The sequence below is a fragment of the Pholis gunnellus genome (assembly GCF_910591455.1).
Source record: "Pholis gunnellus genome assembly, chromosome: 24".
In the NCBI taxonomy this organism is placed as follows: domain Eukaryota; kingdom Metazoa; phylum Chordata; class Actinopteri; order Perciformes; family Pholidae; genus Pholis; species Pholis gunnellus.
This window is the reverse complement of record NC_136551.1, coordinates 11,021,873-11,092,727: the sequence shown is the minus strand read 5'-3', so window position 1 is coordinate 11,092,727 and position 70,855 is coordinate 11,021,873. Positions and strand designations below refer to the sequence as shown.

The window sequence follows — 70,855 nt, the reverse complement described above, 5'->3', positions numbered from 1 at the left end:
GGTCTGTTTGACTCTAAATGGACCATCATGTACTAAACGAACATCATGCTGTGTTGAAGAAGACTTGAGACTAGAGATTGAGACCATAAACTCATGTTTACTGAGGTAATAAATCAAGTGAGAACCAGAGGAGTCGCCCCCTGGTGGCCATTAGAGAGAATGCAGGTTAAATGCTCTTGTGTCTTGGCTTCCCTTTAGGATCAGGAGGTTGCCACCTGAGCCCAAAGCACTGCTGCACCTAAACTAGCATGGCTGCAGACTCTTTGTCTGGTTCTTACATGATACAAACAAAATCTGACTTGGGTTACATTCAGTTTATCATAATTACATGGAATGTTAGTTTCTTTAATAACCATTTAATAATAACTTTAAGAAGTTATTTTAACCTTTAAGCTCAATTTCTTGGGTATTTCAAAATTAAAGGGTTTATTCCAATCTGCATCATCATAGGCGCAGTGTAAATCCAGCTCCCATTTATGTTTTATAAAAGTTGTTATAAATAATTAGTAGGGCAGTTATTGATGAAGGCATTTAGTGATAAAATGTAGATGTAATGGAATCAGAGGAGGTTTCCACAGTGTCTGATTTGTTTCTTGGAAGAATTACAAACCAACCAGTTTATTCTCAGATATTCCAAAGTATTCTCACATTATTCATAGTGTCACTTCATCACAAAACCCTAAAATTAGGTTGGCAAACGTTGGGACAGACCGCTTCCATCTGAAAGTTTTACAGTTTTTGCAACACTTCAGCGTGATATTCATTTGTGATGCATCTGCTGCTGTTGACTCGGCCACAGATCTGCCTCCTTACGCTGATCAAAGCATCCCGGGTCTCACCCACAACACTTTGTGTTAGATTCCTCTTCCTAATGCACGTGTGATGAATATTTCTCAGATGCTTCCTTTAGGCCATATCTGATCAAAACAAATGCACCTGCACTCCCCCCCCCCCCCCCCCTTCTTTGCAACTGCAACTCCCCCAGGACGGGTAAAAATTGACTCCCTGGCTTCCTCCACCAGGCAATTACGTGCCATCTGTTCCCATCTTGGTTGTTCCAGCTCGTTTTGTTTCTGCGATTGTTCGGCTAATATCATAGGCCTGAAAGTGTTAGAGAGAGGAGGGGGGGGGGCACACAAAAATGAGGAGTGGCATGAAGAGGAATTAATCGAATCTAACAGCAGAACCAGATCTTCCCCTCTGAAAGGAGATAGTCCCACAAGAATGAGGACCATTACCATATTCATCACCTAATATTGCCGGCTGTATGCAAAGCGAGAGAGAAGAGTGCGATGTGACTTTCTTGACCGCCTTTCTAATTCCATCTGTGCAAGCTTGCAGACTTCTTTTTGTTTGTTTGTTTGTTTGCAACAAGTCCGCTTAGAAGCTGCTCTGCTGTGATGCTGGTGGTAATAATAAGCCATTAACTCGCCTGTCAAGCATCGCACTGATATTGATATATATAAATATATGTGTGTGGTTGTTATGCTGCCATGCTGAATCATATTATTGTTTTGTTACAGTAACTATTGGGCCCATTACTCTCTGCCACACACACACACACGCGGGCCGTGGAGCGGCGTGGATTTAATTGCGGTGATGTTGCAGGCGAGGCGAGCAGCTGGATCGGAGAGTTTTAACAGTGATATCAATAACGGAGCGCCACCTTAGGCCCATATAATTTTCCATCCCTCCTGACAGAGCGGAAGATAGAAATAATCAGTCACAACACCAGCCAGGCAGCCTGTAGGACCCCGCGTGACATGCAGCAGCAACAGTGATGGCTCAGGACCCATCTGTGTCCGTGGGGGGGGGGGGGCAACGCTCTCTGTGTGAGTGTGTGAGTGTGTGTGTGTGTGTGTGTGAGGATAATTGGTGAGATGTTGGATCCTATAAGAAGATGGAATCTGTCACACTGCTTTAAGGCTCATACAGCAGATCCACTTGATCCACTGATCTAGTGAGAAACAGCATCGGGTACGTTTTCCTGCGTTTACTTGGTTGTAAAAGTTAGATATTCTCTCGCCTCGTCTCAGGGGGGATGAGATGTATTACTGGAAAATTAAGAGCAGCATGAACACAGAAGACGAATAAAGAAATGTTCTTCTTTTGCAAAAGCCTCCACCGATTTTAAACAAGTGGAATAAAAAGAGCTGATCTGAGAGAACACAGTGCAGAACAGAACTAGTTCAAGTTGCTTTGTATGACATAACTTATATTTAAGAAGTAACGTCTCTCATTAACATACATGTTTATAAACAGAAGACTCCGTGTTGTCACTATCTCCATGACGGACGTTTGAAGAGTAAATTAGCTTCCACTGCTGTAACTCAGCAGACTGATCATCTATCTACTGTAAATATGATCACATGTGACTTGAGGCCAGCATCAGCTGTACAGGCTCTTTCTTTGAAGCTTTGTATTTGCTGACATCTAGTGGTCACATGGTGAAACAAGCACGTAACAGGATCATTTATAAAACGTCATTTCATTATTAGTAGGTAATATGTATCAGTATAACATATTAAGGATAAAATCCGTGAAAATATCTCAAGTAATTCAGCATCAGAAATATTAATATTACAAATGAAATCCGAATCTCAAAACAGTAAAGCTGCTCTCGCTCCCAAAAGTCTCACGTTTGCATTTCAACAACAATCTCTTCACTATGAATCTTTTCTGATCAGTTTGTTTTCAAGTGGTCAGTTGATTAACACCCAAACAAATAATCCTGAAGCAATGAAGAGAAAGGGGGAGGGAGAAAGGGTGAGACGGGGGAGTGACGGAGAAAAGTGGAACGAGGAACAACTGGAGGCAGAGAGAGGAAGAGCGGAGGAAGAAGAACACACCTGGAGTTCAGGTGAGACGTCTTTTTGTTGGTTGTTTGAATGCGTTTTCGTAGATGCACTGGTGTAATCGTATATTTCACTCTTACATGTTGCAGCTTGAAAATCGGACTAAAAACTTCTGAAGCTGAAGCTTTTGTGCTCAGAATGGAATTTCAAAAATATTGTGTTTATTTTGGGCAGTTTTCTGCCGACGCATTTCTTTGTTTTAAGCCACTGAAGTGCGTTTAATTTAAATTTCAAAGAGGCCGATACCTTTGAGCTCCATAACTTGCGGAGAATGGCTCCTTTGTTTTGTTTCGCTCCGCTGGAATGAATTATGAATGGCATCATTTATTCTATAGCCTCAGCACCTCGCGAAGGACGTCCGGTAACTTAGCAACTACCTCCTCTCATTCAACTTTAAAGTGGGGTAACGTGAGACGACCCGGCGGCCTCGCTCCAGCAGAGCGACAGGGATTTGTTACAGACACACAACCCACATGTTCCCTCATTCCAACAAACAGATTGATGTCTCCTGACCTGTAAACTCGTGTGTGCATTAAGGGCCGTTTTGACATTGAGATTGTACGCAAGATTATGTTTTTCTTTAAGTTCTTATTAATGTAAAATCTCAACCACTCTGAGCAGCAGATGACCAATGTCACCCGCAGATAACATCTAGAACATCGTCTTATCCTTTGACACTCTTGGGTCACATGTTTCCAGGGGGACTTTATTGTGAACGCGCAGGTAAACTGACACCTCGCCCTTTCATCCTGGCAAAAGCCTTGTTGTCTTTGCTCCGGGAGGGGATATGCAGGCTCTCTACTAGGTCTACACTGTCCACATATATGCACACACTGGTACCCACGATCACCACCTCACAAAATGATCCATTTTGTCTTAAAAGACAGAAAAAGAACTGACTCCTCTCCTGGCAGTGTTTCACCTTGTGTTGGTGGTGAAAGACGGAGTTCAGTTTCAATGCCATGAGCAGATAAGCTCTGGTGTTTCCACCAAGTGACAATGAGGGGTCTGTGCTGCGTTCGGAAGCAACTGTTGGAGACCGTTGAGGTCTCCCGATGAGTGACGTTAAGAGATGTGGCATGAACACATAAACCCCTCTGTCCCACCGTGTTACGCAATGACCATCCAATGATCACACAATGTCTGAAGATATCAAATCTCAAACAAGTGAAGGCAAAGAAGCACAGCATGGCTTTGGTGATCCAAAGCAAATGTTTAGGTACATTAGATGTGCTTTAACAAATTGTTGGTTGACACCCAATTTAGGTAATTGTATTTATAGTGATGTAGTGATCAATGGCTGCCAACAGTGTTGAAGTCTGAATACAACGCTGACCTCGGGGAAACAGGACAGCGGTTACCTGAGAGCGCTTCTCTTTAGAGAAACTGAATATCGTGAGGGACAGATGAAGTTGCAACGAAAGAGGAACCTGTGTCCCAGTTTTGAAACAGCAGCAGAAATGTGTACACAAGTCGTCACATGGTTCATGTGATACAGCGGGGTCAACAGGCTGGTCAAATAGAAGGGTCCAACATGTTGCTAAATGCTTAGTTGTAATGGTTTTGATAACACGTTTTTTGCATTTTCTCTTTGTCTTTACAGAAACATACTCAAAAAGTAGCGAAAGGTAAAACCCCAGAAAACAAGAGGAGTTTTCCGATCCACCATTAACAATGTTAGTGCGGTCTCATTCAGAGAGAAGAGCCCTCCTCGGGTTCTCAGCCCTGCTGACACACAGCACTCCACAACAGAGAGATGTGACCCCCCCACCTCCGCTATCCTTCACCCCACGGGGGTCCATCTTTACACCCACAACTCTTACTTCACTACCTCCCTGGGTGACTCAGGCCCTCTCCAACCTGGAGCAAGGAGAACGAGAACTGCAGAGCCTCGTGGAGCGGCAGCAGGCCGAGGTGGACGAGGTGAACCGTGAGTTGGACTGTGCTGCGATTGAAGCTCATAGAGAGGAGCGACGGCTTCTCGAGAAGGTGGAGCGGGACCACCGAGAGGCCCAGCAGCACCTTAGTCAGGTGAAGAGGGAGAATGCTGCAGCGGTGCGAGTTGTGCAGTCACTTGTTGACCAGCAACTTAGAAAAATTGGACAGCTGAAGGAGCAGATACAAAGGTGGGGCGGTACCGCTGGTGGATCCAACAAAAATCAACTCCAAAGAGGAGTGGCAGAGGTCACCCAACCTTGGGAGATCTCTCTAACAATGAAAAGGGTCAGTTTCCTAACACGCCCTGGGTCCAAAACCCTAAGCTTAGGGGAAATTGATGTTCGAGAGCAAAGTATGACCTACCCAATTGGCGTCTGTGGTGTCGAAGGACAGAAGTGTGCCTTGCACTCGGGGGATAAAGCATTTTCAAGCATTACCCCTTTTGAAATTCGAAAGGAACCACAACCAAACAGAGCTCGGCATCGGTGCAGTCCAGAGGAGAGCAATAAGGCAAACAGTGGGAACATGCGTGTTATCCGGAAACTACGTCTGTCAAGCTCAACAGAGAACGAGGACGATCTCAAATCCCCCACCTTAAAGGCCCCTGTAGCAAGACGTCGTGGCGTGTCCGAGTCATCCCAAGACGAGGAAGTGGAGTCTGTGTGTTCAGACACACAGGGCCAAGACCTTTTCCTTGCTACCCCACCGGTCTCCAGTCAAGGAGAATCTGAAGGTGATGAATCTGATGGCAGGCAAACTGGTACAAAGAGGCACTCCACACTGAAGGGTAAGAGGAAGCAAAAGGCCCTTGTCTTGGTCTTATGTGAAGAACCATCCTGCCCTCCTGAAGAAACTGATGCTAAAAGCAGTTATGTGACAATATCTCCAAAGACGAGGCGCAAAAGTTCACTCTCCACGCATAGTCTGGTAGATCTTTCCACCAGGCATCATCCACTTTCTAGACACAGCCTACCAAAGAAAAAGACCTCAAATCAATCATCAATGGACAGTGGAAGCCCTCCATCCCCAGTGGACAGTGAGGATTCCTGTTACACCTATACTGTGAATACTCCAGTCAATGGATCCCTTAAGCAAGAGCACTACCGCTCAATGTCCACCACTGAACTCTCAGGTAAACTTTGTTCTTTGATTAACAGTGACAAGGATGAGCGTCGAGGAATCAGGAAGGTTTGCAGAATGCGTCTTGCCTCTGAACCTTCAACTCTTGAACGAGGTAATAGCATGGAATCTGACAGGAACACCCTGAGCTCTAATGAGCGACAATCCAGATCCCAGACTCGTGTTACACAGGGTTCAAGTTTAAACCGAGTGAGCAGATCTCTGTCCATGTCCGCCATTGAAGGAGACAAATTACACCAAGGCAAGGAATCACAGCAATACAACAGGGACAAGAAAGAGAACGTTGTGCCGGCTTTGGGGGAACTGGAGGAAGAGGGTGGTTCAACTGCGTTAGACTCAGCTTTTCTGGTCAAACAGTTTGGAAAACAAGGATCAGGTCGCGCTGACTTCAACCTACCAAGTGGCGTCCATGCAACTGTCAAAGGGCAACTATTTGTCGTAGATTGTGGAAACGCCCGCATTCAGGTGACTGATCTCCAGAAGAATGTTGTGCAGCAGGTGTCTCCTATGGGATCAGAAAGGTCTTCCCGCATCTGCAACTACTTTGACGTGGCTGTGAACTCAAAGGGCCTCATTGCCCTGACCTGTGCTGCTGAACGAGCTGTGTTGGTGTTCAGCCGTCATGGACGCCTCCTGCAAACGTTTGGAGGCACATTGATTGGTTCCACCAACGAAGAGCTGGATGCTCCCAGAGGGGTGACCGTGATCCGTCAAGATGAGTTCTTGGTCGCTGACATCAAGCGTGGCACCCTTACTTCCCTCAAGCTGGACCCTAAAACCGGGGCCAGATTGGAGCGCACGGTGGTGACCGGGTACCACAGGCCCTATCTAGTGGCAGCCTGTCTCACGACTGGGCTAATGGCAGTGTCCGAACGAGGAAACGAGACCGGACGTGTCCCATGCATCCGGGTCCTGGAGCCCGGCTGGAACACTATCCGAATCCTGGGGGTGTGTTCTGGCTTGGGGCCAGTTCTGACCTGCCCTTGGGGTCTCTGCATTGACAACGATGGGGACGTCCTGGTGGCAGACTGGGGCAAGCAGCACTACCGTGTTCTCCTCTACCCATCTAAAGGTTTCGGCTGGCCTCTGGTGAACGACAGCCTGAGTAGCCCAAGGGGCCTGGCGCTGCTCCCTGATGGCCACCTGGTCGTGTCAGACAGCATGAATCATTGCATCAAGATCTACCGCTACAAGTGAACCACAGAGAGAAAGAAACAAACTTGTGGAGTCAAGAATAATTGATATGATAGGGCGAGAGGGTTACATTTGTAATAGCAGGCAATATAATATTCTTCTTCGACTTATGTGAGTTTCTTTGAGTGTAATTTACAGCCTCTACCTCCTACCAGCTTCATTTTGTCAAAAGTACTAATGCATGCTTATAAATTACTCTTGAGTGTTTTAATGTTTTAATCTCGAATGATCGATAGTAAAGCATGGTAGCCCATAATGCTGTGTGCCCGAATGATATTTCAATGACATTTTGTGAACTATGCCAAAATTGCAAAACATTTCAATAATCAAGACAAATTTGAGAAGTACAATCTATCAGTGTAATCGACAGATCAAACTATTTAGTTTGCTCAAGCTCGGGACGGGCTCAATGATTTTTGTACTATAAATTTCTGTGACTAAAAATAATTAAACTTTGATTTAAATCTAGGTTTGCATGATGCTGTTGTTACTATTGCCCAACCACACCTAACCTAAGAGGCTGGTTTTTAAGCTTTTATGTGTTTCTCTGGTGGCCGTGTTTGCCCAAAGTGTGTGTATTACTAGAAAAGTCTTTCACCAAACAAAAACAAGTTTAACCGGAAAGATCTATAATTTCATTTGAAATCCAGAGAGAGAGAGAGAGATTGTGAACGATCTTACTCATCATTTTGCAACAACGAAAGTTCCAATGTACACCCACACACAGTTACCTAACTTGTCCACCCACACACATGTCAGTATAAGAGTGTGCAGGCTTTGCACAGCTACAGCTCTGTTCCACAGCCGAGGACTTCACAGCATGGAGCTGCTCCCCAAAACCCTGTGTCTGTGCTTAGCACTCGCCCTCACCAACGGAGGACCTGTGTGAGTATTAATGAACTCTTCAATGTTGAAATTAATTCACGCTCAAAATAGATGATAGGTGCTCTAGCTCTAGATCTCAAGATGCTTTCAAATGTATTTTCAGTTATGTAGCACAGCATTATAGGAGCATATATCTATAAATACAGGGGGTACAAATAAAGTATAGCTTATAGTATAATGCAAACCGATACAATAACCCTGTAAATGGCTCCTTCAGAGTGCCAACTTTTGAGGCTGTGGGTGTGACTTTGGGTTTTTGTTTCATTGGATCACATTGAACTATATGTTGTTTCCGTTATTTTGCCCCCCCTCTGTAATTTGGATCATTCCTACTTTCCTGTATTTTCTCCTCAGCAGACACGTGCAAGTTACGGTGCATTCGTGTCATAACTCTATTTGCTGGCTCACAAAGGTCGCCAGTTGGATCAATACAAACAAATACAAATACAGTGCAAAGCCGTTGCATAACGTTGGTGGTGTGTCACTGATTGACCCCCCTATCGTCGTGACTAAAGGATTTTTAGAAATGTAATCTGATACTATATGCTGAACTGCAGAAAAATAAAGATCTATTTTTATCGTCTACAGGCCGCCACAGGATGCAGCAGTAGATGGTGGGTTTTTAATAAACATATTAATTCATTCATTTCTCTCCAATGATACACTTATTCTGTATTTGCCAGTATATCAGTTGCACTAATGGTAACAAGTGCTGTTATCTCCATGTTTAGATGCTGCTCTACCAGACCGGTGTGAAGGCATTGAGTTTGATGCCGTCACTCCTGACGAGAAAGGAAACACTTTCTACTTCAAAGGTTTGGAATAATTCTATAAATAATGATGGACTGTATTGTCTTTTGGGGTTATTGTCTTTCTCTATTATCCTTTTGAACCAGATTTGGTGTCAAATAGCTGATAACCTAAACCTAACCACAGGGGGGCGCTATGACTTTAACAGGAAGGAAACATTATTAAACGGGGGAACCGATTTCGACATAACACCGGTAACTGGAGAAGCAGTTCACATCAAAACAAACACATGAAAATGACACGTTCAACATGTCGCAACATATTCTTTATGCACATCCACATAATGGGAAGAAGCTCGGCTACACGCTCACGTTAACCATTCTAACAGAAACTAAACTCAACTCCAACACCAAGCAACTAAACGAGCGCGCAGCACAACACACGCTAACAGCACGCGAAGTTGTGCTAATGTTGCTACTGCATGCTAGCCGCCCAACAATATGTCACTCTGAAAGTGTCAAAAATATCGTGTCCAAAACTAAACCAGCAGCAAGAAGAGGAACAAAAACTTCAACTTGAAACAGCCATAACCATAAAGATGTATTACCTTTGCTGTTGTGTGTTCAGAGTTGTGTTGGAGGCAGTGGCGGCTGGTGGAACATTTTCTAGGTGGGGCCATCCAATCAATTTCAGCAAACACCCCAGTATGATTTAATGTAAAAAAATTAAGGTATCAAACATGCATTACTACTTTGCAGTTAAATATTCAACATTTATTCCAACACAAAAAAAAGCAGTAAATAACACTTTGATAAACACGTCAGGACATCTTATTTTAGTCACCCTCACAGGGAATTCAGTATAATATATATCATATAATAATATTCAGTATACTATAAAACACACGCTTATAGATATAAGCTATGATGAGTTTTCACTGTTAATTTACCATCTCAATTAAATGTTGACGCCTCCATGACCAAGTTGTCATGAAACTATGTAGAAGAAAAGATGTTCACTTTGCTTAATATGTAGCTTGACAGAGTTATCATGTGTGCCCTGGTGTTCTCATGTTTCCTTACCTCCTCATCCCTCACTCCCTAACTGTCCGTGCTGGATCTGTCCCCGGTGTTTTAAAAAGCTAACTAAGTTATTAGCATGACATCATCCAGCTAGCCAAACCTGTCTGGTGCAGCTAGTAGAGAAGCTTCATGTTCTGCTTCTCTTTCCCGCTAGTCTGCTGTCTGATTGTGAGGTCAGGCTGATCTGAGATCAGCTCTTTCACTGTACTTTCTCCTCAAACTTCTCCTCTCAGACGGGTCTTGGAGGAGTAGTGCTCGCGCTGGCGCTCACGCTCGCCTGTAGAGACTTCTCCTGACGAGAACGCGCAGCTAGTGGGGCCAAAACGATTTGGCCCCACTCAGGACGCTGATTGGCTAAATTGTATGTCACTCATTTATATCTTTAATCAGCGATTGGCTAAACTGCTTCATAGACCCGCCTCGGTGGGGCCAGCCCCACTAGGTGCGCGTTCTCAGACACACAAGCACACAAGCGGAGATGACGAGCAGACAGGCTGCAGACAAAATCCCCTTCAAAATAAAAGCGCAGGATTTTTTTTTTCTTTTTTCTTTTCGGGGCTCAAGGTGGGGCCAGGCCCCATGGCCCTCTATTGACCATCCGCCACTGGTTGGAGGGCGTGTTCACGATGCTAATGGCTAACGCTAGCGTACCCACGCTGCTAATGTCTAACATTACTCCAATGTCTCTTAATCATTTTTTAGCATATTCAAGCCGTCTGCATTAATTAAGACATTAATAAACAACCTATGCTCACCCGTGCATGTGACAACACGGCATGTGTTAATGAATTGTGATACTGGCCTTCAATACAGGCATGAGCTGGTTAAATAGACCAATGGGTAATGTTCAAATGTTGCGCTATGGTATTGCAGACATTTTGGGCTGTGACGGCATCATTCCACACGGGTATTCACTATAAAAGTGTGCAGTTTTGTTCGGTGGAAATAACATAGTTAAATAATGCTGTGTCCTATCTTCATTTAATCTCACCCAGTAACATATGTACTGATGCTTACACGTCTGCAGAAATACCACAAGTGGTGCCTTCATTATCATACCAAGATGATTCAGAAATACTTTATTGTCTATTCAGTGCCTGAGCCAGAGGCCCAAACTGAATATATATTGATTGCATTGACAAAGTGGATGTTTTCCCTTCAGGCAGCCACTTGTGGAATGGTTTCCACGGTGCGGCCCAGCTCTCCAATGAGTCCTTCAAGGAGCTTGATGACATCCATCACATCGGCCACGTGGACGCCGCCTTCCTTATGCACAACGTAGACAACCCAGGCGACCATGACCACGTCTATTTCTTGCTGGTATGGTCCCCACGGTGCGTTTGTTTTTCTCAGCTCCAGAGCGGTATCTCTGTACCTACACGTTGTCTAATGTCATCTTCAGGATGACAAGGTGTTCAGCTATTACAACCACACTCTGGAGGACGGCTATCCCAAAGAGATCCAGGAGGACTTCCCAGGAGTCCCCTCGCATCTGGATTCAGCCGTGGAGTGTCCCAAAGGAGAGTGCATGGCCGACTCGGTTCTGTTCTTCAAGGGTGCGTTGGCCTTCCCTGTAAAGATATCCATCTCACTAAATAATGTTTAAATTAAAATGAATAAATGAAAGGAGTTGATTATCTCAGGCTGCTCTAAATAGATAATTGGTAACTCAAACTATGTTACTCCCCCCCCACAGGAAATGATGTGCATGTGTATGATATTACCACAAAGACAGTGAAGATCAAGACGTGGTCCCACTTGCCCGTCTGCACCTCCGCTCTACGTTGGCTGGAGCACTACTACTGTTTCCATGGACACAACTTCACCAGGTTCCACCCGGTGACCGGAGAGGTGAGCGGCGCCTACCCCAAGGACATCCGCCACTACTTCATGAAGTGCCCGGGCTTCGGTGGGTTTCCTCTGTCGATTCGGTTCCAGTGATTTTGTGCAGAGCTATTTTTCGGGTAATCGCGTAATTGTCTGTGTTTGACTGCAGGTCATGGAGGTAACTACGAAGTCCCGAAATGCAGTGAGGTCAAGATAGATGCCATCACCGCTGATGATGCAGGCAAAAGTTATTCATTTGCAGGTAAAGTAAAAAAAAGAAGAAGAAAAAAGTAGTCTTTAAAGGAATAGTTCAACATTTTGGGAACTACAGTAGGCTTATTAGAGCCAGGATACTATTAGCTTAGCTTAGCATAAATACTGGAAGCAGGAAGAAACGAGTCTGGATATAACAACCATATCTTACAAAACGACACCCCCATCAGCATCAGCTGGACTTTGTAGCTAGTGCTAATGAGCTAATGTTACTGCGCTAACATGCTAAACGTAGAGCTGCTAGTATCACAAACAAGATATAACATTTTAATTACTACTTTAGCTTGAATGTTAAGCTTTAAAACTACTGTTAGAAGCATTCTTTTTAACTTTGGCAAGGCTAGCTGTTTCCTCCTTTATGCTAAGCTATAGCTAATCACCTGCTGGCTCTAGCTTTGTCCATAACGCACATATATGAGAGTGGTATCGATCTTCTCATCTAACTCCCTGTCATCTTACCTAAATTGAAAAAGCGTACCTCCCGATATGCAAAGCTATTCCTTTAGATGTTTTTTTTCTCGGGTTGATCATTTCTTTCAAGCATGCTCTAAAGCTCTCACAAGTCCGTTCCATCTGCTCAGGCCCCGTATACATGCGCCTGGACACCCGTCAAAGTGGCCTCCACGCCTTCCCAATCACCAGGGCGTGGAAAGAGATCAGCAACGGGGTGGACGCCGTCTTTTCCCACGCCGACGACATGTACTTGATCAAGGTAGACTTTGAAGCAACCGGCAAAACTTCTTAAAAAAAGCCTTGACGCGTCTATGCGTGCGTGTTGAAGTTAATACTAAAGTTGCCTCCCGTGCTGCCAAACCCCTGCAGGATGATCACGTTTACATCTACAAAACAGCGGCTCACTACACCCTGGTTGAAGGCTACCCTAAAACCCTGGTGGAGGAGCTCAGCATCGAAGGACGCGTGGACGCCGCTTTTGTGTGTCCAAATGAACACACAGTTCATGTAATCCAAGGTAAGCTTACGGAGTTCTTATGTCTCTTTTGGTGAATTTCTTTGGGGTTGTTTGGAATGTTGACAAAACATCTTTCTTCCAACAGGAAACACGATACGGTACGTGGACCTTACCGCCACACCCAGGACCGTGACCGATTACCCGTTGCCCTTGTCCGGCTTCGACGCCGCTCTGTGCAATGCGGAAGGAATCCAGTTGTTCAAGGGCTCAGTGTATTACAAGTATGCGACCCCCATGGTGCTATCTATGAGCAGGATAGCGCCGCACCCTCTCCCCATCACCAACGCCGTGTTGGGATGTCGGGATGAGTAGTTTCTCAGTCACACTAGAGAGTGGAAGAGAGAGGAAAGAACTACACGTGTGATGCATCGTGGAGTTTAAGTTCTTTAATTGAATAAAATTTGGAAAACGTCAAATTCAGTGATTTCAGTGATTATTCTGTCAACAATTCTGTCAACAATCTACTAACTAACTAAAAAGATTCGCCACAATATCATGCATTTTACGCCACAGCCGGCAAGACAACTCAGAGAATGCTTCGTTAATCTCGGGCATAGCGTCTAACCCGGCTTAGCACACTGCTAACAACATTAGCATTACACACAGAGTTCAACGGTATCGTCCAAACTTCTCTCCGTCAAAGCGTTCAAGAGTTACAGCCAACAAGCCACAGAAAGCACAACTCCCACACTGCGAAAATATTATAACTGTATCATACCTTGAGTCGGTTTTGAGGGCCAAAACGGTGAAATCCGCAATTATTAGTAATGTGTTCGTCTGCTCTGTAGGTACGTCTGGAACTTAAAATGACATTTCTCCGTTCATCTGAGCCAAAATGGTGGTCAGAATGCCGGCGGCGAATCATACAGGGGGCTTGGGGCTTGGGGGCTGACCGCTGCACGGTTTTGGAGTTTTATTGGCTGAAAATTCTGTCAATCACTTCATGAAACACACGAGTGTGTTCGCTTTGAGCACCTGGTTGTAACGAGTGGTCACATGACAAGATCCGCCCAGCAGAGCCTGAGCAAGGGCTCCAGACAAACAGACAGACATCCAGGAGAGATATGACAGGTCAAAATGGGTCAGAATGATGCCAAACAGCTCAGTTAGGATAGATTGTACAATATGAGTGATAAAGTGAAATATAGTGAAATATATAATTATAAAGTTTATAAAAGTACAATGGAACAGCTACAAATTCTGGTTCGAAAATGAGAATTTGGCATGTTTGTTTTTAGATAAACACCTATAACTGGGGTTTGCTTCACTTTATTTACACCAAATCTTTTTGTGAGGCAGCTGCACCCTTTGTGCTATGAATTGGGAATGTTTTTAGGCTAGCCAGAGCCTCATTTAATAAATTACAGTGCTTTTTCTTCAGACGAACCTGGGAATTTTCCCTGTTTGCTGTGTTTGCTGTGTTCAGCTACTATTAACCAGTAACATATACACAATATTTACTCATCTCATGAAATCTCACAATCCCTAGTGTTATTCAAGCATCAACATTTTTAAAATAGACCTTGTAGTTACAGAATTGTTGTCTCTTTTGTATGGGTTACAATTTACGAGAAAAGGCCTAGAAAAAGGCTTAGGGTCCTTAAAGTAGATGTATGAAGTAATGACAGAGTTTGTCCACTAGAGGACCTACTGTACAAATGAATGTGGAAGTCTGAATGCAGGCGGGGGGGGGGCTCTCCATTTACTAATGTTTTCTGTAGTGTACTGAGCTCTGTGAAGCAATTAGCAAGCAATATGCTTCAAAAGAGAAGCAATTTATGGAGACAGTTCTCCACTCAGATCACCTGAAGAGGGAGCTGCTCCTGCTGTGACCTTTCATGGATTTCAATCACAGAATCGCAGATGTAGTAGACAGATGTGACAAATTGCTGGTAGCCAAAACTGAATTTCTTTATTTTTCACGAGAAAGTGGCTGGATGAGAGCAACCAGCGGTACAAAGACATGCCTCCTTCAGTCACCAGGGTCGAGTAGTGCCGCGTAAAGCACGAAGAGGCCTCACAGTCGTGCAGACTGAGAGCGAAGCACTCGACCAGCTGAGCCACGACAGAATCCCAGACGGATTTGCTCTTGAATTAAAAAACAGAACAAGATGTTCTCAGCAAGAAAATACCGTCAACAGACCTGTGCGTTTAGTTTTTAATGCAGTCATCTGGATATCTGTCAGTGTGCTGAGTCTTTGTAATTTGTCTAAAACAAAAAAAAAGGTTACATTTTAATGGAAATTAATGTTAAATTAAATTTAAACCCTCCACAAGTCAGAACGTTTATGGCCAAAATATCAAAAAATGGTGGTTGTCTAATTTGGGACTCCTGGCCTCCTGTTATTATTCAAATAAAAACAGTATTTTTGCAACTGTCCGTGCTCATATGGGACCATATGGACATGTACGCATCAGCCTGCAAGAGCCCAGAGGTCGGACGGCATTAGCAGGCATTCAAGGCCTTTTCACTCCCTGGAGAGGTTTTTTGTTCAGCCAAAATCCCTGGGACTTTCAGCGAGCATAAAGGAAGTGCTGGCCTCAGCACAGCTTAATGGGCGAGGCCATGAGCACACACACACACACACACACACACACACACCGGAACACACATGCATGTGCACATAGAAACACCACCGCAAACACACATGCAAAGCAGACAGTCCGTGTTTTCATCGCGCACACAGAGTAGCCGGCTATCAAGTAATATTAATATGCTGTGATGATGCTGAAATATTACACGTGCATTCTTTTATTTATTTCCTTTTGCTTTACTGAAAACAATTAACAGGCATTAGCCTAAGGTAGAAAAAAACAAATGTCCAAAATGGAAAGGATTCATCCCCTGGGGAGCATGAATCTGATCAATAAATAACATAATCAATAACATAATCTGCATGTTAGATGTTGATATTTCTCGCGGTCAAGTAGAAATAAACAGTTGGCAGGAAAGGGCACAGGGTCACCAAAACATTCATCCTCTGGGGACCATGAACAGCTGCAGGAAATGCATTCACAATCCAGCCATTGGGTTTCAGTATTTTGATTTACAACATCACAATGTTTCGGCATCTATCTTGTATTTTTGTCATTGTGGTTCTTGAAATCAGAATAAAAAAGAAGAAGAGAGAGAAAATCCAAAAAGAAAACGCCAACCATGGCAGGAAACAGTTATTGGTACAAAAAAAGTTTATTCAGTAACAGTTCTGTAAACATCTGAGGTAAATGAACATTTACATCAACATGTTCCTTAACAAAAAGGTTCAGACGCAAGGCACTTCTCTTCAAAGACTGTCGCTTTACAACAGGAGTAATGGGGGGGGCACCATGAAAATCCCATCACACGTCTGTTTTCCATCGCGGGATGTTTTTTGATTCACGGCACATCCGTGGTGTAAAAGCTGGAATAGCCAAAAGTCTCCCAATCGATATTCAGGACAGAAAAGAACAATCACTTTAGATTCATTTCTTGTCCATCGCAAGTCTAATTTGATAGTGTTATTTCCATAAATAAACAAAAATATGTTAATATCCCTCCTCCAAGGACACCCTTTTTCTTTTCTATTTATAATATCTTCATATCCTCAGAACAGTGTCTATAACTAACTGTGCAACTCTTTATCTACATATCAAAGGTACTAAGAACAGCTTGGTACAATCAGGTTATGAAAAACATTTTCAGCAATAGAAATAAGTAAAATTAACCACGTTCTCTTTTAGAGACGACGCTCGATGCAACGTCTTTTATAATTGTTTATTTTAGTTAAACTGATCGCGTGGGCGGAGCCATGACTGTTCTCACGCAAAGGCTCTTTGAAAATTCCTTCATGTATTGTGATGTCTTTGGTACAAATATCTTTGGTTTGATAAATATCTTGTATTAAATCTAACACATCACAGCGAATAATGTCTTTTCTAAAAAAAAAAGAAAGATGATGTGCTTCAGCTGCCGCAGTGTGCTGAAGTAGTTTATTAGAGTTTAATCAGAGACACAGCATAGAACCGGTCTACGGTTCATCCGATCTTTAGAGAACTTGTTGTACGTAAGTACAGATTTGCATCCTGCCTCTTAATTTGTAACTTTGTCATTAGGTTAAATGGTTGCATTCATGACAATTTGGAAATCGTACATTTTCAAATTAGGACTTCTAAAAATACAGCTTGACACGCCACTGACCTCATAGCGTAGAGGGACAGACCACACAGCGATCAAACAGACGAATACTCTTTAACGATGGCGCTGTTTGATTTGTTTCAGTTAGCCGTGTGTATTAAAGCAATATAGCGCCTCGAAGCCGTCAGCTAGGACTTTAATATCCGGTGGAAGGATACGTTCACCATGACAACTTTTACTCAGGTGCCTTTTACCGTTGGGACGTCGTGTACATCCAAAATAAATTACGCCAAAAGTTATTTTGGGGCACGAAGCCTCACAGAGAAAATCTAAACAAAAGGAACGTTAGCGGAGATCTTTACTGGCTAACGACAATTCATGTCTTAAAAACCAACCAATCTGTCCGTTTTATAAATCTCTTTAACGTTACCGTAGAAATAAGGAGAGAGCAAACCTCCCTCTTTATGGAGCGTTAGCTATACGTTAGCTAGTTAGCTAAGTTAAGTTGCTAAGATTAGCTAATTTAAGATATGACCACATACAATGCAACGTGTGTGTGAAGACAGCAGGATGTAATGTCACGCAGCGTATCGAAGAACTAAAGGAAAGTTTGAATTCACTATTGAGCTGATGCACACTTTCCAAGTTGCCATGAATGCAGATGAGCAACGTTCCCGATATAAAGATTTGTTTTAAAAAGAAACATTAATGGAGTCACTCTAACATCTGACTCCTGCAGCATGACCGTCTTCTTCTTCAGAGGATGAACCCGGTTAGTTACCTGCTGGTAAAACGTTTAACCCGACCTGAGCGAGTAAGGAGACCTTGAGTTAAGATTATTTGATCAAACTAAAAAAACAAACATTTTGTTTCTATTTAAATGTGGAATCAGACATTACTTTGGTTATTTTTGCTTGCAGTGTTTAAATGCTAATTGAGGCACATGTGGTATAAACGAGCCCTTTTTCTAGTATCATCAACTAATATTCTGCTCAGAGAGAAACGCAAAGAGATACAAATACGCAACACTGTTTGCCCCAAACTCTCCTTTGATGACTTGCTCACAGGTTTCTATTCCTGAATAAAAACACTTATAATGTGATTTAATGAATTAAACCTGCTGGGGAGGGGATTGATATCAGACATTTTCTGTATGTTTTGTCGTTGTCGGCAGAAATTAATGAGAAGAACAAAAAAAATGAACATTCCTATGTGGGAAGTCTGTGAAGAACTGACAGAGAAATCAAAGTTAGCACTTTTTTTTTGTTTTCGATCATATTGCTTTCTTTTTTTTTTCAAAATAAAAATCTAAAAGCTACTGTATAACCTACAGCTAGTCTGGAAAAGGAACATCGAGTCCTCCTATACAGAACAGCTAGGGGGAACTCCACAGTTCTGTAACACACTGCAAACACAAGCATCAGAAAGAAGCTGTACCGATTCCTATGCTCTGTTCAAGCTGCAGCGCTGCTGTCAATCTACTTTAAGCCCTCCATCGTGTCTTCTTTTGGACACTGGAGCTCTGCATAAAGTGACCTGTGGGGCCAATGTCAGAAACAATGCTAAAGCACTTTGGATTTTCTCGATAGAAGTCGTCATAAATTTGCAGCTTGACCAGTAACTAACTTTAAATGTAGGAAGTTCTGTAAAACATCCTGTGGTGCCTGTCAATACTATCAATCATTATATATTTACATATTTATATACTTTATATAGTTTCCCCTGATGTAACTGCAGAGATGTCATTTTGTAAACACTGAAACAAGATTAAGGTAACACACACACACACACACACACACAGCCTGTGGAGCCTAAGGACTACGTCTCAGGGTGGGACTGCTTCATCTCCTCTGTCACTGCGTCCCTCTCTTCATTGAAACTACAGGCTGGCTGAGCGCCGGACACGGACAGACGTGACGCCTCAGACCGTTCAGCTCCATCATCACGTCACAAAGAACAAAAGAAAGTCTCCCTTCAAAGAAATTAAATTAAATGAAAGATAAAAGAATATAGCATTGCTGCCTCTACGCTCCCAAACGTATTAGTTAGTCCAATCATCATCATCATAATCCCAATAACCTTTCCTTATTTGCGTGTGTGTGCTGGATATATATATATATATATATATATATATATATATATATATATATATATATGTACTGTAGGTGTGTGTGTGAGTATGTGTGAGTGACTCCCTATACCTCCCCTGTCCTTATGTAGTTTGGCCGCTACAGTCAGTGGCGGCCATGTTGATCCTCAGCGCTCATCGTGTTTAACGGAATAGTTGGAAACAGCTTTTTATTTTTATTACTTTTTTTGTAAGTTCTCTTTTTAAGTTTCGGCTTCCTCCCCCCAACATATCACTGAGCTTTATTTATTGTTTAATGTGTTGCTCCTTTCATATTAACTACAATTTATTTCTATTTTATTCCAGCTGGATGCACGGCCAACTCTCCACTGTTCTCTGAAATGACTCCAGAAGTGTTGCGAGCAGATTTCTGCAGCGCCCCTACTGTGAGTCCTACTGCTAGTTCAGAACTGAGATTAAAATAAGCAGCCACCTCCAGCTGGATGTGGTCGTGCTTTGCGCGTCTTCCTTGCAGGAATGTCTTTTGCTGGAGGACATGTGTGTGTGTGTGTGTGTTTATGCTGCTGTGCGTATGTGGAAAGAGAGAATGCTTGTGTAGGTTTGCTGTGTGTACACAGCATGTCTGCATGGTTGTGTGAAATGTGTGAGTGTGTGTGTTTTAGCTACACTGCCAGGTCGTCGGGGCGAGCTCGGCTGGACCGACTCGGCTTCAGGACGTCTCTGGCGGCAGAAGCAGGAGGCGGATGCATCTCCGCCCTGGTAACCACGGTGAAGTCGTCATGGGGGACCATATGAGGGGGCGTGTCCTCATCCGCCGCCGCCTCCTTGGGTGCGAGCAGGGAAAGAGGGGTGTGACGAGGAAGTGTAGGAAACGTGGAGTGTTGCTCCCCTTGTGGAAGTGGCGGGGTGATCTCCTCGTGAGGAGAGGAGGAGGCGGAGGTGGGAGGAGAGGGAAGATGAGGAGGGGAGGAAAAGGAGGAGGAGGAGGAGGAGGATGAGGAGTGTTTTCCTTCCAGATCGTGGAGCTCCAGCGCCATGTTGCTCCAGTTCTGCTCCATTGCCATCAGCTGCTCGTGGCTCCCGACACTCACTTTCCCGCCATAAAAAGAAGTGGGCAGCGCCTCCAGCAGGAAGTCATCTGGGTGGAACGCCGTGCCGTACACCTTGAGCCTCGCAGGCCTAGCAGGCCCGGAGGCGGTGTTTAAGGACATCCCTGCGGCTCCTCCCTCTTCTGCCACGACCCTCACCACGTTCACGCTGGCGTACGCCGGCAAACAGTCCAGCGCTGGCGGAGAGGTCTGCTTGGGGATCGTCTCCGCGTCCCTGGGCTCGTCCCCACTCTGCAGCGGCGACTCACCGCCGGGTGCGAACTCGTTGGTGACCCCTTGCTTGACCTTCTTCCAGCCCAGGTGGTAGATCTCCAGCAGGTTGAGGAGCAGAGAGACACAGGCAACCACCAGCATGAAGATGATGAAGATCGTCTTTTCGGTGGGCCTGCGACAACAGACGAACAAAACCACATTTAATTCACAAATGTATAAATAGAGAATATATCCAACAGAGGAAATGCTCCGTCCTTTTCCACGCATAATGCTTGATGTTTTGAAGAGGAGGGATATCGAGGGATTGCCTCCACGCGGCTCTCAACATGGTGATGGCTGAGCTAGCGGTCAGCAGCTAACGTTGCTAACAGCAGGAACAGTGCAAAAAACAGCAACAGTACTGACAGAGCCAACAGTGTCAACCTGAGGAGGAACCGGAGCATCGGAGCTACGCTGAACAAACACACAAAGATCACATCCTACAGTCTAACCTGGAGATGAAGCAGTCCACAGTATTGGGGCAGGGCCAGCGGCCACATTTATAGAGCGGCCTCAGGTGGAAGCCGTAGAGGAAGTACTGTCCCAGGATGAAGCCCACCTCAAACAGAGTCTTGAAGATGATGTTGAAGATGTAGGTCCTCAGTAACGCCCCGCGGATGCGGATCTTCCCGTGCTCATCGCGGATTGGCGGCTTCTCCTTCTTCCCGCCTCCTCCTCCATCGCCGACCCCGTTGTGATAGAGGGGGTCGTGGTCCTCCTGGTGCCGCGCGGCCTTCCGGAGGTCCTCCTCCCTCTCCCTCCTCTTCTCCTCCATGCGGACGATGTGCAGCACATGGCCCAGGTAGATGAGGGTGGGCGTGGAGACAAAGATGATCTGCAGCACCCAGAAGCGGATGTGGGAGATGGGGAAGGCCTCGTCGTAGCAGACGTTCTCGCAACCGGGCTGCTGCGTGTTACAAGTGAAGTCGGACTGCTCGTCGCCCCAAACCTCCTCGGCCGCTGCGCCCAGCACCAAGATGCGGAAGATGAAGAGGACGGTCAGCCAAACCTGGGGAGGAAGGATGAAAAAACACAGTCGGTCCAGGTGGAGACTGACAAATAGGAAGAGGTCTCTTGCCGAGTTCCAATGAGTTCAAATACACAGAAATGTGAAATACAATATTCTAAATTGTGTCTAAAGATTGTGTGGGAAGAAGGACGTGAACCTGATGTCACATCAGTTCATATTTATCGAGTTGATCGGTCACCTTTCCAATCACAGTGGAGTGTTCTTGAGCATTCTCCAGCAGCCGCCCTAGAAAGCTCCAGTCACCCATGCTTCACTCGATGTTCTAGCCTGCAGAGGAAAACAGGAGAGTGATGAAGGACAGAGGAGAGGAGAGGCAGGAGACCAGAGACCAGAGATGCATCGGAAATAACATCTTCTTCTATAATTGTTCTTATGAAAAAAACAAAACCAATGAGTTAGTTTGCCTCTCAATAGTTTTCAGCTACTGTCTGTGGCCCCAGACTGAAGATATGATGTTTTAAAAATGTGATGTGACGTCTGTTCCAGGTTTCGAGGTCAGAGGTGACAGCAAAAAGTGTCACGATGAGGAAAAGAGGAAGGCCGACTTACTAAAATATTGTTGTATTGTCAGTGACAAATCCATCGACCAGAGATCAGAAGAAAAACTCGACCTGGAAAGAAGAGACAAAATCAACTTCATACGTCACGAATTTCACATTTACTGTCAGATTTCACATGGATTACATCTCACCACTTGTATTTCTTGCTTATTCTTCTCGTCCGCATGGAGTCAGTTTATCGTACGACACTAACAAACCGCATTTAAAACTGCATGCACTCGTGCATCATAAAACAGAGGATGATATGGTTGTGGGGCCTTTCAGAGGAAGCTCTAGAACAGAACGAGATAGACAGAATAAAACGGTATCCATGCATCTGTGTGCCACTCTCTGAATGTGGATGCGTGTATATTTATGCGTGCGAGTAAAACTTGGTGCATGCATATGCACATGCATTTTTTTGTGTACTAGTGTATGTGCGTCGCAGAGCTGGCTGGCTTGTGGACAAAAGGCCGGCCATCTGTGGGAAGTGAATGAGCGGATAACAGGTCGTCCCGGTTGAATGCCGGACTCATCACATCCCAGGAATGCTGAGGAGGGCAAATGTTTGCCTGGGATGGACCGATACGTACGCACACGCAGAGTTACGGTTACACGCTACGCCACTGACGACTTAGTTCACTTCTAATATGAAGGGTAAACCCAAGACTTCTGTTATTTTCCCCATCACGCAATATAAATCAGCAGTCTGAGAAGGAAATGTAATTAATACAATAAACCTTTCAAAATACACAAATTCATACATGTCTAAATAGAAGTGGACAAACTTTCCTTGACTTGTGTGAAAGGAAAAGGGAATATGAAATGAATAGAGTGATTACTGTAACTGTCTGCTGATAGGCCGATCTAACAGCGGCAGGAGTACATGTACATGATGTGTTGACGTGATGAAATACCATCTGTCAAGACAGACAATAGAGAAGCTCCCAGATGGACATTGTCCCGGCTGGCGTGTGCTTTTGATGGATCAGAGGTCTTTGTGCTAAAACAGCCCAAACAGTTAACTCTTGGCCTGCCGCGTGCGCCCCGAAAACCGTTTGAAGATATGCGGACAGCGGCCAGGATACACAGAATGTGCCCATAGTGTGTAAAAGTGCATACAATGCCTAAAGGTGCATAAAGCGAGCAAAGGTGCATGATATTTTGTTAAAGATGCTTAAAGGTGTGCGGGTGCGTTACGCGTCACATCGGTGACTTAATGAGTAAAGATATAACGAGTATAAAGGTGTGTAAAGGTGCAATGCCACATATGTAAATACAGACGCTGAATGTTGGGGTGTCCATGTTTTGGCTCCCAAGAAAGTAACATCCATTGAAAAAACATCCCAGAATAAACAGGGAACATGGAGCAGCAGGTTGCCGGGATGGACACTCACTTGAAACTATAGTGGCCCAACACTGGTTTAATTGCCTGCATACATATTAAAAATACCATATTAAAAATAGTAAAATGACATACATGTCAACACTTCCAGCTTTGATGCAAAATTTGAATTTTTGACAATATACCAACTAATGTTTGAATAAATACAATAATGACCAAACTGCCACTTTAAGAGAATAGGATGCTGGTAATGGGGAGACAAGCTTTTAAGGTTTATAGATTATTATATATAAAGTAAAACACATCCTAATTTACTGTGCAAGACCCAGATTGGTGTGTTTTTAATGATAAATAATAATAAGCAAGCGTCAAGTCTCTGTTATCAGAAAACCATCCTTCATTCAATTGGTGAAATATTAGCGGCTTCCTGTCTGCCCGTCTTTCCCACAGGGAAGTGAACGCAGCATGAGAGGTGCTCATAATCCAGCAGGTGATGGATGATAATCCCTCCTCTTCCCTCCCACTCCAGCCCAACACCATCACTCCAGCATCCACTCCACCTGCTTACCGCTCTCCTCTGAAACGCGCGCTCCTTTCTCTCACTCCGTTCCTTCCTCTTCTTTCTTTTATTCCCACGGGTGGGTTCGAGGCGACCGGGCGAGGAGTGGGTGAGATTAGTGAGAAGGGGAGAGAGAGAGAGAGAGAGAGAGGCAGAGAGAGAGAGAGAGAGTAAAAAAAAAAGACACGAGGCCAGTCTAGTCTCAAAAAAAGGGCGCGTGTGGAACCTGTCTCGCGAAGGCGAAGCGCAGCGGCTGCGTCCCGCGTGGCCAAGGCCATCCGCCACTGTCACACATTGGTATCCCCGTGCCTGGGGCGCACGGGGGGGGGGGGGGGGGAGTACGTGCTTGTATGCGCGCGAGCGCGTGTGTGTGTGGAGGTAGTGGCAGGAGGCACACGCGACTCCACCACTTCACTGTTAAGCCAAATTTAATAATATTTCAAACTCTACTACTACTATTACTACTAGCCGACTACTACTGCTATCTATAAAACACGTAAAGAAAAAAGGATTTATCAGAATAGTTTTTATTTAAAGTATGATTATCATTTCTTCTATAGTGGGAGGCAGCAGTAGAAGTTTGGTATTAGAAACACTTCATATTTAGCTGTAGACCAATATCTGATGTTTATATGCAATAATTGTAAAAATGAGGAAAAATAAACAAAAAATGTTTTTTAAAAACTGCCACTAAATGAAATACAAATGACAAAAAGCTTAGAATAGCATTAAAGTTAGCATGTCTTTCATAATTGTACTTCTGCTAAAGTAGGCTATCAAGGTTTGTTGGTAGAAGACTACAAACTATTTCACCGTAACTTCACCAAACATCTGTTTACTTTGTGTCAGTGACCGTCCCTCAGAGGAGGGGAGGGAGGACCGTGGAGCAGTCACAGGTGGAGCAGTCACAGGTGGAGCAGTCACAGGTGGAGCAGTCACAGGTAGAGCAGTCACAGGTGGAGCAGTCACAGGTAGAGCAGTCACAGGTAGAGCAGTCACAGCAGTCACAGGTGGAGCAGTCACAGCAGTCACAGGTAGAGCAGTCACAGGTGGAGCAGTCACAGCAGTCACAGGTAGAGCAGTCACAGGTGGAGCAGTCACAGCAGTCACAGGTAGAGCAGTCACAGGTGGAGCAGTCACAGCAGTCACAGGTGGAGCAGTCACAGCAGTCACAGGTAGAGCAGTCACAGGTGGAGCAGTCACAGGTAGAGCAGTCACAGCAGTCACAGGTAGAGCAGTCACAGGTGGAGCAGTCACAGCAGTCACAGGTGGAGCAGTCACAGCAGTCACAGGTAGAGCAGTCACAGGTGGAGCAGTCACAGGTAGAGCAGTCACAGGTAGAGCAGTCACAGGTGGAGCAGTCACAGGTGGAGCAGTCACAGCAGTCACAGGTAGAGCAGTCACAGCAGTCACAGGTAGAGCAGTCACAGCAGTCACAGGTGGAGCAGTCACAGGTGGAGCAGTCACAGGTGGAGCAGTCACAGCAGTCACAGGTGGAGCAGTCACAGGTAGAGCAGTCACAGGTGGAGCAGTCACAGCAGTCACAGGTAGAGCAGTCACAGGTGGAGCAGTCACAGGTAGAGCAGTCACAGGTGGAGCAGTCACAGGTGGAGCAGTCACAGGTAGAGCAGTCACAGGTAGAGCAGTCACAGGTGGAGCAGTCACAGGTAGAGCAGTCACAGGTGGAGCAGTCACAGGTGGAGCAGTCACAGGTAGAGCAGTCACAGCAGTCACAGGTGGAGCAGTCACAGGTGGAGCAGTCACAGGTGGAGCAGTCACAGGTAGAGCAGTCACAGCAGTCACAGGTGGAGCAGGTGGAGCAGTCACTGCTGTTAACCAGCAGAGGTCAACACTTGATGTATGTGTTGTTGGTGTGTTGTACTGTTATCTCCATTTCTTTCCTTTTGTCAAAACAGTTTAACTTTTTCTATGACTTGATTAATCACATGGTTTGATTAAATTAAATGGTATGACAATAATAATAATAATGATTATTATTGTTGTTGTTATTAGGAAATTAGGTGAGTGTATTTATATTCAATGAATTGTAGTATTGACAATTAAGTATTAATGTACAATCTCAGAGAGTATTATGTCAAAATACAGTTTTGAGTTGTTGCATCCTCTCCACCTCTTGAATGTTACATTTAAAACATTAAAAGGTATCACAGAAGGTGTTTACACATGTATAATATTTGCATTGTAAATATTCTGGTTTTTAAGTCCTTTAACTGCATGTCTCGTCCCTCTTGTTCCTGCTTCCTCAGGTTGAGACAAGTGACTTGTGGTTTGTCTTATTCTGCGTCCTCTCTCGGCTGGACTTTCTGCATGTTTTCCTCTCCTTCTGACTCCAGAGACTCCTGAAAAACAAGAAGTTGTGGACTTGAGGACCTTCTGCGCTTTGATAACCCAGATGAAGGATGAAGGACTTCAAATTTGAATTAATCACCTGACTGTCTGACTGATTAATGCCTCTACCTAGTGACAGCCTTGGCTACAAGATATGCAAGCTCAGCCATGTTCAGGACCATGCAGATGGAGGAGGCAGTGGCCATGAAGACAGTGAAGATGGTTTTCTCGGTGGGACGAGAGATGAAGCAGTCCACCAGGTTAGGACACGGCCACTGGTCACACTGCACCAGCCGTGGCATCTGGAAACCATCGTATACCACATAGAGGGCATACCTGGAGAGACAAAGACACATAGATAGGCAACCTGGCAGGATTATACCAAACCAGCAATATGGCAGACACGCAAACAACCAGAGTCGTACATGAAGCCTCCTTCAAACAGCAACCTGAACACCAGGCTGCAGGCGTACGTCCACCAGAGGGCACCAGCTATCGGGAGTCTCCTTCTCTTGAGAGTCTCCAGATCTTCCTCCTGGCCTTTGCTGCTGAGGAAACCAGCTCTACCAGAACCCTGTCAAACCACATGAGATGAAAACATAAAACTAGACAGGGTACAACATCGAATATGTTATAACATGACAAGATTAAGCATGACATGACAAGATAAAACATGACATGATGAGATAAAGCAAGACATGACGAGATAAAGCAAGACATGACGAGATAAAGCATGACATGACAAGATAAAACATGACATGATGAGATAAAGCATGACATGACGAGATAAAACATGACATGATGAGATAAAACATGACATGATGAGATAAAGCATGACATGATGAGATAAAACATGACATGACGAGATAAAGCATGACATGACGAGATAAAGCATGACATGACGAGATAAAACATGACATGATGAGATAAAGCATGACATGATGAGATAAAACATGACATGACGAGATAAAGCATGACATGACGAGATAAAGCATGACATGACGAGATAAAGCATGACATGACGAGATAAAGCATGACATGACGAGATAAAGCATGACATGACGAGATAAAGCATGACATGACGAGATAAAGCAAGACATGATGAGATAAAGCATGACATGACGAGATAAAGCATGACATGACGAGATAAAGCATGACATGACGAGATAAAGCATGACATGACGAGATAAAGCATGACATGACGAGATAAAGCAAGACATGACGAGATAAAGCATGACATGACGAGATAAAGCATGACATGACGAGATAAAGCATGACATGACGAGATAAAGCATGACATGATGAGATAAAACATGACATGACGAGATAAAGCATGACATGACGAGATAAAGCATGACATGACGAGATAAAGCATGACATGACGAGATAAAGCATGACATGACGAGATAAAGCATGACATGACGAGATAAAGCATGACATGACGAGATAAAGCATGACATGACGAGATAAAACATGACATGACGAGATAAAGCATGACATGACGAGATAAAGCATGACATGACGAGATAAAGCATGACATGACGAGATAAAGCATGACATGACGAGATAAAGCATGACATGACGAGATAAAGCATGACATGACGAGATAAAGCATGACATGACCAGATAAAGCATGACATGACGAGATAAAGCATGACATGACGAGATAAAGCATGACATGACGAGATAAAGCATGACATGACGAGATAAAGCATGACATGACCAGATAAAGCATGACATGACGAGATAAAGCATGACATGACGAGATAAAGCATGACATCATGAGATAAAGCATGACATGATGAGATAAAGCAAGACATGACGAGATAAAGCATGACATGACGAGATAAAACAAGACATGACGAGATAAAGCATGACATGATGAGATAAAACAAGACAAATCACAACTAAAAAAGAGATGACAGGACATGACGAGACATGGGATAAACAGGCTTTGTCTCCCGCCGGGGCAGCAGACAATTGAAAGTGTACACACACCTGGAGGAGCCTCTTCTTGTCACTGTGGTTCCGATAGGCCACATACATTGCAACCAGGAGCGTTGGCGTGGAGACAAAGACAAGCTGAAGACACCACAGACGGATGTGGGAGACGGGGAAGAACTGATCGTAGCAGACGTTTTCACAGCCAGGCTGAGAAACAGAGGCAGACTGTATTAACACTGAAAATATAACCGTACGGTTGCTTTATAGATGTTGTATTCACATCTAAATAACCCCACCTGTAGTGTGTTACAGGTGAAGTCAGACTGCTCGTCGCCCCAGACGCTCTCAGCAGCCACAACCAGCACCATGACCCGGAAAATAAACAGCACCGAGAGCCAGACTTTACCCAGGCTGGTGGAGTGACGATTTGCCCCGACCAGCTGAGCGTACAGAGCAGGCCAAGACATCCTGAGGGAACAGTCACAAACATGAGAAGGACAGCACAATGACACGATGCTGCCGGTAGAAGAGCGGATTTCTGGACCAGGTTTGGCCGGTTCCTGACAGCAGCACAGAGGGAGATTCAGAGGGGGGGCCGTGGCACCAGATGAAAGCAGAGAGGGGCGATGAAACAAAAGAGGAGTTTGATACAAGAAGAGGATGAAAAGGAATGAAAGTGAGAGGAGGAAGAGCGAAGGCCCAGCGCCAGAATTCATGTGAACTGATGATGATGATCCTCTCTGCCCACTGTGGACTGTACTGAACGGAGCCCACTCATCTAAAGACACACTGAGCACACTGTACAACCCCACACTACTACAGTCCTCACTGAGCCATTGATTGACTTATTGATTATTCATGACAGAGAGAGAAAAGCTTTTATTTTCTAAAATGTCTTCAGGCAGATTTTCAAAAGAAAATATAAAGTACTTTTCTCACCTTGTTTCTGCACAGTCAGGTTGTTTGCAGGAAAATATTCCACATGTTCCTTTCCTGCACGGAAACAAACAAACAGCTCACTGTCACACCACCGCTGGCATCATGAAAATGATGAATGTTATCTGGGTCTGATGTACTGAGCCAAACACAAACCTGCAGCTCCTCCTTCCTTTCAGCATGCAGTAAAAAGATGAGCCTCCAATGTCAAGACATCCAGAACAATATGAGGTGACTTCCTGTGGGCACTTTCAAAATAATACCTCACAGTGGCAAACCTGTTGCAACATCTTACAAAAGATATTTAGAAAGAAATGTAGCAAAGAGAAAGAACTGCAAAGATTTCTCTCCAATGTCACTGATGATAAACCACTATTACCAAATATTCAGCACATTGAAAGAATATTAGAAATCCTGAAAAAAGGCAAAGTCAAAGCAGCAGAGTTCAAGATATCCTACGAATGTTACGCAAGTTAAATTGGTGAAAAGTAAATGGTCACCAAGAACAAAGTTGCATTGTAGTGAAAAAGGTGTGTGTGTGTGTGTGTGTGTGTGTGTGAGATCCCCGTTGTGACTGTAACAGGACACAGGTAGTGACTTTTCAGCGGCACAGTGCGGCTCTGTGTGCTGCTAATGACTGTGACCGAGGAGCGCTCCCCACTGTTTGTTGAAGTGTGGGAGCAAAACCAACTTCCTCAGTTTACACTGGGGATGCTCGCAAAACTGAAGTAAAAATGTTTGAGGACGCTGTAACATACACATTCAGCTTGAGCTACAATGTTAGGAGAGCTTTGTAGACATAGGTGTAGCAGTAGATATATATGCTGAACAAGTCAATAATGAAGCTCGGGTTGTAAACACTGTAGTTAGAGTCTCCTCTGCAAAATGAGGACCTCGAGGGGAAGGTAAACGTACTGGGTCGAGACAGAGAGGGCGTCTGTGATTCTATTGGAGTCATTATGGGAGTAACAGCGAACCTTACTCCTGATGCATATCGATGAATGGATATCAGTGTCAGGACCGGACTCAAAGAGCCACTGTCTGATGTCTCAGTGAGGACAGAGGGAGAAAGGCGGGAGGATTGTTTCAAGCTGGTCCATGCCATCCATTCTGATGGGAGGTGGTGGTGGTGGTGGTGGTGGTGGTGGTGGTGGGGGTCACACAAAGTGAATGAGTAGGGAGAAAGGGAGAGAGGTAAAACAGAGCTGATTGTTAGAGTAGCTCCTGATCAGCCAGCAGGAGAACAGAGGAGGCCAGTGTGCACACACACACACACACACACACATACTGTACAACATTCACATATAAGTTACCCAGAAAGCCACACACACATAATGAATGAGGGGGAGAGCAGCATGTGACTGTGAGTTCCGTAGGTGGACTTGGCGGACTGATCCTGGACCAGCCAGTATGAAAGGCGTCCTGATGATTTATGTGACTTCCAGATTTTTGTTTTTCCCTTCAGTAACATTAAACAGCTCCATGGTGATGATTCTGTTCTTCACTTTGCAGATATGTGATGAATGACAGTGATACTATACATTTATATATATATTAGATTACAATGGACAGGAAACATGCAAACAACGATACATACTTGATTTAACTTTTTAATGTTGCCATGCGCAAGGTGGTGCAGACACTCCGAGTCAGTAGGGGCGATAGAGTTGTCGCTGGTTGAAGTTCGCCAAAATAGACCGGAAACGGAAACGGCTTCAGTCTCATTCGTTTCTGCAGCTACGTGAAAATACCCAAGCAAGGTGGTAGAAGCTAGCGCCGATACCTACGTGCATTAGTATATCTGTGAAAAATAATAATGGCCCTTGAATCACGGATTACACAGGAAGAAATCAAGAAGGAGCCAGAGAAGCCCATTGACCGAGAGAAGGTAGACCGAAGCCCGGTTTTTACGTTAGCTTGTTTACCTTATGGGCTCTAAGCTAACCTAAGTTAGCTCTGAATGCTACGCTAACAGCTTGGAGACTGATTGACTTACGTATTTAGGATAAACTCCAAACATTAGAACATAAGTACCTGAGTATTTCAGTTTTACTTCATGATATAGTATGCACTCGTCATCACAGGTAAAATAAAAAACAAGATTTAATTTTGGCGTCTATACCGTGATAGCTTGCTAGTGCTAGCCTATGGTGCTAGTTTAGCACGTAGTCCTCGTCAACCTAACGTTACGGAAAAATACATTTTATGGTTTAGTTATTAAATTGCTTAGCTTGAGAGGTTACTAAACATTTACTTAACATATCCCGCGTGAACTGAAAAACAAAATGTAAGTTTCTGGGTAGACACTCAAAACTTGCTAAATGCAACTTTCAGGTGGAGTCTTCAACGAAACTAGCGTGTTCTGCATGTATCAAATATAAAATAAAATACAAATACGTTTTAGGTTTCCAATGCCAAGCAACACATTCATGCTTTATTTGTAGCTTACCTCAGCTCAGTTGTCCGGGGGGTCAATAATTAAAGTGGTATATTGGTTGCTGTCACGAGATACTGGTGGGGTTTGAGATGACGGTGGTCACTTTCCACAAGTGTGTGAATATTTGTTCCTCCTCCGTTCATTTGGGTGGACTGAGCTAGCTCATTAGCTGTCTTTAGTGCACCATGTATATGCATTCAGGTACTACTTACATTAGAAGGTTACTATCATGACAATTGACTAATTACAACACTAATTGAGTTAATATTTAACATAACTGGATATTGGCACTCAAAATGTCGTGTGCTGTTGTTACTCGGTGTGACCACTACGGGGCAGCACACTTTAGTAACGCCACTACTGTACCTTTCAAAATAAAACTCTCAAAACACCCAGATGGGATCCCTGTTTGTGTGTAACTGGTTCATGTCCAAGGATTCATGTTGATCGTTGTAGTGCCACCAAATGTAATTATTTGAAGGAACTGAACTATTCCATGATTCATATTGATGCTTGTTTTTGCTGCAGACCTGCCCCCTTCTGCTGCGTGTTTTCACCACCAACAGTGGCCGACACCACAGAGCAGACGAGTTTGCCCGTGGAAACGTTCCCTCCAGCGAACTGCAGATATACACATGGTGAGAGCGCAAACAGTTTGCTTTGTTTTCTTTGTTGTTGTTGTAGTAGTATGTGCCAATACAGAGTTTTAAGATGAGTTAATAAAATGGGGGGGAAGCTCCTTGTTCAGGTACTAATCTGTGGGTTTTTGTTCAGGATGGATGCTACTCTGAAGGAGCTGACCAGCCTGGTGAAGGAAGTGTATCCTGAGGCCAGAAAAAAGGGGACCCACTTCAGCTTTGCCATCGTCTTCCCTGACCCCAGAGGAAAAGTGTACAGGTTAGCGTCACACTACAACAGTACTGGTTGGACTGATGGAGCAGGCCTCTTGCTTAATGTTGAGGTGAATTTGCATTGTATATTGACACACCTTTCTGCCCCCCTCCCCCTTTACAGGTTGAAAGATATCGGCAACACTGTATCCGGCAGGAAGGGCGCAGATGACTCCATGACGTTGCAGTCTCAGCGCTTCCAGATCGGAGACTATCTGGACATAGCTATCACACCGCCCAACAGAGCCCCGCCCCTTAACACGCGCATGAGGCCCTTCTGAACACAAACACCGACACGTAAACCGACACACAATAACCTTAGTTTGTTTTTTTGTCTATTTTTTTTTTCAATTGCATCATCTTGGATGGTTTTTTTTGCCTCATTTTATAAAATGTGACGTGTAATAAAGCTGTAATTTTTTCCAAAGTTTCTGCCCCTTTCTTTGTAACATACTGTGAGATTGTACTAGGAATTTAGTCTTTCTTGTGATTCGGTGCATTAAACTGCACTTTTATTGTGAAAAACTGTTTTATTAAATTAAGGTGGTCTACCAACTTTTCTTCTGGTGACATGTCAGTGATGTTTAAAATGTCTAAGTTTGCAAAAACAACTTTGGGATCTAAACTGCTTTCAATTATGGTCGATTTACAAAACTGAAATTAAATTTCACCTAAAACTGCAGGAACGTTACATCTAAGAAAGTATGAAAAATGAAATCTGTTTTTGAGTACTTGAAGCCCGAACAAAAACACCAATAGGTATCAAAAGTGTGTCTGGAAATGCCTTTTAGAAAATATTATTTATATGCAGCTCTATTGGTCATTAAGGAGAACTTTATTTCGATAGTTAAAACCGGAAGTTGAAGGATGTCCGGCGGCGCATGCGTAGTGCCACACACGGACAGCTAACACAAAACAGCCAAGATAGCCAACTGTTAGCTAGCGAAAGCAGCTGTTTACACACTAAACACACGTTGAAATGTTTCGTAGGAAATTGACGGCGCTAGATTATCACAACCCCGGTGGATTCGACTGCACAGGTAAGACGAAACTAAACTCATAAACATGGTGCAACGTGTGTTAAACGTGGAGCCGGAGTCCTGTCACTGGAGACGACGACACGCCAAACTCTTACGAACAAAGCAGCAGTTTAATGCTACTCTTTGGCTGAGAAACTTGTATGTGTACGAGCTTCTTATACGCCACACTTTTATTCGGCGTTATTGTTAAAGAGTGTTCATTGGTGTGTCCTCTGCATCAGATGAGACACAGTATAGGAACTGCGTGGTGTGGCTCGAGGACCAGAAGATCCGACACTACAAGATCGAGGACCGAGGAAACCTGAGGAACATCCCGAGCTCAGACTGGCCCGAAGCCTACCAGAAGGTGACACCACGTCTTTCTTACAGCCTTAAAGCCTGAACATGAACCCTATTATGAAGAGGATATTCATCGTTGTTCCTCACATGCATGACATAAGTGTGCTTTTCTTGTGTGCAGTACCTGCAGGATCTGAACTGTCCGTTTGGACTTCAGGAGAAGCAGGAGGCTGTGGACTGGTTACTGGGCCTGGCTGTAAGATATGAATACGGGGACAACGGTAAGCAGCAGCAGTAGGTGGACATGTGCAGGGACTGTTGCCTGCTACTACGCTGTAATACCGCTGATGACCAATAGATGGAGACATTGTCAAAGGAATATGTTCTCTAATTATCTGGTGTTGCAAAGCATGTTAAAAACTCTCTTTATATCCCTGTGTTATCCTCACATGACACACTAACATGTTGTCTATACAATGTTTGCATTGTGTTCATCCTCAGTAGATAAGTATAAGAACTGCGAGCCGCTGGCCGCCTCCAGCAACAGCGACAAAGCGGTGGACCCTCTCCTCAACCTCGACGGTGAGCAGGAAAAACACTCCTCGGCCTGTTCCTTTCGCACATCTTTAATTTCTTCATCTATTTGTTTTCAAGGTGAAAGATGTTTTGGTTTTGTTTATTTTTTTAGGTAATTGTCCAGATTTCAAAGCAGGAGTGACGGCTCTGGCCAACATCCTAAAGATCCAACGGCACGACGACTACCTGGTCATGCTCAAGGTGTGTCTGTAATAGTTTCCGTTTGCTTTTGAAGGACTTTACATCCTTATAGGGATTTCTCACACTAACCAGTGAGTGTGTGTTTCCATGTGCTCCCGCCAGGCCATCCGTATTCTGATCCAGGAGAGACTTTCTCCAGAAGCCATCGCTAAAGCCAGCCAGAATAAAGAGGTGTTGTAACATTCTGCATCTAGAATGATGTCCGGGAGTTTTTTTCTATGTTACAAGAAAACCCTGAACTATGTGTGTAACGTTGTTTTGTGTTGCCGTGTTGCCCAGGGTATCCCGGTAGCTTTAGACAAGCACGTCTTGGGCTTCGACACTGGAGGTGAGTGCAGGAAGAGCAAAAGCATGCATGGAGTGCACTGATGGACCCGCTAGAAGTTAAAAGTGAAATAAATGTTCCCCTCTAGACGCCACTCTGAACGAAGCGGCCCAGATCCTGCGCCTGCTGCACATCGAGGAGCTGAGGGAGCTCCAGACCAGGATCAACGAGGCCATCGTGGCCGTCCAGGCCATCATAGCGGACCCCAAGACAGACCACAGGCTGGGCAAGGTCGGCAGATGAGAGCGAGGATGACGAGGGACGCCAGGAGGGACTCATTCATTTGATTTTTTTTGCGGGGGGGGGGGGGAGCCTGTCTTTGTTGGACATACATGAGTTTGTATTTGTTCTACGTGAGATCAGACTTGATGAGATTTTGGGGAGTTTTGGAGCAAATGCAAACGTTTTTTGATGAATTGGTATTTCAGTACTCGTTTAGGCTAATGTGTGGTCTCACTGCCACAACCTCTCCCTCAACAGAAAGCACAGAGAAGCTTCTGAAACATTCAAACTGACAAGTTATATTTGTATCTTTTTGTTTCCAGAGAAAACAGCTGGAAGAAGAGGTTATTTTGAAATGGTTTACATTTGACGCTGTGCGGGTGAATCTATAAATGCAGCTGTGCAGAGCTCGTCTCCTGTGCTTCTTGTTCCTGTGAAGCATCAGAACACAACAATCTACCAAAGAACAAAAGTACCAAATCACATTTTTATTGTTATAAATATCACATCTTATAAAAAGATAAAGATTTGAGAAGTAGAAGTAAAAAATATTTGGCAAAAGAAAAGAAAATGTCCTTTCATCACGTGTGAGAAACAGATTAGTATAAAACACGATCTGACCTGGAGTCAGATTGAACTGGTTCAGTCACTCAACAGCTGCAATGATTTCACACCCAGAATATTTTTATGGAATTCACTTTTTTTGCCAAGAGTTACATGACAAGATCGCTACCACTAAGAAAGCCAGTTACACGTTGTGTGTAATGCTCTGAATGCACAAACATACAATGAGAGTGAATGTAGAAGCAGCTGAGCAGCTGTTTCTCAACAGTTGAACAGCTGCTCAGTGTCATTCTTCTTTGGCAGGAAACCTTCACTCATACATTGTTCTGTAGCTTTAAATCGATAGAAAAACAAACAACAAAACTTGCGTACAAAAATACAGTAGAAAAAAAAAAATGAGGTATAAAACAAATTTACAAAACATTTATTTGGGGGTTATATCTTTAAGGTGAGATAATTGGGGTCAGGGTGAGTGGAGGGGTTGTAAATTTGGTCGATCTGGCCACAGGAAGCCATCTTGCGCCCCGCTGAGTGTCCTTTTATTTCTGAGGAGAAGGCACCTTTTGTTTTTATGGTGGTCGCCTCAGAACTTTAGCACCAAAAGGACCCTGCAGCTGGCGCTCTGTCGTCAGTGGCTCCCTGAGACACACAAAGTCAAGACATTTAGAGGACAAAATATAACTTTGACTTCCATCTCTACGGGAAGAACAAACTTTCTTTTTGTTTAGAGCTCCAGGTCTGAATTTCTCTTCCTGTGTGAATCCAACATGTGACAGGATGGGAGCTTAAGTGCTTCAGCTTAATGACAGAACAAACAGACCGTCCGTCCCGAACAAAGCCCTGCACTTAACAACTTGTGGCGACTGGGGATTCTCCCCGTAAAGAGCGTGTGTGTGTGTGTTCAACAATAACAGCCTTTAAGCCTCTCACGGCCGGCTCCCAAACCCCTTAACAAGAGCGCTTTAGAGCCGTCATCACACCGCACGCCGACGCCTTTGAAGCTGTTACTTAGCGCGAGGCTCCGGATTGTGCGACGTGACATTCTGAAGAAACACTCGCCGTCGCTCTGACCGCACCGCGTGCTCTCTGTTCTGCCGTGAGCAGGTTTTTTTTGTTACACTCTCTTGACGACATCTGCCAAGGTGCTACTTTAGGGATCGTCCTGTGTTTAGAGGGGCTGCTTTGTACTTTAAAGGGGTTTTAATACGAAGCTTTGGGAAGACTCGGGGCCATCTGCGGACGTCCAACACATCAAACGTGACGCAAAAGTGCAAAATACAGGTAGAGAGTCTCGGGCAGCTGTGTAATCATTGTTCTCCTGTCTGTTTCACACACGGGGGGGGGGCAGCTGTGTGATGGTGATGACTGGTGATGAAACACGAACGTGGGTTTCATCCGACAACAAAGTTATTGACTTCATGTGCAAACTATTCACGCATGTAGCTATTCACGCAGTATCGTGGTAATATGGTGTTGAGTATATGGTGTTGGCAGGTGACCTACACTCAATGTGGTCCCTGAACACATCCTTCTTTAGACACCAACGTGCTGATTTTGTGTCAGAAGTTTATTGATGCTGCGTTTCCATAAGACCCTGCGGAGGGTTAACTATGGTTTCCTGTCCCGGTGTGGACGCAGCCTTCGGGGGGGTTAAGGTGACATCTGGTGGGGGTTGACTGATGTGATGACATCACCGCGCACGAGCTGGTACACCTTGAAGTCAGGGTGTGTGTGTGTGTGTGTGTGAGTGAGAGAGAGAGAGGGGGCGTTTCGTTGTTGTTACACAGCTTTAATTACACACGTGAGCCGAGTGTGAACAGAGTGCGGGTGACAGAGAGTGATAGTGTGTGTGTGTGTGTGTACCTGATAGACAGTGGGTGGTTGCTATTGCGATGCCATACAGGTGAGAGCGCTGGTCGGGCAGGTACTCGTCGGTGATCTGGCTGCTGTCTTTGTTCACCGCGATCACTCCGTCCCTGGGGGAGACAGAGAGGGACACTGAGGACGGGGGGAAGGCAGCGGGCGTCGCAGCGATCAGCTGACTGAATTAAAGACAACATGGAGGTGCAGGAAGGTGGAGGAAGGTGGCTACCTCCTCCAGTCAGTGTAGTAGAAGTGGTTCTTGTAGTAGACCATGCTGAACGGGTAGTTGAGGCTCGGGTGGACCACTCTTCGGCCCGAACCGTCCGGGGACACACACTCTAAGCGCTTTGTACCTGGAGAACAGGAAAACACGTGTTTGAGGTGCAGCTGTGCAGGATGGTTTTGGGTGGAAATGATCTCAGGGTCATCGATGGTGGCGTTTACCTGCGTCGGCCCAGCAGACCTGTCCAGAAGTCAAGTCGTACGTGAGGGCGTTTGGCAAACCGATGCCGTCAGACACCACCACCCTGCGGTTCTGTCCGTCCACTGACGCGCTCTCGATCTTCGGAGCCTCTCGGTTCCAATCGGTCCAGTACAGGGTTCTAGGAAGACGGAGCGGACGGAGGCATTATAGAGATCACTTCAAAGCGTCACGTTTTTGCAGCTGTGCGTCTTTTTGGAACTCATCGCTGCAATCTGGCTAATATAACGAGACACACACACACACACACACACACACACACACACACACACACACACACACACACACACACACACACACACACACACACACACACACACACACACACACACACACACACACACACACGAGTGGGTATGTAAAGGTACAAGGGCACGGCTCGAGGGACCATCTGCCTGATGCTGATGAGGTCACGGTCAGGTTACTCTGAGCAACGTGCGACCTCTGACCCCGGCTCTCTCCCACTGCATTTTTTCGGTTTCATCTGTACACACCAGGAAAAATGGACCACACACACACACACCGGCTAACGCAAAGTACACACATTCTTCCCTTTCAAACTAACTTTCTGCTTCATCATTTTCATGAATGCGACCAAATGAAGTCATATTTTATTGCAACATTTCAAAGCTGCGCTCAGCGGGACGATAACAGGCGGAGTGTGTGTGTGTGTGTGTGTGTGTGTGGGCTGCCTTTCGTCTGTAGATGATGGTGTGCATGCGGGCCGTCCGCTGGGAACTACAGGTAATACACACCACATGAGCAATCAGCTTACACACACACACACACACACACACACACACACACACACACACACACACACACACACACACACACACACACACACACACACACACACACACACACACACACACACACACACACACCATGTGTTTATGAGTCTGTACGTTAATGAATTTGATGACGGTTCGTTCATGCTTTTATAATGCGTGTGCTCAGAAATCACACATTTAATCATACGTGTTCCCGTGTGGAGCGGTGATTACCTTTAGGACTTGGCTTTCTGTCAGAACACACACACAAGTATGTAAACACACACACACACACACACACACACACACACACACACCTGTTGATTATGCGATTAGTTGCGATGATGAAAAGCAGATGTTGTTGCTGGAGAGCTGACCGTCCTCATTGCCTGTGAGTGTGCGTGTGTGTGTGTGTGTGTGTGTGTGTGTGTGTGTGTGTGTGCGTGGCTGTCCAGCACTGACAGAGAAAGCACTAAAAGTCACTTCCATGACAGAGTTAGCAGACATGCGTTACTCTCGATTCTCCTGCGATCGTCTGTCTCGTACTGATGAAGTCGTGTTCAGGGACTCAACAAGAATCTTTTCCTGTGAAGCAACCTGCACCGTGCTAATGTGTTTAGTACGTGTTTAGTACATGTTTGTCACGGTCGTGCTAGCGCGCCCAAAGCTCGTTTCTCGTTCTGCCTCGGCGGAGCAGCTCCAGGGTGTTACACTCCACCGCGAGGAGGGTTGTGTCGGTGCTTGTTTGTTTGTTTGCGAGTCCAGACGAAAGCGTAGTCTGGTCGACAGTCGACAGTAAACCTCTTGTGTTTACCCGAGATGTGCTTAGAAGTCATTAAAAAATGACTAATGGACTAAAGAAATCTTTGTGGACAAAGACCAAAACACTCCGGTTTGTTTGCCAGACGATAGACGGTCACAAAGGGTTGCTGGGTCTTTACCCGGTGGAGGAGACCACTATGATGGCTCGAGGGTTCACCAGGTCCGTGCCGAACAGCGTCCTCCTCCCGCTGCCGTCCAGGTTGGCGGTTTCGATCATGTCCGGGTTCGAGTCGACCCAGAACATCAACCTGCGTTTGACATCCACCGCCAGACCCTCTGGACTGACCAGATCTACACGGGAGCAGGGAGACCACATCGAGGGTTTAGAGATCATTTCAAACACACACACACACACACACACACACATCACAGAAGTAAAGGAGCGCCAGTGTGTGTCCTCACTTGTGTTAATGAGTATCTCTGGCTCGGCACCAGCCACCAATGAAGCCCTGTTGATGGTTCTGGCGGACAAATCTGTCCAATAGACCTGGTTCTCTTTGCAGTCGTAGGCTATGCCAACAACGATGGAACCCTGGAGACACACACAGGAACATGATGAGATATGTGGACCTGATGCGGCTCGCATCTTAATAATCAAACAACCACAACAATCCTCTATGTGCATGAGAACAGAAGCCAGATGTTAAAGCGTGTCCGTTCATCTCTTACATGTAGGGTCAGCAGTGTTTTGGACCGGTTTCCATCTAGTCGGGTCCCGTTAAGGGGCAACGCTCCTATTTTCTGTCCCTGAGCGTACAGCAGCGTGACGTCAGCGTTCGGCGGAGGGGTCACGTCCGGACGGGGCAATGGCCGCACGGTGGGCGGGGCCGCTGAGGGAAGGCCTGGGACAAAGATCGGATGGGTTGGAAATTACGTTTCAGCCATGATCGGTGGCCCCAAACGGCACAGCGCCGGGGAAGAGACACTTACACGCAGGTTTGACGACGTCATGTGACCGGGTGCCAGGGACCTCCCGCCCGTCCTGGTCCACACACCAGCAGTAAGAGGTCTCTCCGTAGCACTGGACCGGACTGAACTGTCCATCCGGCTCACACTGAGGCACGTACTGTTGCGGCTCCGGTTTGCCGCCGTAGTGCTCGATCAAACTGGTCCTCCATCGCTCGCACACGCTCTCGGGGTGCTGGGTCGGCGCCAAGGGGACTGAGGGGGACGAATCAAACACACCCGGTCAAGTATAATACTACAGGGTTGTGCAATTACAATTCATTCATTCGGTTGCAATTCATAGCATCATTTAATCCGATTGTTCGGGTGTTTTCCTGCTGGAGTTTACGTTACAGTGATGTGTGGAGTGCTTGATTAATGGTGCTGGGAGGTCCTGTGTTTAAAGAGACACACACACACACACACACACACACACACACACACCTTGCTTTCGTCAATACTGTTTACCTTGTCAAATCTCTTTATAGGCGAGCTTTAAAACTAAACCTGAAACCACTTTGGGCTTCCACTAATGTTTATTCTGCTCTCTCTCTCTCTCTCTCTCTCTCTCTCTCTCTCTCTCTCTCTCTCTCTCTCTCTCTCTCTCTCTCTCTCTCTCTCTCTCTCTCTCTCTCTCTCTCTCTCTCTCTCTCTCTCTCTCTCTCTCTCTCATATATCTGAAAGGAGGGTGAGAAGAGAATCGCTCCGTAGTGAGAGATCAGAGATGTTCAGAGTGAAGAAGGCTAACTAAACAGACTGAGGTCTTGTTGAGTGTTTCCGGCCTCATGAATCACTTGGTTTTACTTCTCTTTAGTGTTTAACCGCATGAGTTCAGTGGTCCACGTGTCTCTGACAGAAATGCTAAACCGATGATATTTCAGTCCTCCGGCTGACTGACTGTGTTGTATTACTTATGTGGGCTTAATGAGGCATCACGTAATCTTCTAAATATGATACAAATGTAATTCAAGAACTAAAATGGACAAATGATGGGGTTACATCAGGAACCCAGAATACGGCTGTGGTCGTACTGAGTGACTCCGCTCTGCTCATCTTACCACCAAGTGACCGCTCCAGATGTTTCAGACGGTCATAAATGGGATTTATAGAACGGCCTCTGTGTGAGTAAGAGGGCGGTAGAGGATCACAGAGCCACAGAGAGAGAGAGAGGGTGTGTGTGTGTGTGTGTGTGTGTGTGTGTGTGGGGGTCTCACCTGGTTTGTCACAGTCCACAGACGGTTTATGAGGTGGCGTCTTGGTTCCTTTTCTCTCCTGTCCTCTACTGTCCACGCACCAGCAATATCCAGTGGAACCGGAGCACTGAAGCACAGAACAGAGAAAAACAACGTTATAACGTTATCCACACGAAGAAGAAGAAGAAGAAGAGAAACAAGAGCTCTGCAGAGGAACCACAGCTTGTACCTGTCGAGGTAGATATTGTCCCTCTGCATCACACCGAGGTATGAATTCTCCAGTGGAACGCTGTCCCTCTTGATTGGTGGTCCGAACGCTGTCTCTGCTGTGCTCACAGTGAGTCTTAGGACGCTCCGGTTCATCTGGACACAATAACAAATGTACGTCAGCGTTGTGGTTGAATGAAGGCGGCTGCCTTTGTCTCCTCTCTTTGCTGTGAGTGCTTCTCTGGTTCTACCGACTCTATGCAGACGACACTGAACTTTCAACCTCTTGCTGTCTCCTCATCACCTTAATTACCTGCAAATAAACGATATTCTTTCTTGTCAATGCTCCGACTGTGACAGAATCAGAGAACTTGATTTACGACATAAATGTCTCATTTTCACATGTGCAAGGACTTAATGAATCCTGACTCTGGTGTTCTTCCTCTGAGCCGAGACGTTTAACCTTGTTAAACCGTAAACAGCACATATTCAACAGAGCCCGAGGTTCTTCTGGTGCAGCTCACCTGGTCTGTCACAGTCTTTGGGTGGTGTACCAGGTGGTGTCCTGGTTCCTGTTCTCTCCTGTCCCCTATTGTCCACACACCAGCACTGTCCACTAGGGCTGTGGCACTATCACAACAATGAAAGATTATTTAGGTTTGCTTCAGGTTACTCAGAGTAACACTGAACCGCAGTAAACGGGTCTGTTATGGACGCCGACCTGCAGCGGTAGGTACTGTCCGTCAGCATCGCATTGGGGCACGTAGATAGGATTCCTGTCTTGACCGATAGTCTGAGCTCTGTCTCTGTGGTGCTCACAGTGAGTTTTCGGACGCTCCGGTTCATCTGGAAAACATTTAGCAGTTACCAAGAAGTTGTAAAAGTAACAGACAAATTGTATCAAGCAAGTCAAGATGCAGGTCTGAGCGACAACACTTCAATCCACACGAGCTATGATGCACCGAGTCAACAAGCTTTCACAGACGTGCCTCTATGCTGATGACCATCCGCTATCCGGGGCAAGCTGACCTCTGAATGACCTCTGAAGGTCTCTCCTTCCTCTTTGATGGCATCATGACTTCAGCCTTCACACAATCCCTGACTCATCCTGAACACGTGGCCTTCATCACGGCCATGTTCTCGTTCTGTTGGCCCCCCCCCCCCCTCGGATAGAGCGCTACAGAAATGATGTGATCTATCCTGAGAGCTCAGATAAACGAGTCTCACCTGGTTTGTCACAGTCTTTGGGTGGTGAACCAGGCGAGGTCCTGGTTCCTGCTCTCTCCTGTCCCCTAACGTCCACACACCAACAATGTCCAGTTGATCCGTGGCACTGAAATACACAATAACCATGATCACACATAACAAGCCTCATGAGAGAGCAAAGGCATCATGTCTCTGTGCATTAAAAGCAGATCTCACCTGTTGAGGTGTGTACTGTCCATGTGAGTCACACTGAGGTACGAACACTCCTCTTGAAGGGGACCCCTCTGGACCGGTGGTCTCTACGCTGTCTCGGTGCTGCTCACAGTAAGTTCTGGGACGCTCAGGCTCATCTGAGGAGTTCAGATTAAAGAACAGTGAATAAAACCTGATGACGTTCCTCAGAGCTCAAAGAACAGAGCGTTCCCCTCACCTGGTCTGTCACAGGCTGTGGGTGCTGTACCAGGCGAGGTCCTGGTCCCTGCTCTCTCCTGTCCCCTGACGTCCACACACCAACACTGTCCAGTGGAGCCGTGACACTGGAGCACATGATATCAAAGTGATGCTTGTGTTTCTTCATGTTACTCAAAGGTCGCATGACATTCATGAATGAAACTAGTGATCCGTCACCAGACGCTGACCTGCAGTGACGTGTACTGTCCTCCTGCGTCACACTGAGGGACGTAGGCTCCGACAGCAGGATGTCCCTCTGGACCGCTGGTCTGCACCCCGTCTCTGTGGTGCTCACAGTGAGTTTTAGGACGCTCGGGTTCGTCTGGAGGGATGAAGATGAACGACAGCAGGGATCATATGCATATTCTTTTAGAGCATGCTCAACAGGAGAACCCTCCTGTCAGTCCAACACATAGATTAACAACATTAATATGCTATAAAAAGATATTTTCCATCTGCAGTGTTTATAACAAAACTAGACCTATATTTCTAACACAGACCATTTGTATTAACAGAAGTATTATTTGCATATGTAGTGAGTCAGTCCTTCATTTAATGTTATTAAGAACAACAAATGCAGTGGAAAATAAAACATACACGTCAATTAATACTACAAATCTGATCAAATACACATGTTTGAACACATTTCTTAGTGTTGTGCATTAGAATGACTACTTTAGGGTTAATGCTGGGTGTGTGGACAGGGCTGTGTTTGTGTAAAGACCAACAAATGTACTTTTAAAAGGCCCGGCTTGAAAGAACGACTGGAGTCGTGTTTATTTTCTTACTGACAACTCGTAGTTAAAAAGGGCTTAAAGTCATAAAGTCCATTCAGCCGGCACGTCTCCCTTCAGCTCGTAGTTAATGAAAGAAAGAAAGAACAAAGTTGCAGTGACTTTCTGCAACATAAAAACAAAATGTACTCGTTTCTCATCATCTCACTGTTTCCTTTACGCTCAACTTCCCACCACACACACACACACACACACACACACACACACACACACACACACACACACACACACACACACACACACACACACACACACACACACACACACGCAGTGATGTCACCTGTTTTTCCAGGCATTCCAAGGCTGTGACCCGATGACCTCAGCAGTGCACCACTTACAAGGTTAGACACACACTTCACATAAACGTCTGCTTGACTTGTCACTGAGTTGAGGAATTAGGGGGTTCACAGGTCAATGTTTAGCAGCAGAGCCTCGGAGAGGCCATGACATAATACACCTGCTGGTGCTGTTACTGCAGAGGTGGAAACAGTTTGAAGCACTCACAGGAAGCTGAATGGGGGGGGGGGGGTTCGTTCTCACCTGGTTTGTCACAGTCTGTTGGTGGTGCACCAGCTGGAGTCCTGGTCCCCGTTCTCTCCTGTCCCCTACCGTCCACACACCAGCAATGTCCAGTGGAGCCGTGACACTGAAACAATATACGTATTGTGTTTTATCAAACGAAATTCAAAAGTCATCTGTCTGACAGTTCGCTGCCCACTCATCAGGCGCTGACCTGCAGCGGTGTGTACTGTCCTCCTGCGTCACACTGAGGGACGTAGGCTCCGACAGCAGGATGTCCCTCTGGACCGGTGGTCTGCACCCCGTCTCTGTGGTGCTCACAGTGAGTTTTAGGACGCTCCGGTTCGTCTGAGGAGAACAGCATCACATTTCTTTACATGGTAAATCATAAACTGATCAAACACATGTAAGTCTGTTTAGATTGATCGGGCCGAACAGCACAGGCTGCCAGCCGAGATCTCACCAGCTCTGCTGCAGTCTGTGGGTGGAGAACCAGGTGGAGTCCTGGTTCCTCCTCTCTCCTGCCCCCGAACGTCCACACACCAGCAATGTCCAGTGGAGCCGTGACACTGAAATGACAACACCAGTAACCGAATGAATTCACGTATTTTAAGTGTTGAAATAGTTACATTAGATATTTCATGTGTTAAACCAATTGCAAACACTGACTTGTAAGGATCTGTACTGTCCGTTAGCGTCACACTGAGGGACGTAGGCTACAGGATACCCCTCTCTGTCAGTGGTCTGCACCCCGTCTCTGTGGTGCTCACAGTGAGTTTTAGGACGCTCTGGTTCATCTGTGAAGAAAAAAAGAAATGATATTAAAGAATTTGCTGCTATGTGATCATTTTTCATTCATCTTTTGACCCCATCATATCCTACTCACATAACAGGGTTGAAGGCAACTAGTCCATTAAATAATGAGCATTTAAAAAGTAGAACGTGGTGTCTCGGCCACTTTCTACGGCTAAGCTTGGTTTGGAAGTTAAGATCTTTTCTCCTCCTCCTTGCTGGCGATGATGCACCAGGATGGTCTGATTCAAGGGCGGACTGTACCACAGTGGATCCATGTTCAGATACTTCAGCCCTCCTCCCAATCTACACTGCAAGTTTAGTTTACTGGTTATGGGTAATTCTGGTGATGTCATAATGATGTCATCTAACTTCATCCCCTTGTAAGTAAGTTAAATAATATGAGTGTCTTTTGTGGAACAATCTGACCAAATTGATTGAATTGATTTGTAAATGGACCCAGAAGAAGGTGTGTTCCTCACCTGGTTGGCTGCAGTCTGTGCGCGTTGTACCGGGCGGTGTTCTGGTTCCTCCTCTCTCTTGTCCGTCACCGTCCACACACCAACAATGTCCAGTGGAGCTGTGGCACTGCAGTAAATAATACCAGCAATAACATCAAACACATACCATAATGTATGTGAAATACAGTTAACCTTCCTTTGGTTGGAGGTGGTAAAGAGTGTTTTCAGACTCTTAGTTAGTGACAAACCTGCGAGGGTGTGTACTGTCCATTAGCATCACACTGAGGGACGTAGGCTCCGACAGCAGGATGTCCCTCTGGACCGGTGGTCTGCACCCCGTCTCTGTGGTGCTCACAGTGAGTTTTAGGACGCTCGGGTTCATCTGGAGGGATAAAGATAATCTAATTCTCCAGCTTCTAGGGGAATGGCTCTGTGATGTAATAGACTGGAGGTGTGCTTCTCACCTGGTCTGTCGCAGTCTGTGGGTGGTGTACCAGGTGGCGTCCTGGTTCCTCCTCTCTCCTGCCCCCTGACGTCCACACACCAACAATGTCCAGTGGAGCCGTGACACTGAAATGAATCATCAGACGTTTCCAAATCAGTACGTGGCTCAAGTCCTCAGTGGGCCGTGTACTTCGCCGCCCTATGCGTCACCTGCAGCGGCCGGTAGCGTCCGTCAGAGTCGCACTGGGGGACGAAGGCTCCGAGGCTCGGACGACCGCCCTGTTCCCCCCCGCTCTGCAGGCTGTGTCTGTGCTGCTCACACTGGCTCCTTGGACGAACCGTCTGTCCTGTAGAGACAAATAATAGATATATAGATATTTTACTATAGCTTCTTGTTGTTTCCTCCCACATCTTTGTAGTTGGTTTAATAGTTAATCACAGAGGAAATAACAGATATATATATATAACAGTATACAATATCTACAATGTTTGAATAGAGAAACAGGTCAGAACTCATGGGGAAGATGATATTAGTCGTAATCATGCGTCACTATAGTGGCTTCACTGACCTTGCTGCTGGGAACAGTAGAAACCATCACCACGGAAGCCCGGCTGGCACTGGCACTGGAAGGAGCCCAGTGCGTTGACACATCTGGCGCTGATGTGACACGGAGAGGAGCTGCATTCATCCACATCTAAGAAGAACAATACAACAACCACAAATACTGATTCTACACCGATCTAGATCTAGAACATGATTCAGTTCAGTGCTATCTGATCAGTGTTTGGATCTGTTCCAGGCCTTATGTAAAGGATCTGTCCAGCAGGGAGGTAGGGAGGGTTTGAAGGAAGTTCATCAAAAGTTCACACTGATGGGTGAAAGGAGGACACACACACACACACACACACACACACCCTCAGGACCTCTCTCCTCCACACATTCCAAAGCCAAACACACATTGTGTCATTGCTCCATTTGTCTCTCACTCCCCCCCCGCCGTCTAATCTCACCCTCTCGTTCTCACATTAGGCCTCTCATTCCCACCCCCGTGTTCTCACATTTGTCACCCATCCTCCCCTCTCGCCACGTTTCCTCGCTTTCGCAGCTGTGCACCGCTGCCGTGGAAGACATGTTGTGCCTGCGCTCGGGACAAATATGTGGAAGTCTTCCAAACGCTCGGCGCGCAGCACCGCGTGTTTCAAAGCAGCTCTTCTGTGGCCAACAAATGCAACGGACAGCGATGGAGACGGGAGAGTTAAATGGTTGTTGCACGTTTAGTTTTTCTAAAGCCAAGCCTTCATGTTTAGTGGCTTCAGTTGATTTCTTTGTTGATGTCGGAGCCCAGCTCAAAGACAAACCACTACAAAGGGCTTGTCAGTAGTTCTGGAGAATAATTAGCAGGTGTTGAGAAACACAGGTGAGCCTGCTGACTGAACTTTAAAGTTAAACTTTCAACAGTCGCCTCACTGGGAATTAATAAAGCACCTGTGCTTACATCACAATATCCGGCTAGTCTACATGTTCTTTAGAGATGTCCGTCTGTTGGCTGGTCGGTCGTTCCACACGGAAATATAAGAACTATTGGATGGATTACCATGAAAGTCGCAACAGACTTTTGGCTTTAAGGGGCTTTCATTGCAACTCACCAACACAGGTACGCCCGTCGAAGCCAAACTCGTAGCCACTCTGGCACTGGCAGCGGTGGCTACCGGGCAGGTTCACGCACTGAGCATGAGCGCCACATGAGCTCAAGCTCTCAGCACACTCGTCCACATCTGCAGTGAGACAAAGGGAGACAGTTCTTCTATGAAAACCAGGAATCCCAGTCTACACAGCTAGCATGCTGCACGTGTACGTGTGTGTGTGTTCTGTGTGTAAAAGCTGTAAACACGGGTCATTACTGGTGCTGTGGTGTTACTATAACATGTAACACACACCTGGATTCTTGGCTGCATTCCTATGTGTGTTGTGCAATAAACAAGACAAACCCACACACAGAGAAGAGAGTAGTAGAAGTACAGATGATGACCCCTCTACTCTGGATGGATAGATGTTGATGAAACACAGACGCTCTGCCTTGAACCGTCTGCATGTGTGTGTGTGATGGAGAGAGACCGTACTCTGTACGCCCATACGAAGCGCTGACAGTTACCGTAACAGTTGCGTCCGTCCCCTCTGTAGCCAGTCGCACACTGGCACTGGAAGTCCCGGCCCTCCAGCGGGATACACTGGGCCGTGGTGTCGCAGTCGTGGTTCCCGGCATAGCAGGGGTTAACCAGCTCCGGCTCGGTTGGCGCGACTACACAGAGGAGGAGACACAGATTGTATTGATTGATACATATGTGCACCTTAATGCTCGTCTGTAGGACAGTCACAGCATCACATCCAGAGACTCTGAACGCTCCAAACGTCCTGAATTGAGATTTATTGAGACTCGAATTATTCCACGGTGAAAATCCAGTTGATTGCAAGCCTAACCAAACGCACATGTAAAATCACTCCACGCGCATTCTCGAGGGACGGTTTCCTCTGAGGAAGTCATGTTCTCAATATTGGACATATGGATGATGTTAAGAGTCACACACACACACACACACACACACACACACAGACAGACAGACAGGGGGATGAGTGAGCGGATGTGCGTTCAGGGTTTCCTCATACCAAAGCAATTTAAACAGCAACCCTCAGACTGATTTCTGGAGAACAGCAGAGTGAAGAGAACCATGGGACACCATGAGAACAGAATGCGGAGGGCTCATAAATATGCTTAGAGTTAAGCTACGCACAGCGCTACAGCATCTTCCAGGCTCGCTGTCAAGGGTTAAATAATGCTCCAAAAATGACTTTTAAGGAGCATGCTGGCGTCGCATAAAAAGCACTTCTGATGTCAATCAAATATTATTCCAAATATGGCAGCTGTATTAGGTTTTAGTGGTTTTAGTCTCTGGACAGTTTTACTTAGTTTTAGGGAAAATGCCGTTAGAGGTCTGGAGTCCAGCTAACCACCTAAAAGACTAATATCTGTTTTAATGATGTTTAAGTGCTTTCGGATGGACTTTTTCTTTACCATCGGGGGCGTATAAACAACACACACACACACACACACACACACACACACACACACACACACACACACACACACACACACACACACACACACACACACACACACACACACACACACACACACACACACACACACACACCTAAACTAAATCAGACACACAGACGTTAGCCACAGCTTGCTTCCATCTCCTCAGCCCAGAGGCCAATTCTGGCTCATTATCAGAGAGAGAGACAGAGAGAGAGAGAGAGAGAGAGACAGAGAGAGAGAGAGAGAGACAGAGAGAGAGAGAGAGAGACAGAGAGAGAGAGAGAGAGAGAGAGACAGAGAGAGAGAGAGAGAGAGAGAGACAGAGAGACAGAGAGAGGTGGAGAACACACAAACGCAAGAACTACACACCATCAAAGCAATGACTTGTAGTTTCCCACCTGTTGCTTTTTCTAAAACACAAACACACACACACACACACACACACACACACACACACACACACACACACACACACACACACACACACACAGGTTTAACAGCGGGGTAGCTTCAATGGTTTGTTCACACCAAAAGTGAGTTTTTATTCGTGCCACTCGCGTGGGAGAGTCGTAGAGGAGGAGGGGACCACCATGTGACCACCATGGGACCTTACTTCGTCTCTCTCTTCACTGTATAGACGGGTTTCTTGTGTGTTAACATTACATGTGCCCGGTCCTAGTCGACAGGTATGGAACGAGTGTTGCCCGCTTTCCGTTGTCCCGACTCCAGTAATACATTATTTATATTTTATTCCCTTTCCACTCATTCTATTTCTATTCAATGACAGTATTGACTGAAACCCATTTTAAAAAGGTCCACACCAGTGTTTCTGTATGCTTTAGCCTGTTTACTACCAATGCTACTGAAAACGTGCTGCTGCCTCTGACGTGTTAAACTGAAAATAATTCAAGAGAATATCTTTCTCCCCAGTTATATCAGAACCAGACTGTGTGACAGCTGTTCACAAAGATGTTGGCAACACACACTCAAGTCAGGTAGATCTGTTCTCTCTCTCTCAGTTCAGTGTCTTCAGTTCGTCTACAATCTCAGATTCTCATGACATCAGTGGGCAGCTATTCTACCCGGCAACCCCCCCCCTGATAGAAAATCTGTCATTGGCAAGGATATTATTTCCCAGAAAGTGTAAGACCCTTCAACACACACACACACACACACACACACACACACACACACACACACACACACACACACACACACACACACGCTCTCTCTCTCCCTCACACACACACACACACACACCACTTAACCCATGTTTACAAAACCCCTGATCCCCGAAAGCTCTTCCAGCTGTGCTCTGGGTGTATCGGTGCGTGTGCGTGTGCACGTGTGAGATGTGTCATCAGAACCTTTTTAATCAACGTGTTGACGTTTAAATGACAGAAACTTGGCCTGGACTCAAAAAGTGGAAGAAGAGAGAAAAAGAATCTCTTTCAATGTCTTCCTGTTCATCTCCATCACTCGGGGTCTCTTGTCTCTGCTTCTCATCAGGCTCAGTGGGAGGAGGAGGCGGGGCTGCTGTGTGCTGACAGACCGTGACACGTGTTGTATTTCTATGCATGTTTGTGTAGTCTCTGTTTTCCTGCTGCTCTCTGGAGGAAATGAGTGCGAGAGAAGCTAAACATGAAGCAAACGAAGCATCTCTTAGTTTAAATACTTCAGAAACAATGCCCGTAATAATAGATAGAAAAAATAATAATTCTACACCATAAATGTGCAATCAGCCCCAAAAAGAGTCAAATAATTAGGGCCATTGTTTGCCTCCATACAAACATCACAGAGCCAAAACCAATCTGGTCAAAACTCAAAGTTCTGTGGTTTTGGTTTTGTGTTCTGGTACCACAGAGGACTTTTGGAAACCAAATCCCACAATGAGGCGGACATTCTTCCCGCCGCACTCGCCATATTTGTTTATTTCTCCTCGTGCCAGCTCACTCTGCAGGACGATGCCAACGCTCCAGATTTCAGTCCTAACGACCAAACCGAACCCGTCACAAGTCAGCTGTGACGCCAATCGCGGTTACAGTGATCCTTAAAGTGCTGCGTCTGCAGCCAGAAACAGCAGAGGTAATACGGACTCTTGAACATTGTTTTCTGATGTTTCAGCGTATAATCATCCCTCGGCTCGCGGCGTGGTTTTGGCTAAAGGTTTCAATTACTTGGTGGTCTGGTCGCTAGTTGTGGCCCCGGGACAAGAAAACCTCATGTTTGACGCCCGAGTGTGTTCAACCACTTAAACACTGACAGTGATGGTCTGGAAGGGATTTAAGCAGTCACTCAGACACTCGCTTTCCCAAAAATAATGAGCCGATGTTGTCAGCGGGCCAGTGTTTTCCACGTGATGGATGCACACACCAGAAAGAGATTCTTCTGTTGAAGCCCCCGTTCTTCTTCACTATGACTGCTTTTATTCCCATTGTTGCGCCACCAGAAGGTGGAGTTAAAACACTGCAGGCCGCTGATTGGTCAAGAGAGACGCTGGACATCCTGCACACACTCGCCATATTTAAATAGCCAAGCTACCGTCGATAGCGACACTCGATCCGGATCTTGTGGAACTGGATCTGTGTATTTCATTCAACCAAACTCAGCCAAGCGGATTGGGATCGTAGCCTGAAACCGGCAGGGTTCGGTTCCACCTGGACTCACCTCCGACTGGGCTGATCTTGTTGGTGATGGCGTATCTCAGGATCCGCTCCTCCTTGACGTACATCACGAACACCCTCTCCATGGTGATCTGCAGCGTCTCCGGGACGGCGGCGCGGTGGTCGTGCCGACAGTCGCGGTAGGTGATGTTCTGCTTCAGCTGGAAGGAGAAGGACTCGGAGCCCCGCTCGGCCGAAACCACCGAGAACTCCCTCACGGAGGTGGACGTGGCAACTGAGGAAAGAAAACAGTGTAAACGTTTGAGTCGCACGGAGGCGTCATACGTTCAGAATCCGTCTCTCGTGGTTGTTACGGGTACCGGATGGGTAGTACTGGTAGGTCTCCTTGAAGGGATCCATGGTGACTTCAGCTCCAGGGGGCAGGAAGGGCACGTTGCCACTGACTACAGTATCCACGGTGAGGTGGTTGTGGTCGTCAAGGCCGCGGCCCGTCTGGATGATTGACAGGCGCTGGTTGCCGGGGTAGAAGATCACCTCTGCACGACGAGTGAACTCGGCACCTGGTGATGAAAGAAGTCCACCGATCAATTCTTCTTCTGTTTGCCTGTTTATAGATTATCTCCAATGCACAGCAGCTAACGATACACACACACACACACACACACACACACACACACACACACACACACACAGTTTACCTGTGATTTTGAATCCTGCTTGGCTATTGGGCAGCTCCAGAGCAAACAGCCATCCAAACAGCTCTCCTATTGGTGCGAGCGGCATCAGAGCCCAGCCCACCGGCTCGGGTACCTGACCAATCAACACAACGTTTACCAAAGGGGAAATCCAGAGAGACCAGAGACTTAAATGTGGAGGAGAAGAGGAGAATTCAGATTCTCAGACTCCTACCTCGCTGATGGCAGTGTACGCTCTGCCATCGCCCACCACGATGTAGGCATGAAGATCAATGTTGTTCAGCTTCACTGGAGTCGAACCCACGGTCACTGTTCCGCTCACCTTCCCGCTCACTCGCTGTGGAGCACCTGAAGGAGCGACACAGGGGTTACAGCAACAACAACAACAAACAACTTAAGCATTTGAAGAAAAGATAATGCGATTAATGCATCTCTGCGGGTCAATGGCAGCGCTCTAACCTTCGGGTAGACAGTAGCGTCCATTGCCGTAGAAGCCAGGCCGGCAGTGACAGCAGAACCCTGTGGCGTAGTCGGAGCAAAATGCATTCTGGGAGCACTGCTGTTGGAATCTAGAACGCCAAGAGAGAGCGCAGAAAAACATGTTTAATGCTTTAAAAAAAAAAGGATTTCTTTGCCTACATCACCCACAATGCAATCTGACCTCTGTCAGGACAACAACCACTACAAATAGTTAGACACACCATCAGGTATATATCATGCTCATAGTCGTCACATACCTGGCACATGTTTCCTTATTCTCCGTTGTGTACTGAATCACTGAGAGAGAGAGAATAAGTATTATTATGCATTACATATACAACACTTCTATCATTAATATCCTGCAGTCTCCTATCTAACATCCGAGGGGAAGATGGCGACAGGACAAAACAGAGAAAGCTGTACGTGCAGACCAGAAGAAAGATGTTGGTTAGCTTAGCTTGAACACCGGGAAGATGCATTTCTTTTGTGTCCAGTATTTACGTCATGCAGACGTGAATGTTTAAATGGAGATGGAACATTTAAGGGTTGTTTCCATATAAGTACAGATGGACAGAACAAATAAAAAGACAGAGGATGGTACACACACACACACACACACACACACACACACACGTCGAGGCACTACTTGGAGAGAAACCAGCTGTTGCAGTCCTGTCTCCCACACCCACTAATCCACTCACTCACACACACACACACACACACACACAAACGCACACAAACACACTGTTTGCTACATGAACTCCCAAAGGAATCTAAGGTTACATCCACACCATTATGTTTTCATTTTAAAATGCATAACTTTTGCTACTTTCACGCCTAGTGTCCGGCTTCTCTACTACGCCCCACCGGTTTCCCCCCAACTCCTAACATGGACACTCAACAAACTCTGCTGACCGTTTTAGTTTAAAAGAAATGTCGGGAGTTACGTTGAGTCTGGACTTTTGAAAACATTGATGCAGACGCCCACGCTTGCTTCCTGATTGGCTCTCAGCAGTCGTGTCCTTTCCCTGATTCGTCCCGCTCCTCTCACGAGAGCCTTTTTCTGGTCTATGCTAGCAGTCGTTAACGCAATCCAAGCAAAGAAATCTTCGTCTTACTTTTTCGCCCATTACTGTTTTTCTTCTGCGGTATTTTCTGCAACTAAGCAACCAGCGGCAGAAAAGGCAATCTGCTGCCTGTTTGCACCGGCACGCACATGTCCAGTGTGTGTGAATGGTCACGTGATACGCATTGTTTAGTAGTTTTACTATGGACGGAGATTAGTTCTGAAACGGTAGTAAACGTGGTTGTTTTATAAAAACGTAGTGTGGATGTAGCTAACAATGGATTGGTATAAACTCTGAATAAATTAACGTATTTCTACAGTATTTGTACTTCACACAAGTGTTATCTGCGTCACATGTGCTGCTCTAAACACAGAGTAATATAGTAAAGCAACTACGTCTAAAAATGTAAAAACACCAAACTCCCAAGTCTCTCTCTCTCCTCGTTTATCTCTCCATTTGTCTTTTTGCTAAATGGCTGATTTGGGATCATTTTTAGCTTTCTGACATCCTACTGGGGCGTCACACACAAACACACAAACACACACACACACACACACACAAACACACAAACACACGCACATTCAGATGGACACAGGATGTCAGGATATTTTCTCAGGAACCGCGCACACACACACACACACACACACACACACACACACACACACACAAATCACTGTGCTTCCATACGTAAACACACATACGTGCCAATGCTGTGGAGGGAAACCCACATACAAATATCGCAATGATTTTAATGCTCTGAGTCTGAGTTTGAACATCAAACCCATGACAGCACTGACAGAATGTAGGTGTGTGTATTGAATTATTTTTTTTTATGTTTTGCCATTTTGTAAACAACCACTCGACTGGATAAGCACACACACGTCATACATATCATAGTTTTGGCGAGTTTATTGAGCCTTAAATTCTAGATTTCCTGAAAACACAATTTGTTTAAAACAGGATATTGACAACTGTTTTAAATACTAAATGAGGGCTTTATTCCAAAAATACTCAATCTGTTCACAGATGTTTCTTTGCATGTTCTAAGATGTATTTCCTCACTCCAAACTAAGTTAAATGACTTAATAAGATGGGTTTTTCGACCCTTATGTAACCAGGCAAGTTGACTGAGAACACATTCTTGTTTACGGCTAAAAGCCTGTGGTAGTAGCAGGGGAGGGAGCACACACACACACACACACACACACACACACACACCTGGGAGCTGCCCAGCACAACGGCAGTATTGTACGGCCAGCTGCTGAGCAGCTCCGCGTACAGAGGGCGAGGCAATGCTACCCTCCAGTTTCTTAAAGTGGCCGTCCTTTCATAACTTAAGCAGACAACTATATATATATATATATATTCATATTTATACGTTTATCTCCTACCTCCTGTGTCAAAATCGACATTGTCTTCGTCCACGCTGACCACGTGACCTCCAGGGGAAAGACGTGGTTCATTCCTGTGAGGGGGGTAGACGTCCACCACCTCCAGAGGACCCTACAGGGGGAACAGGCTGTGTTTAACTGGAAATATGTTTTTGCTGTTGTCATACTTTTTAACTCTCTCCAGATGCTACAAACCAGACCGCTATAATCAGCGCATACTGTACATGTTGTATACAGTATGTAGGGTATAATGATTGCAGTTTTGCCAGCGTTTTGTTGACACCACCGCGCTGTCTCCAAAAGAGCGTTCCGTCGTAAACCACAGAATTTACAAAAAGCGACTACAATTTCAAATGACAGCACTGCCAATTTAAATTCCTACGTCTTTTTCTCATACCAGCTACAAAAAGTGATATTTTCTAAGAATTGGAATAGTCACTCAGTACTGCTTTCTGCATGAGCAATATCAGGAACTCTCGTCCCATAACACATCATTATGGTCTATTGGTTTTGCATATGTTTGTAGTTTTGGTGTTATAATAAATGGCAGTAAAAACCACGTCCATCTTAAAATGTTTGCCAGTAGGATTTCTTGCTGAACATGTTAATTCAGTTCATGTGCAAGGATGTTTAAGTGTTACCTGTGGTTGCTGTTCCTGAGTCTGCTGAGCACCTCCCTCTGGAGGATTAGGGGGAGCATACTGCCTCTCTGCTGGCTCGGAGTTGTACCTGGGTTCAGAGGTCAATGGCACATCTTTGCTGCCGTATGCCACCTGATGACCGGAATCCTCCGAAGGGGACGAGGGAGCATCAGGACTTGCTGGTTGAAGGGATTCTGAGTGGTCAGCGCCAGCGGGGGCCGTCTGGAATTCGGGGTCCCCGCCTGTCAGAGGGTAATCGTCTTCTTCCTCCTGGTTATCCGGGTCGAAAGTGTTGTCCGGGTAGTCCTCAAACTCGCCATACTCGGCTGTGGTGGTGTCCTAGAAGCAGAAGCCATGGAGGGGTCAGAGGAGTTTTTCTGCAAACAACTCTTGACAGTAAATAAAATGCATTAAACAGAAAAGGATGTATTACCAGGGAGAGGCCATGTCCTCGGGTTGGTGGGGTAACAAGGAGGCCACCAATGGATGCAGGAACAATGTTGTCGAAAGAGTAACTGTTCCCAGTGTGGAAAAGCCAAACACCTGGAATTCCTGTATTACCAACCCTAGAGAGCGAGTGACATGAATTATTTCGTTTAGTGAAAAGCTTATTTTGTTACAATATCTTATTTTTGATAGTGTCGATTTGTCGACACTATCAGATATCTGTATTTATTTGCAGCTAGCATTACAGGGGTGTTGCTCGTTAGCAGCAACAGCTAACAGGGTCAGCTGTGCTCAAGCCTGCTAGCTAGTTAGTAATTAGCTCACCGCTTCTTTGTAGAGTTAGCTTTCTTCTCTAGCAACAATTCACAGTGTTTTATAATAAGGTTTATAGAACTAAATAGAGCTTTCTGTGTCAAATAATTAACCTTAATTTTGATTATAAATTGAACTTTTTCTAACACAAGAACAGTGTTTTTCCGATATTTCAGTCTTTCTGGCTATGTTGCTAGCCACTGTTTGCACACAGCTGGTAGAAGCATTAAACACTGCAGTGAGATTGTGTCAGTTCGTTAGCTAGCAAACCCTTCTATCATAACTCTCTTATTAGCTAACTCTCCACAAGAACCCTTCACCAAAGTACTGTGACGTTAGCATCAACAGCTAACAGCTAACGGAGAACAGCTGCTGTTTGATTAGTCTGCTAGCTAGTTAGTAATTAGCTAACTACTGTAACTTAGCTTTCTTTTTTGTAAAGTGTAACGTTAGCTTTCTTATCGAGCTATAATTTACGGCGTTTCATAGAAAAGTTGACAGTTGGATACAGTTTTCTGTGTCACATGAGTAACCTAAATTTAAAAACAATCTTACATCATTATAAATGTAAGTTTTACTTACACAACAGTGTTTTCCAAATATTTCAGTGTTTCTGACCGCACTCTTTGCCACTGTTGCACACAGCTCAGAGTAATTACAAGTTTGCCAGATGTGGCTTTAAGAAGAATTGTGACTCAACCTTGAGGTTTTTTACTTACTGGTAGAGGTTTTTAACACTCTGCTCATCGCTGGTAACGCTGTAGTGAGGTCCCTCGGTGCGGGAGAAGATCAGATATGTGATTTCTCCTCTGCTAAAGCCAACTCTAGCAGGGAGCTCTATCTCAACATTATAAGACTCCTAGAAGCAGAAAATTAACATGAATGCAATGTAACAGTAACATTAATGTCTACAAGTGCTGCAGCGGTAAAATAGCCGATTGCTAATCAAGCTGAGACTTAAGGTCTTGTATATATAACCAGGTTACCTTAGGGCGTGTCCCAAAGAAGTTAAGGCCACCTTCAGGGTAGAGGAAGAGAACGTATGAATCCGTCTCATCGTAACCAATTACTGCCTGGAACGTATTGACCTAAAGAGAGAGAGAACCATCAGTCTGAACCAGAATAACAACAGGGACAATCACATCAAGGACCAGAGGATTTAGTAGCATCTAGTGGTGAGGGTGCAGATTGCAACCAAACACCCCTCCAGTCACTCCTCCTGCTCCAAGTATGTCCTAGATCTGTGATGGCTTTCAAGTAACACAAGAAATGCGAGAGGCCCTCTCCAGAGCCAGTGTTTGGTTTGTCCGTTCGGGGCAACTGTGGAAACGTGGCGGTGAAACACGGTGGACTCTCGGAAGAGGACCAAGTAGGTCTATCATTGTACTACAGGACACACCGGCTACATAATGCGCCCACGAAATGGTCGCAGTTTGGTGAGGTTTAGGCGCCCAAATACTTGGTTACATTTAGGAAGAGGTTATGGTTTGAGTTTAAAAAAAGACATCAATCCCAGAAGTTATTTTAGTGTAGAGCGAGAGTGCAGGGAGACCGTCCCTATGTACTGTAGATATATTCGATGAACCGCTATCCTGTCATTACTTTTTGTATTTTTTGATAGTTTCTAACTAGCTCATCCCTCTGCCAGTGTCAGAGGGATGAGGTCACCTCCTGCGTGTTCAGAGTCAGCCCTGCCCAACCGCCCTCAAGTCATTCTAACACTCACGGCTCATATTTAAACTTCACACCTCTCCTCGGACCTCCTCCCTCCTCCCCTCCTCCCCGTGTCTCCTCCTGTTCCTCTGCTGGAATTCATGTTGAGACTTCTCACCCTTCACACCCCCCTCCTCTTTTCGACCGCCGCCAATTACTGACACACTGAGCATCTGGGTTTCCAAACATCTATTTTGCAAAAGGTCAGTATGAAATAAATGAATTGAGTAAGTAGGAGCTGATGAATGAGGGAGCAGTGGAGCCGAGGAGCGTCCGGCCCGCTCTGCCTCCCAAAACCGCAGTTGGAAAAACACAGATTTGTCGAATGAGGGGAAGACAGAGTGTTGTTTCCCTTTGGGACACAATCAGATTATCAGAACGCACACGCACGCACGCACACACACACACACACACAGACCAAGACATGTACACACACACACGTCGGTCTCTCAACCCCCAGCCCAGATGTTGATCTCCACAGCTGTCTTCCTGTGTGTCTCGGCATCTTTCGTGATGATGTTACAACATGCAAACCAGACGTCGTTACAATGTGAGGCGTGGGGGCGCACACACACACACACACACACACATTTATACAAGCCTTAACGCAAACACAGATGTCCCACCACCTATATTCCTCCTATGTGAACATATGTGTGTGTTCCTAATTGTTTACATCAACATCTTTAAACTATCTTGTTGTGTGTGGGCGGGGAGGACTTTGTAGCCTCCGGGCTCTTTGTAATTACTAAGGAAGGGGTCTTTCTTTTTTTCTTTGGGAGGAGGAGAGGCTGGAGCTACAAGAGGGGATCTGCTTCTTCTTTGTCCTTAATATCCCTTCTAAGATGTCTGTATGTTTCTCTCCTGTTGTCCCTCCTTTTTCCTTGGAGGAGGAGGAGGAGGAGGCGAGGGGTGAGGGATGAAAGGATGCAGGGGGGGTTTGGCAGAGATGGGAGAGGGGCCATAGGTCTGCTTTACAGCAGGAGAAATATGAGGAGAATATTTAAATGAGTGAATTTATTTGACCCTGTCCACACATAACATGGGAAGTCCCTTTGGTGTTTTTAGTGGCTGTATATCTCAACAATGAGTAAATAAATTGTCTTTTTTCAGACATTCATGGTCCCCAGAGGATGGACCCTGCTGCCTTTGGTAATCCCCCTTTTCCTCTCTAGCATACAGAGACATGAGAGTGGTATCAATGCTCTCATCTAACTCTTGGCAGAGGAACAAAATGAGCACATTTCCCCCCAAGATGCCAGACTATTCCTTTAATGTCCCTCTTCTATCTGTGTGGTCATTCGCTGCGTCGGAGTCTGTCTCTGTGTTGTACCGTCATGCTTTACAGACTCACAGCTGGAAGACAACAAATAGCAGCCAGCACACATCAAAGAGCTCAGGATGCATCCCCCCCGCCCACACACACACACACACACACACACACACACACACACACACACATCTAACCTACAGGCATTTTGTTACACCTTTTTTAAAAGACTGTCCTCACACTCCTAACATTGACCACAAACACGCACAGACGTTAATTGTCTCCGGGACTCGTCCCTGAAGGTTTAGGTGGTAACATCAGGGAGTCCATTTAGATCGTTGAGGAGCAACTTAACACACTTCATATGTTCACAAGGTTTCAAAGTACATTTTCATTTCAGCGTGGCATCGATCTTTTCATCTACTGAGCGTAACATTTCATATTTTAGCAAACAATAAAAAAACAACGATTTGAATGCCTGGTCTTTCCGTTCAGACTTTTGCAGAAAAGCGGGCGAACCTCTTAAGTTGCCGTTCAGTCTCGTCTCACCATGTTTTACCGTTGTTCGGTCGTGTTTAGTGTTTGTGTATTCGGTGGTCTGGTTTACTTTAAGTCTTCAAGTAGTTTAGTCTACTCTGCTTTCCTAAAGATAGTTTAATTGGCTCGCCTGTGTTTCGAATAAGTGACTCATCCCTCTGTGACAAATGTTCTGAATCATATTGTAATTATCTGGAGCTGGGTCCCACTTTGGTGAGGCTGGATGAACGTACTACACTTGTTTGTTGGTTGCAAACCGGCAGAGAGAGAGAGAGAGAGAGAGAGAGAGACAGAGAGAGAGAGAGAGACAGAGAGAGAGAGAGAGACAGAGAGAGAGAGAGAGACAGAGAGAGACAGAGAGAGAGAGAGAGACAGAGAGAGAGAGAGAGAGAGAGACAGAGAGAGAGAGAGAGACAGAGAGAGAGAGAGAGACAGAGAGAGACAGAGAGAGAGAGAGAGACAGAGAGAGAGAGAGAGCAGCTGCAGGCCAGTTGCCAGCCTCACCAGAGTGCTACAACCAGAGCTGCCTACAGCGTGGGAACTGACACACACACACACACACACACACACACACACACACACACACACACACACACACACACACACACACACACACACACACACACACACACACACACACACACACACACACACACACACACACACACACACACACACACACACACACACACACACACACACACACAGCCCGGGCCCGTGGCCAGGAACAGTCCGGTCAGTATTTCACTGTTGTCATATGAAAATCCCCGCTCCGACCTTTTCGGTGGTTTTCCTGTTCTAACTTCAGCCTCAGAAGGATTCCCTGCTCTGAATTAAGCTCGAGGAAATCGAACAACGTCAGGGCTTACGGAAGCTTTTCAAAAAGCCTTTTCCATCAACTCAAGAACGCATGGTGGGTTAAAACCATCGCTGCTTTTCTTAGATCCTGAAAGGAACATGAACGTCCTCCCCGCAGCTACAAACCAGAGCGCTGCGACTGTGCTAGTAATTTGTCTCAGGACTGTGTCCAAGTTAAACTCGTGGATGCTGAGTCACTTCAGTATTTTATTATGGAGGAGCTGCACAGCTAGAAGGGGATATGAACCCCTTTCTTTCGCCTACAGAGAGGTTCAGTGCTCAATCATAAACAGAGTAATATATTATGAAAGCTGAATTTCAAGGGATGCCCCCTGTGTCACTGCATGGGCTCCCCAAGAAACAACAAATAGCACTAATAGAAACAATGGTTCCTATTGTGCTACAGAAAGGAAGAAAGACAAAGAGAGGAGAGAAGAGGAGAAGAGAGGAAATAAAATAAAAGGCGAGGGCCGAACCCAACAGAGGAGTCTATTTATTCATTCAGCCTCATCTGAGCCTCTCACAGTCCACATGTAACATGCCGTTCGGCACTTTCCCTTTTTTTTGTCGCACATATGTCTTTTGAAGAGAACTCAGGAAAGAAAATGGTCTGCTGTGGTCAGATGTTAAAATCACATTCCATTTGAAAGTGCTGCTCATTTACAAAAACGCTTTACAGGAAGGGAACTTCCTGTAAAGCGTCATTATGGCACGCGCATATTATTCAAGAGTCACGTTAGAGATTCATATGAGAAGATGGGTGTTATGTATTTTATTATATTGTAACACGCCTCAGTCTACGGACGAGCTAACCGCTAAAGTCACGTCAACATGCTGACACGTTCAACTTGATATTGACTTTGATGTTTAGCAGGTATAATTCTGATCAGGTTCACCATAAAGGTTTAGTTTAGTGTAGCATGCTAGCATTTGCTAATTAGCATTAACACGGAGTACAACTGAAGCTGATGGGAATGTTAGTCGTTTTCCAGGTATTTGGTCAAAAACCAAAGTATTAGCATATATTTAATATTTTATCAGTGTTAGTATCAACCATAGCAATAAAACGTGAGTAGAATGGACGTTCCCATTCTAAGCGTTGTAGCATTATGGTCAGAGCGGCGGCCATTTTTATATGTACTTTTGCCATTGCGACTGTTGTAGCGGGCAATGGCGTTAGCAAGCTAGCTAGCTGGCTAATGACCGGCTAACTAGCTGGCTAACTAGCGGACAACTGGCTAATTAGCTAGCTTGCTAATTCCGCCGTGCTTTAATGCTGCACCGCGTACAGAAACCGAGCCCAACAGCAGTGAACACATGTGAGAAGGGCTTGAACGTAACGGATGTTCATATGTATGTAAAAGTCCCTTCAGCTTCACCTGATGAAGAGGCACATGCAGCGCTCTGCAGCTACGCCGTTGATCTCTGCCGCTTAAAATTACAAGACAAACGGTGTCACGGCGTCCACCAGCATAACAGGTGTCCCCGCGTGAAGACGGATTGGCCTTATGCCGCTCAAAGTAAAGCCTTGTCGACGCTTCTTCAAACATCAACACACGGAAGGCCAGAGTCTCCGTGTAAATGGCTCCGGTCATTAAAAAAATTGGGCGACATGGTAGCGCATACAACAGAGTGTGTGTTGTTGGTTTCGTGAGAAGCAATTACTTTCCAATTATGATAATAGCCTCTTTAAGACTCGCTTCGTAGAAAACACAACCCCACTTTTAGGGATGTGAACTCTCCTCTATTTTCCCTGTTTTTCCTTCCCTCGACGCTCCTCTCGTCTCCCTTTCCGACCCCCAAACACCACAAGGCCTGCCCCCTCCCCCACCCGGTCACCCCCTAATACACACCTCAGGTTAATCAGTTCGCACACACATACCACTCTAACCCCCCCCCCCCCCCCCAACGCACCCCGCCCGGCACCTCTGGCTAATCAGTTCAAAGGAAGATGCTATCTTGACCCACTGAAGCAAATCCCAGCCCAGACTGCTCTGATCCGACAGCCACACAGACCCTTTAAACAACAACATGGACCTTTTCTTGGCACTCTCAAGAGGTGGACACCGGCCTCTAATCAGCATTTGGTCAACACTGGATGCAGACTTAAGTCCAAAGTTTGAGGTTTAAAGAAGTTGCAATCGCTCATTTGTCCATTTGGCAGCGCTGCGATCAACATGAGCCCCGAGGTACTGAGACGCGTCGTCAGAGGCTTAATGCTGCCTCTCCCCACGGACTATTTGACTGTTTCGCTTTTGATCAATCATGAGGAAAGAAAGAGGAGGCATTAAAAGAAACCAGACCGCGACAGTCAAGAGAAAGAACAAACAGATGAGAGGGAGGGAGAGACACACAGATCTCCTGGGGTTTTTGTCCTTAAATCTACCCTCCATCCTCCCACATGCTACGCACCAGGAACAACAAAGCCTGTTTGTTTGATCGATAAGTTCAGCCGGCCTGGCTTTACTTGGAGTCCGTCCCAAATACAAACTCAAACAAAGCCTTTAGTTCTCCTCTAGGTGACACTTTCTTTTAACAAGGTGCACAATCTCTGAGGAAAGTTTGTAGAAATGTGGTATTAATCATAAAGATAACAGAGAAAGCGTTTGATTGGACGTTTTAGGCTCAGTTTATTCGTTGAGTGCTACTCAGGTCTTCTACTTCTTTGGAGGGAGCTTTCCTAACCCTGATGACATCACTATGACGTCATCAGGGTTCGCTAAGCTTGGACTGTATTTGGTAACGTCTGCATTATAAGTGCAAAGCTGGAGAGCTTTTTTGAATCTTGTCTCTTGCTTTAATTTTAATCTTTCTATTGTGAAAAAGATGCAAAAATGTGATGTGATGATTTGTCTACAGGTAACTATCAGCACTAAACACACATGAAGAGTAAAGTTTCTTATGTGAATAATGAATGGGTATTTACTTGGGTTTAAATAGAGCTTTTAGTTTCAAGAAAATTCCCATTTTCCCTATAATCAGCGCCAAATTACACGCTTCTTTCCGGGACAATTTCTAGAAAATGACGGACGTGTAAATTAAAGTGTTCACAATGTGAGGCGGTACTTTAAAGAGAACGCTGAAAAATCTAGTTTTGTGCAAAAATAAATTATTAAAATACATCAAAAACGTTGAATTAACGGCGATGTGAAACTGGACTCGGGAGAGCAGCACTTTAACGTGAACCGAGCTTTAAACTGGTCACTGGCTGACAAACAGGGAGGGAAGTCCACGGAGCATGAGAGCACTAATGGTGGAGGCGTGTTCCTGTCTACCTGTGTGAGAGGGGATAACGAGTCGGGAGAGGGCACTTTGATGACCCTTAAAGATGACCTCTGACCCCTTGAAAAGGTTAAGAGGCAGATTAGGAGGGGAAGGGGATTTACAAATAGAGCCCAGCCCCACCCCGGGCTGATTACAAGGGATGCGCATCCTCCAGGAATTTGGGATTGTGTCTCTCGCGTCACGAGATCCAAAACATACCGAGAGGATGATAAATCAACGCGCAGACGAGACGGCGAGGCCTCCAGCTTGCGCTCTCAGTCCCCTCCACACGTCTTACCTTGTTCGAAGGTCCGGCGGTTCGAGTCTGCTCCTCATATGCCGCGACGTTCTCCCACGTTGCGACCACGACGTGCGTGGGCGTGAATTTTGCATCCGGGAACCCTCGGTGTACTTCCTGGATGAGCAGATGGATGAATGGATGAATGATGAGGGGGGGAAGAAGGAGAAAGTAAAGGAAAGATGGAGTGTACAATGGATTGAACTAATGGATGAAGAACTGGAAAAAGGAAGAATCCAGATCTGTAGTTAAGCACAGTGCAACACGTATTCATCAAGCTTTTTCTGCCTCATTTCAACACAACCAAAGTCTGTCGATTAACAATCACACAACTGTGAACTGCCTTCACTTGTTTCAGTGGATCCACATACCCGGGCCACTCGGTTGAGAACGCTGGGCGTCTCCGTCACCCGGTAGTAAATCTGTCCTCGACCTCCGCTGGTGTCGATGTCGGCCAGAAACGGAGCCACCACGGGGAAATCTGTGGGGAAGCCGTCGTCGACGTACTGCTTTTCCATCGGTAGGTCCTGGGCTGAGATGATGCCGTTAGTGGCCACCTGGAGGCAGAGACAGAGAGAGACGAGGGCTACTGATGATGCTCCTGCAGACCGCTTGGGACCCCAAAACCCTAAAGTTCCTCTTAATAATTGCTGCAGCACCATCATGAACCCACGGAACCGTCTAATGAACCCATATCCCCTCATAGACCACTGGGACCTCCGTGGGCACTGCCGGAGCCCCCTCATGGACCCCAGGAACCACATAATGAACCCCCTAGATCCCCCTCAGAAACCGCTGGGACCTCCTCAAGGACCTCTGGGCCTGATGATGTGTGTCTTGGGGTTTATGTCTTTTTCTAACCAGTCCTGGAGTGGAGCGAAGTACATTTTCTGTATTCATTTTGAGATGCTTGTACTTTATTTGCGTATTGCCATATTTATTGCCATCTATAGCTTAAACCCGGCCACTCCCAAACACTGGGTCGGGGCCCTCAGGTGAGGCCATTTTCATTTGGGTCGCATAAATGAATTTGCAGAATTTCTTCCAATTAATCTTTTATTTAACGTTTATATCTGCAGTTCGCTTTTGAGCCACACGGGGGAGCTTGAATGTTCGCACCGTTCTGATAGTCGTAGCCTAACATTGAATCTTAATATGAAAAGCTAGCGTACAAGGAAAAGCCTGTTAACATGACGTCATCATGTTTTAAGTTCTATTTTAGTACTTTGAGTCTGCAAAGTAACTAGTAACTGAAGCTGTCAGATAAATGTCTCTCTCTGAGATGTAGCTAGAGGAGTACAAGTATTAAAGTACCTCAAAAATGTACTGAAGTGAAGTGAAGGCCATTATACATAATGAGTACTTTTGATACTTTTAGTTCACTTAGTCAACTTTGAAAGCTGCAGTACTTTTACTTGTAATGGAGTAATGTTACAGTGAAGTATTGCTACTTTTCTCCCACCACCACAAGTTATTCCTTATCACCATCTGTTGAGGAGCAGTGGATTTGTAATTGATAGTGACGTCAGAATATGGCAAGATATATACACATATACAGATGTGTTCCCCCCGTTCACGCTCGTTAATAAAACGCTTCATTTGGCAGCATTTAACACCCTGTTCTACTTTGGATCAACAGCTGCAAACATCACCTGCAGAGTTAACTCTCTCATTCTGCGATAAAGACAACACACGCACGCGCACGCGGTGCTAACGGGCGTCTACTCACGTATAGCTGGGAGTACCGGGAGTCGTAGAAGTTCAAGGGTCTGGGCAGGAGCAGCACTCTGGAGGTCTCATCGTCCCCCTCCGCCAGGATCAGATCCCCGCTCAGGGCGCCGTACGGGAACATATCGGCCCTCCGGATGGCGGACACCACGCACACGCCGCAGCTCCAGCACAGCAGACACGCAGCCAGCATGGACCCTCTCTCCATCGTGGAGCCGGGGCCGATCGGAGCAGCAGCTGGGAGCAGAAGGAGAGGAGGTACAGATGGGCTCGGGGAGCAGGGCAGCGAGAAAGACGGGGAAACTCTCCTCCTCTCCAGTCTGATGCTCTGCGGGGAGGGGGGGCTCAGGCCCCGCTGTGATTGGTCGGAGGCGGGCTAAGAGTGACAGCAGGGCCGGTGCTGGAGGTAACATCTGGCTCGCGTTAGAGAGAAGACAAATAGAGCGTTTTTTTAATCCGGATGTAACTCTATCTGTTTCACAACAATGTAAAGGAGACATCGTGTTATTTTTACACACACATACACACACATGCACACGCACGTGAGAATTCCATTGAAACACATTTAACAAAACAGAAGTGTAAATGGAAAACAATACACAAACTTAATTATAACTTATTCCCTTAAGATGAATATATGTGTGTTGGAATTTTAGAAGGGTAAATTTACTTATTTTTTTATTTCCAACTATTTTTCCAGTTGAATGCATTTTAATCAAACACACGATTTACATGACATAGTTATTCTTATTCTTGTTTTATTTTACTACGTTCTTTACTCATTAAAGGCAACCTGGATGCGACCTTAACAAATTGAACTTGTGCGCCACCTTGTGTATAAAGCACGCTACTCCAGCACCTCATATCTATTCAAACTAAAGCTGAAAGTCAATTATTAAAAAAAATAAATCGTCAACCACATAATCATTTATGTCATTCTTTAATTCACCAAACAACAAGTGAACAAAAAAACCTAATTATTTTTTACCTAACTATTATTACTATGATTTTGTATTTTTTTGTCCTTATTACTACCCATGTAGTTATTTATTACTCATCAACATTATTATTACCCTTTTTAATCATACATGACATGAACACATACAACCCTCCAATTAAAACAAACAGCTGTACCATGTTCACATCACAACGTCTGTTTCATCTCGTGTTGATGTCTGTTCATTTTGTGTTTACACATATATTTATATACATATATATATTCTCAACATATAGAGCACCAGAGGAGGAATCTCCCTCTCTTAGGAGGGACAGACACATGAAGTATGTGTACAAAATAGAGAACACTAAAATTAGAAAATGGAAAATCAGGAGGACAATATTTGTCGATGGATAAATGAAGAATATAATCAGGGAGGACACTGAGCAACTTCCAGGTGCTGTCGAAACAGGAAGGTCCCGAGCCTCGCGACCTCGTCTCCACCTGGAACAAGAACAGATACACGAACACACAACGGGAGCGCACATTTCTCAGGCTCAGGCTCCTGGACCAGATCCAGGACCTCTGGGAGGAGGCACCGAGGACGGCCGCCGGTCCAACACGGAAAACACTTGGGTACTATTCAGAGGACAAGAGAGCAGAAAACCATTAAGTACATTCAGTGAGCTGTGTGCAACAGGACAGCCCAAGTGGAAGGAGTCGGTCCGGCTGTGGCAACGGTCCAGCCGAGCACGTGTTTCACCTGCTGCAGACCAGACTGAGGGCAAAAGGCCCAGAGAGCTTTAGTGCAGGCCTGGACGAGCAATAAATCACATTAAAATCCTACACACCCTGCAAACTACATGTTACAGTGGTACCACAGGATATTAGTTCATTCAAAATTACATCTAGAGATGCCATTAATAGTCATGAGACATGATAGAATACAACTTTTATTATGGTAACCAAACTAAAGTCTCTGTAGTTTGAGTTTGATCAGATGCTTGCACTAACCCAGAGCAACCACTAGGTGGAGGCAAAGGTCAGGCTGACGTCATTAACTACAAAGACTTTACCAAACTCAACTGTGTGTGTTTTCCTTTGTGTGTGAAAACCGTTAAACTGTCTTTTGTCCACCAGGTCATAAATGATCACACCACCAAAACGCCCCCGAGTAATCTGATCACTAAAAACAGCGGCGTATAAAATGCACAATTGATCGCGATTCCCTGACGCTAATGTGATCAAGTGAATCATCTGATCAGATGACGCCGCTCTGTAATTACAGAATGCTGACATCAGACAGTCACCAACAATCAATGAAGTCATCAATGATTCAGACCAGGACCATTAGCAGGCTGGACACACACACACATGTATTCTGTTGACATGAAGGAGTGATGAAGCCTCACTGCGGGGTCGTGTGTGTGTGTGTGTGTGTGTGTGTGTGTGTGTGTGTGTGTGTGTGTGAGCGAGGCAGACAGAGTGACACTAACAATACATGCAGCACGTGTCAGCACTTTAGCGATGCCAAGCCCTCAACAAAGGCTGTTTACCAGCACAGCAGGCCATCGGAGTAAAGGTTCATTAATGATTGAATCGCTGCTAAATAAAGAGCGCAGACAGACAGCGAGGATCTCTTAAGATGCACACCACAGTCAATTCCTTCATCGTCTGGATCAAGAGCCCCTCAAGGGCCCTCAAGAGATCTCCTCAGTATGAATAAGTTTCAAAGATCTGGATTCTTAGAGTTGTGGATGTAAATCATGGAAACAGTTGCGCCTCTAAACACTTGCTGTCTGACATTGTTTTGGTAGGAAAGGAAAGGAAAAGAGAGGGAAAGAAGATGATGAAAAGCAAGGAAAGGATATAAAGGAAAAGGGAAGAGAGTTGAAGCAAGGAAGGAGAAAGGACAAGGAATAGAAGAAAGGGAAGCAAGTGAGAGGAAATGAGAGGAAAGGAAAGGAGAGGAGAAGAGAAGAGAGGAAAGGCAAGGAGAGGAGAAGAGAGGGAAAGAAGATGATGAAAAGCAAGGAAAGGATATAAAGGAAAAGGGAAGAGAGTTGAAGCAAGGAAGGGGAAAGGACAAGGAATAGAAGAAAGGGAAGCAAGTGAGAGGAAATGAGAGGAAAGGAAAGGAGAGGAGAGGAGAAGAGAGGAAAGGAAACGGAAGGAAAAGAAAGAAAGAAAATGACAAGAAATTAAAAAAGGGAAGTGAAACAAGCGAGAGGAAATGAAAGAAAAATAAAGGAAATGACAAATAATAAAGGAAAAGGAAAAGGAAGGGAAGCAAGCAAGACGAAAAGAAAGAAAAAATAGAGGAAAGAAATAAAAAGAAAAGGCCGAAATGACAGAAAAGGAAAGGAAAAGAAAGAAAAAGCAAAGGAAAGGAGAAGAAAGTAAGGCAAGGGAGAGGAAAGGTATTTTGGGGGTCAGAGGGCAAGGTGAGAGAGGCCCTCTGCTGCCGGGGTAAAAGGAGAGAAGTGAACGGAGAGACTGACCTACAGCCACAAAGAGAGAGAAAGAGAAGCAGCAGGAAGACAGAGATGAAAAGAGGTAGAGAGGAAGGAGAAGGAAGCAGGATTCCTGTGTCAAATGTAACCCCCGTACTGCGCATGAACTACTGTGTGGCCTGTTTATGCCATAAGTCATATACTTCATCAACATTAACATGTCTGAGGTCCTTCCGGAGGAGGAGGGACAGAAGTGTGGACCGGAGGAGAGAGAGACGGAGAGAGACGGAGAGAGGAAGCAGCGACGGCATAATGGCAAAATGTCACAATTAGGACCTCGTTAATGGGCCTGAATAAAAGGCACTCAAGTGCTTTCAG

The 70,855-nt window shown here is 45.5% G+C and overlaps 6 protein-coding genes across 7 annotated transcripts; 3 read left to right on the top strand and 3 right to left on the bottom strand.

Annotated features, from left to right (window-relative positions):
* The first annotated feature begins 7,934 nt into the window (after positions 1-7,934).
* LOC306715131 (hemopexin-like) lies at positions 7,935-13,243 on the top strand. Its single transcript, XM_079185375.1, has 10 exons — positions 7,935-8,012; positions 8,601-8,626; positions 8,744-8,827; positions 11,007-11,164; positions 11,247-11,400; positions 11,541-11,753; positions 11,841-11,933; positions 12,526-12,656; positions 12,767-12,914; positions 13,000-13,243. Exons 1-10 carry the CDS (start codon positions 7,948-7,950, stop codon positions 13,224-13,226), a joined length of 1,299 nt encoding a protein of 432 aa, XP_079041501.1. The 5' UTR covers positions 7,935-7,947; the 3' UTR covers positions 13,227-13,243.
* A 6,536-nt stretch (positions 13,244-19,779) lies between these two features.
* LOC306715388 (gap junction alpha-3 protein-like) lies at positions 19,780-21,755 on the bottom strand (the record flags this gene model as incomplete). Its single annotated transcript, XM_079185744.1, has 3 exons — positions 19,780-20,611; positions 20,931-21,487; positions 21,687-21,755. 3 exons carry the CDS (start codon positions 21,753-21,755, stop codon positions 19,780-19,782), a joined length of 1,458 nt encoding a protein of 485 aa, XP_079041870.1.
* A 4,459-nt stretch (positions 21,756-26,214) lies between these two features.
* Positions 26,215-28,711, bottom strand: LOC306715532 (gap junction beta-2 protein-like; the record flags this gene model as incomplete). Its single annotated transcript, XM_079185931.1, has 5 exons — positions 26,215-26,311; positions 26,430-26,636; positions 26,726-26,874; positions 28,299-28,451; positions 28,541-28,711. The coding sequence occupies 5 exons, from the start codon at positions 28,709-28,711 to the stop codon at positions 26,215-26,217; spliced, it is 777 nt and encodes a 258-aa protein (XP_079042057.1).
* A 2,208-nt stretch (positions 28,712-30,919) lies between these two features.
* sap18 (Sin3A-associated protein) lies at positions 30,920-32,928 on the top strand. The gene is made up of 4 exons (XM_079186032.1): positions 30,920-31,068; positions 32,146-32,255; positions 32,392-32,514; positions 32,632-32,928. Exons 1-4 carry the CDS (start codon positions 30,997-30,999, stop codon positions 32,786-32,788), a joined length of 462 nt encoding a protein of 153 aa, XP_079042158.1. The 5' UTR covers positions 30,920-30,996; the 3' UTR covers positions 32,789-32,928.
* Positions 32,929-33,403: 475 nt separating this feature from the next.
* On the top strand, positions 33,404-35,557 carry rtraf (RNA transcription, translation and transport factor). Of its 2 annotated transcripts, none has more exons than XM_079185490.1 (8): positions 33,404-33,547; positions 33,769-33,893; positions 34,008-34,107; positions 34,331-34,408; positions 34,515-34,603; positions 34,706-34,774; positions 34,883-34,931; positions 35,017-35,557. In XM_079185490.1, the coding sequence occupies exons 1-8, from the start codon at positions 33,487-33,489 to the stop codon at positions 35,169-35,171; spliced, it is 726 nt and encodes a 241-aa protein (XP_079041616.1). In that variant the 5' UTR covers positions 33,404-33,486; the 3' UTR covers positions 35,172-35,557. The 2 variants fall into 2 exon arrangements, with proteins under 2 accessions (XP_079041616.1, XP_079041615.1); XM_079185489.1 differs by having other exon boundaries at positions 34,328-34,408.
* A 130-nt stretch (positions 35,558-35,687) lies between these two features.
* nid2a (nidogen 2a (osteonidogen)) lies at positions 35,688-67,295 on the bottom strand (the record flags this gene model as incomplete). The annotated part of the gene is made up of 41 exons (XM_079185658.1): positions 35,688-36,353; positions 37,578-37,690; positions 37,807-37,930; positions 38,022-38,179; positions 39,773-39,944; positions 40,056-40,185; positions 40,323-40,495; positions 40,584-40,814; positions 41,813-41,918; positions 42,021-42,154; positions 42,523-42,628; positions 42,720-42,844; positions 43,226-43,331; positions 43,421-43,554; positions 43,635-43,740; positions 43,843-43,976; positions 44,989-45,094; positions 45,182-45,315; positions 45,431-45,536; positions 45,637-45,764; positions 46,242-46,347; positions 46,469-46,602; positions 46,685-46,790; positions 46,875-47,011; positions 47,234-47,359; positions 48,312-48,440; positions 48,818-48,964; positions 52,430-52,660; positions 52,746-52,946; positions 53,085-53,196; positions 53,296-53,429; positions 53,541-53,650; positions 53,819-53,858; positions 56,020-56,131; positions 56,661-56,999; positions 57,094-57,226; positions 58,139-58,278; positions 58,406-58,507; positions 65,360-65,476; positions 65,731-65,916; positions 67,089-67,295. The coding sequence occupies 41 exons, from the start codon at positions 67,293-67,295 to the stop codon at positions 36,343-36,345; spliced, it is 5,586 nt and encodes a 1,861-aa protein (XP_079041784.1). The 3' UTR covers positions 35,688-36,342.
* Positions 67,296-70,855: the final 3,560 nt, after the last annotated feature.

What these genes read in the sequence shown, in the direction of transcription:
- sap18 (XM_079186032.1), top strand. Translation starts at nt 30,997, where the DNA reads ATGGCCCTTGAATCACGGATTACACAGGAAGAAATCAAGAAGGAGCCA. An exon ending in AGCCCATTGACCGAGAGAAG is followed by an intron (nt 31,069 to 32,145) that starts GTAGACCGAAGC and finishes TTTTTGCTGCAG; the next exon opens with ACCTGCCCCCTTCTGCTGCG. An exon ending in GAACTGCAGATATACACATG is followed by an intron (nt 32,256 to 32,391) that starts GTGAGAGCGCAA and finishes GTTTTTGTTCAG; the next exon opens with GATGGATGCTACTCTGAAGG.
- rtraf (XM_079185489.1), top strand. Translation starts at nt 33,487, where the DNA reads ATGTTTCGTAGGAAATTGACGGCGCTAGATTATCACAACCCCGGTGGA. An exon ending in CGGTGGATTCGACTGCACAG is followed by an intron (nt 33,548 to 33,768) that starts GTAAGACGAAAC and finishes CCTCTGCATCAG; the next exon opens with ATGAGACACAGTATAGGAAC. An exon ending in ACTACCTGGTCATGCTCAAG is followed by an intron (nt 34,604 to 34,705) that starts GTGTGTCTGTAA and finishes TGCTCCCGCCAG; the next exon opens with GCCATCCGTATTCTGATCCA.
- LOC306715131 (XM_079185375.1), top strand. Translation starts at nt 7,948, where the DNA reads ATGGAGCTGCTCCCCAAAACCCTGTGTCTGTGCTTAGCACTCGCCCTC. An exon ending in ACAGGATGCAGCAGTAGATG is followed by an intron (nt 8,627 to 8,743) that starts GTGGGTTTTTAA and finishes CTCCATGTTTAG; the next exon opens with ATGCTGCTCTACCAGACCGG. An exon ending in CATGAAGTGCCCGGGCTTCG is followed by an intron (nt 11,754 to 11,840) that starts GTGGGTTTCCTC and finishes GTTTGACTGCAG; the next exon opens with GTCATGGAGGTAACTACGAA.